The sequence below is a fragment of the Anopheles funestus genome, chromosome 3RL (assembly GCF_943734845.2).
Source record: "Anopheles funestus chromosome 3RL, idAnoFuneDA-416_04, whole genome shotgun sequence".
Taxonomy (NCBI): domain Eukaryota; kingdom Metazoa; phylum Arthropoda; class Insecta; order Diptera; family Culicidae; genus Anopheles; species Anopheles funestus.
This window is the reverse complement of record NC_064599.1, coordinates 29,529,869-29,598,869: the sequence shown is the minus strand read 5'-3', so window position 1 is coordinate 29,598,869 and position 69,001 is coordinate 29,529,869. Positions and strand designations below refer to the sequence as shown.

The 69,001-nt window shown below is 42.7% G+C and overlaps 10 protein-coding genes across 14 annotated transcripts; 5 read left to right on the top strand and 5 right to left on the bottom strand.

Annotated features, from left to right (window-relative positions):
• Positions 1-324: 324 nt before the first annotated feature.
• On the bottom strand, positions 325-5,112 carry LOC125766935 (odorant receptor 4-like). Its single transcript, XM_049433032.1, is given in 7 exon segments — positions 325-1,996; positions 2,262-2,417; positions 2,518-2,631; positions 3,292-3,380; positions 3,382-3,622; positions 3,993-4,271; positions 4,322-5,112. Coding segments are annotated over 7 exon segments (1,296 nt in total). The 5' UTR covers positions 4,679-5,112; the 3' UTR covers positions 325-1,936.
• Positions 5,113-10,090: 4,978 nt separating this feature from the next.
• On the top strand, positions 10,091-13,543 carry LOC125769067 (protein PTHB1). The gene is made up of 6 exons (XM_049437492.1): positions 10,091-10,686; positions 10,746-11,219; positions 11,283-11,416; positions 11,491-12,626; positions 12,701-12,876; positions 12,939-13,543. Exons 1-6 carry the CDS (start codon positions 10,349-10,351, stop codon positions 13,492-13,494), a joined length of 2,814 nt encoding a protein of 937 aa, XP_049293449.1. The 5' UTR covers positions 10,091-10,348; the 3' UTR covers positions 13,495-13,543.
• Positions 13,544-15,493: 1,950 nt separating this feature from the next.
• Positions 15,494-38,922, bottom strand: LOC125769066 (helicase domino). 3 transcript variants are annotated; one of them, XM_049437491.1, is made up of 17 exons: positions 38,711-38,922; positions 37,589-37,698; positions 37,247-37,504; positions 36,555-37,180; positions 36,213-36,384; positions 35,906-36,119; positions 33,211-34,529; positions 32,173-33,113; positions 31,711-31,897; positions 31,077-31,213; positions 30,808-30,994; positions 29,204-30,709; positions 27,807-28,706; positions 27,015-27,239; positions 20,444-20,479; positions 16,937-20,173; positions 15,494-16,394 (listed from the first exon to the last, which is right to left on the bottom strand). In XM_049437491.1, exons 2-17 carry the CDS (start codon positions 37,685-37,687, stop codon positions 15,591-15,593), a joined length of 10,848 nt encoding a protein of 3,615 aa, XP_049293448.1. In that variant the 5' UTR covers positions 37,688-37,698; positions 38,711-38,922; the 3' UTR covers positions 15,494-15,590. The 3 variants fall into 3 exon arrangements, with proteins under 3 accessions (XP_049293448.1, XP_049293446.1, XP_049293447.1); XM_049437489.1 differs by having other exon boundaries at positions 36,555-37,504; XM_049437490.1 differs by having other exon boundaries at positions 35,906-36,116; positions 36,555-37,504.
• Positions 38,923-39,045: 123 nt separating this feature from the next.
• Positions 39,046-40,687, top strand: LOC125769074 (DNA repair protein RAD51 homolog 4). Its single transcript, XM_049437504.1, has one exon. The coding sequence runs from the start codon at positions 39,657-39,659 to the stop codon at positions 40,644-40,646; it is 990 nt and encodes a 329-aa protein (XP_049293461.1). The 5' UTR covers positions 39,046-39,656; the 3' UTR covers positions 40,647-40,687.
• On the bottom strand, positions 40,659-41,734 carry LOC125769080 (uncharacterized). Its single transcript, XM_049437513.1, has 2 exons — positions 41,374-41,734; positions 40,659-41,304 (listed from the first exon to the last, which is right to left on the bottom strand). The coding sequence occupies exons 1-2, from the start codon at positions 41,511-41,513 to the stop codon at positions 40,833-40,835; spliced, it is 612 nt and encodes a 203-aa protein (XP_049293470.1). The 5' UTR covers positions 41,514-41,734; the 3' UTR covers positions 40,659-40,832.
• A 112-nt stretch (positions 41,735-41,846) lies between these two features.
• On the top strand, positions 41,847-43,263 carry LOC125769075 (deoxyribonuclease TATDN1). The gene is made up of 4 exons (XM_049437505.1): positions 41,847-42,066; positions 42,131-42,310; positions 42,415-43,012; positions 43,081-43,263. Exons 1-4 carry the CDS (start codon positions 42,018-42,020, stop codon positions 43,193-43,195), a joined length of 942 nt encoding a protein of 313 aa, XP_049293462.1. The 5' UTR covers positions 41,847-42,017; the 3' UTR covers positions 43,196-43,263.
• On the bottom strand, positions 43,053-44,179 carry LOC125769081 (protein SGT1 homolog). The gene is made up of 2 exons (XM_049437514.1): positions 43,640-44,179; positions 43,053-43,538 (listed from the first exon to the last, which is right to left on the bottom strand). Exons 1-2 carry the CDS (start codon positions 44,000-44,002, stop codon positions 43,350-43,352), a joined length of 552 nt encoding a protein of 183 aa, XP_049293471.1. The 5' UTR covers positions 44,003-44,179; the 3' UTR covers positions 43,053-43,349.
• A 185-nt stretch (positions 44,180-44,364) lies between these two features.
• Positions 44,365-45,652, bottom strand: LOC125769076 (deubiquitinase OTUD6B). The gene has a single exon (XM_049437506.1). It carries the CDS (start codon positions 45,316-45,318, stop codon positions 44,422-44,424), a length of 897 nt encoding a protein of 298 aa, XP_049293463.1. The 5' UTR covers positions 45,319-45,652; the 3' UTR covers positions 44,365-44,421.
• Positions 45,653-45,896: 244 nt separating this feature from the next.
• Positions 45,897-51,167, top strand: LOC125769078 (ras-related protein RabJ). Of its 3 annotated transcripts, none has more exons than XM_049437509.1 (5): positions 45,897-46,409; positions 49,197-49,324; positions 49,405-49,692; positions 49,770-49,893; positions 49,970-51,167. In XM_049437509.1, exons 1-5 carry the CDS (start codon positions 46,274-46,276, stop codon positions 50,113-50,115), a joined length of 822 nt encoding a protein of 273 aa, XP_049293466.1. In that variant the 5' UTR covers positions 45,897-46,273; the 3' UTR covers positions 50,116-51,167. The 3 variants fall into 3 exon arrangements, with proteins under 3 accessions (XP_049293466.1, XP_049293467.1, XP_049293468.1); XM_049437510.1 differs by having other exon boundaries at positions 46,277-46,891; XM_049437511.1 differs by lacking the exon at positions 45,897-46,409 and adding an exon at positions 49,084-49,111.
• Positions 51,168-51,536: 369 nt separating this feature from the next.
• LOC125766932 (TBC1 domain family member 31) lies at positions 51,537-60,147 on the top strand. The gene is made up of 9 exons (XM_049433028.1): positions 51,537-51,845; positions 51,905-52,024; positions 52,090-52,262; positions 52,306-53,483; positions 53,652-54,891; positions 56,990-57,192; positions 57,453-57,662; positions 57,852-58,028; positions 58,104-60,147. Exons 1-9 carry the CDS (start codon positions 51,772-51,774, stop codon positions 58,203-58,205), a joined length of 3,477 nt encoding a protein of 1,158 aa, XP_049288985.1. The 5' UTR covers positions 51,537-51,771; the 3' UTR covers positions 58,206-60,147.
• Positions 60,148-69,001: the final 8,854 nt, after the last annotated feature.

The following is a 69,001-nucleotide window of genomic DNA, read 5'->3' as shown; positions in this document are numbered from 1 at the left end:
ATTTTCTTTTACTCTTGCACACTTTCATTCTTTCAAATTATTTCAATTTTTTTTTATTCTTTTCTTTTCTTCTCTTTTTATTTTTTATTTCTTTTATTTATATTTTAAGTTTTTTATTCATATAGGTATGGTTTATTCTTTCATTTAATACAGACCGCTGTGTTCTTATTGTTAATGTATAAAATATAGAAAAATCTTAAAAGCAATCATCAACGAGGTCTTGTTTGAAGATAGATTTATTTATTTAAAAATGTTTGAAAGTATTCATGGAGTAAAAAAGAAAGAAACAAATGTAACTAAATTTATTTTTCCTTGTTCTTTTTTTATTTTGTTACATGATTACGGCTTTTGCCGTATTGTCAGCCACAGAGGGCTGAAGTATATACAATTTTCGCAAGGCATTTCCTCCTTGTAATTTGCCTTATCCCGGGCATACTCGGTTGTGATTCTGGGGTTTGTGGCTATTGCTGTTTTTATTGCTAGTGTTGTTGTGGATGGTCCGAAGTCCTGTTGCTTTGTGGACTTCATTGTGCTATTGTTGTATATTTGTGGAGAGTGGTTGACGTTGGAGCTACTATTGTTGGTGGTGTTGGTGAAAAGATGGTGTTGGAGTGCACCAATAGCGATCTTGTCACTCTTTGTTTGGGACCTGCACGGGACTGTAACAGAACAATCTTTTTTCTTCTTCTATATGACAGTTATTTTTTGCTTTTTGTAATTCCCGACAAAATATGTTCATACTTCCTTCTTTCCTATTTCCTATCGAGAAGCAAACTCGATGATAAAAATGCCCGATTGCATAAGATTGCACCGAGGGCAGCAAATACCAACAAACAACCATTACATCCTCATCGAAGGAATGTGCATTCGTCTGAGGGGGGATGTAAAATGTTATCAATATAAGAAAAAAAAACCCCTCGTCCGATGGGGAGCACTCGGAGGAGCTGTTTGTGTATTTTTCCACCCAGGCATCTAGACGTTACGTAGGTCGGTCGTTCAAGACTGTACCTGTAACGCTTATCAAGAGATGTTTGCCCGGCATTTTTTTTTCTGCTATGCGAGCCACACACGCGAAACAGGACGAAACATGCACGAAAATTAGGTCATTCGAATCGCTGCAATTCTTAGACGGTCGTTGATATTTATGGCGCTTTTTGTGGACTTTTGGGACTTGGTTTGAAATAAATTTCCACCAAACAAACAATCATCTGACGCTTCTAGTTCCATACACCTGCTAAGCCTAAACCGCCATCCGTATCGTAACGAAGGTTGGAATCTCTGTGACGTGTTACCGATCACGGCCGATGTCCGATGTGTCCGATTAGATAGCGCACCCGACGACTCGTGACTCCAACGATGGGCTAGTGACGAAAGCAAAACACTCTTTGACTGGCCGCGTGCAGCAGCAGCAGCAGCAGTGCAGGTGGGCCAGATACAATGATAAGCGAATAGTTTTCCCGTTGGTCTTCCAGCGTTTGTTTTTGTTGTGTTGCTCAAAAGGCCCTACCTGATATCGGCCCTATCGTGAGCCATTTTTGTCGCGATACGATAGGAGTTGGTTTGTTTTATTTTTTTATATATTGCATAGCTTCAACAGCTGATAGAAACCACTTTGCTTCGGGTGAAGAAGAAGGGGACGGGTATATAAAAAATAACAAAAAAAAGGGAAAAAGGGGGAGTACAAAGGGCCCCCGGGTTTTCGCAATCTTGCGTACTTGTGTGTGAGTCAAAGGTTTGTTTTTCTTTCGAAGGGATGATTAAACTTGTCGGTACCAGTTCCTTTTTGGTGCAGTCGATGACTTTTGCTTTGCGTTGATTGGAATTTGTTGATAATAGTTGTGCAATATAACGACGTTAATTTCCGATTCCGTTTGTTTTTTTTCTTGTTGCTATTTATTTTGAGTCGCTTTCGAGGGATAGCACACCGCTGGATACACTATTGGTCTCCATAGACCGTTTTCAGCAGAGTAAAGTAGGACCAGGAAGCCTGCAAAATCTACATAAAATATGCTATTCAATTATTAACACAATGGCCTTGTTCTATCGACTCGAAAGTAGTGATGGAAAATTGTACTTTCTTTTAGTTCTTTTATGCTCATTTTACGTTCATTTTGTTTCGATTTTAAATTTTTTCGGATGATTTCCTCAAGTAATACAACGAATTCAATTACGAGTGTTTGTGTACTCAAACCACCGGAAGGAGCGAAACAAACTTATCCGGTTTCTCAAGAAATGCCCATCACTATGTCCAGAGTACTCACCTTACTGAAAGTCCTCATTTGAATGGGCCAGATTTTCCAAGCAGTTAAAAGGACGGGCCGTTGACTGCGGTGTATAATCTGTAGTAAGGTTCGCTGCATTTCCTTTGACTCCTCGTACCACTGACAACCGTACGCTGCATTTATCAATGCTCCACTCTATGCAATTTTAAAGTGAAATAAATTTAGAAAAAAAAAATAAAAAAAGAAATATTATAAGAAAACTATTACAAAATTAAAGGACGTTTAATAACCTTACCGATTCCACAATATCCTCACCGTACGCACACAACATGAGTAGTTCAATCAGAAAACACAGCATAAATAGTACGAACTTTACCAGCATATATCCACTTACGGTCTGTAAAAAGAAAGGTGTTCAATGAAAAAGCAAACATATCACACGTAATAAAACAAATGACTGACTGACTAATCTTTTTTCCCCCACGACCCCATGTTGAAATTGCTTCGTACAAAATACGTCACTAGACTGTGATCGCAATCAGACCGCCGCCATTGCATCATCGCGTATCCCAAAAAGCACGTGCTGATCAACATCCGGTACGCGGCAACATAACGCCAGCATGCATACGCACGTCCCCTTAGTATCGCCGTGCCTTTTCCCTGTCACCCATGCGATGCCCCATGCGGCATTGGTGCTAAATAATTTCTGATAAGATAAGAGTTGAGCTAACGTCGCGCGCCTCCTCGCGTAATGTTTTGCTTGAGATATTGCACGTGCTATGATTAGATCGATGTGTATCTTAACTACCATTCTTTCCCTACTCTTCCCCTTTCTTGGAAGGTAAATTTTTGGCCGCGGTCTAGACACTCGGTACCGAGAAACTGGTACAATCCTGTATATTCACGTACGATCATACGGCGTCCAGCGTATGTGGACGTGTATTACAGTGGATAACGATAAACCAAACAGTGTTGAAGCAGAACCATGCGAAAGGGGTTAAATCAGTCGTTCATTTTTCGGGTGTTTTAAGACAATTAATAAAGACACAAAAATAAATCACAGACTCACCGTAATCATAAACATTTGGATGCAGATAATGATGGAACTGCCGAAAAAGTTAACAAACAGCGTAATACCGAACACGTTCTGCATGGATGTGCTATACCTGCGAATGAATTATTAACGTAAGTATTTTAGTTTTTTTTCTCTTCAAATTACCTTTCCAATACCCAATCAAATCCTGATGATGAACCACCGCATCCTGGAGGTGTGTCATGCTGCTAGAATCTTCGTCCTTTTTCTGCTGTTTTTGTTCATCAAAAAGAGCGAGATTCTGTCCCAGAATCCGAAAGTGCATACACAAATGAGCGGCCAATATGCAGAATAAACAATCGAATGCCTAGCAAATCGTGTGCAAGGTTAATAAAACAAAAGGTTTTTTTTTATATTAAAAATACTATTACTCTTCTTATAACTATCGCCGTACTTGTTCAAAAGTGATCTTCAACACTAGAACTACTCAACGAGTCATTTTAACTAAAACGCATAAACGCATCAAACGCATCTAATGTAGTTGATGGATAATTTTTACAAATCTTTTCTATTGTACGATCCAAAAGAAACGATAAAATATAGCTCAACTCATCGAAATTGTTTAAAAATTAATCATGAAGAAAAAAACGCTTAAAACGCTTGGTAGTTCTAGTGTTGCATACTTTCAGGCGTTACGTACTTAATGAATAAGTAATTTCTACTTGTACTAAACATACCATGTGAATAATAATTCCAGTAAATCCAATCACCACGTACAGTGGATAGACGAACCAGAAGTATTTGGCACCGGCGAACACATCGAATGGCCACCAGATGTTGAAGGACAGTTGACGGTTCCAGATGGCGGTGTGATAATGATGGTAGATCATTTCCGCTATCGGTAACATGGTAAATGATATTCCCATCACCACATTTACCAGTGCCGTGACGGAAGTAATCCTGATCGCTGGTCTCATGGTATCTTCGCACACTTTCCAATGTGTGTCATCTACGATCTGGGGATAAAATTTTGAGAAAGTCTCCTTGTATAAACACTAGTATTAACACGTACCACTTGCTTCCATCTTGTGCGAAACAATCCCACCAGCTCGGCAATTGTGTTGCGTCGTACGGCCAGAATAATCATCTTAAGCACACCGATCATACAGTACCCGACGCACGGCACTTGAAATGTCACCTCGAGAAAGTTGACGTCGCGTTCGAACATCTGGAGCAAATAAATCAGCTCACCGATCGTCGTATAGGATAGCAAAAGAAACGATCCAATAAACCCAATGTTTCTCCAAACCGCACCCAACAAACCGTCCGGATAAGGTTCCTCACAGGGTGGAATTCCCATCATCAGCAACATAATGTTGATGTTTTCTATCGTTTCTTCAAAGGTTAGATGTGCACGATACATTTTTATTTATCACACTCAAAAAATGATCCTTCTTTGGTAGACGAATGTAACGAAATGATATGTTTGAAGCTCTACACGTGCAGAATGATATTGATTGATTCGTTTTGTATGGGGCGTAGTCCGTCATTTTCTTCTTTAATTACAACTTTCATCGCTTTGCATAATTGATTTCCCTTGTTTATTAATAGTTTTTTTTTGCGCAGAAAGCGCAGATTGTCCTCATGTTACAGAACTACATAATTAATTGGCCGAATAGCGGTCAGTCTGATTGTTCCATTTTGTGAAATACACTCGTTCATGAAACAACTTTTAATTTGAACGTTCTTATATTTATCGACCAATAGGCTTAAAGGCAAAGATACAAACTCAATAAGTGAAAAAATTGATACAACTATTCTATTCTATTGAACTGTCTTTTTGAATTTAAATCGTTTCAAATTCAACAAATTCGCATTAAAATATATCAATTTATAAATTTTGCTAAATTTTTCCTTAGAAAATTTTCAAATTTTTAGATTTTTAAATTTTTTTTTATTTATTTATTTTTGTTTCATTTAAAGCATTATTTGAGTGAAAAGAAACGTATTTCAATTAATTCGCATAAAAATAAATCAATTTATAAAATTTTGCTTAATTTCCCAAAACAAAGCTAAGGGTATGGCCTTTGAAAATTTTCAAATTTTTAGATTTTTTTATTTTTTTATTCTTTGTTTTATCACTTTTTTATTGTGAAAAGAAACTTATTTCAACAAATTCACATTAGAATAAATCAATTTATAAAATTTTGCAAAATTACTCAAAAAAAGCTAAGGCTTAGGATATAGGATATAAAGGCTAAGGAGATGGGCAAATTTATAGAATATTTTTAATTTTTGTTGTGTTTTTTATTCTTTTTTTCATTTAAAGCCTTATTGGAGTGAAAAAAAAACTTATTTCAACAAATTCACATTAAAATACATTAATTTATAAATTTTGCTAAATTTCCCCAAAAAAAACTAAGGCTATTGCCTTAGGAGATTGGCTCTAAAAATTATACGTGTAACATGCCAAAAAAAGGAAACGCGGTCGCCTTCGAGGATAGCACCAGATCCGCAAAAGGGAGGAAGATCGGGTGTTTTGTGTTGTCCACAAACTATCACTGTTCTTTATTCTGTTACAGTCCCGTTCCGATCAACGCACGACTAGATCGCCATTGGCTCACTGCTCCAGCCGCGCAGACCTGATCATCGAGCGACCAGAGCGCAGTTGCGAGCATACCACCACCAAACCAGGCAATAGTACCGTCATGGACATTACATCCCAATAAACCATAGAACTGCATAACCCAAGCACACAACGAAATAGGACACTAACACTCTACACTCAATAATAATACCACTACCAACTACAACCACCTCAAAAGACATCTACAACCGAGTATCAGGAACTATGAACTAGAAACAGAAGAAAAACTTGGAAGAACATCAACATTCGTGTCGTGTTCATAACTTCATCAAACGTTATACACCTTAAAAAATCAATATTCTTTTTTGTACGTGCATTTCTTTCGTGCTCATATCGTTAATGCAACTAACCATTAAAGCCAATAAAGCAACAAACAAAAATACGATGAGCAAACCGTAATCAATACTAATCAAACCATTTTAATAGGTAACAAACCATGCATTCTGATATCAGAAAAAAAACAATAATTGAAACTAATATGATAACCTCTGCTTATAGTTGTAGACCTTAAAAATATTGCCTCTTGTTTGTTCTATGCTTAAATTAAACCTGATATTGTCTCCAGTTTGTTGTATGCTTTAGTTGAACGGCAGTCTTAGCTGATGCCAGGTTATCGAACGACACGGAAACCAAACCGAAACTGTGGTTAACCTAAGGGCAAGGTGATTTTCAATAGCTTCAGGATATCTTGGAGCTTTAAGGTAACCCATAAAAAATAGTAACCTAAACCTAACCTAAAATAAACTAAACCGGCAAAGGTTCTGTAGAAGGGCAGTTCATTACAATAACACCGGATAACCTATCCAATCACCCAGAATTTGAAATGTCCATCAATTGAACATCCTGGTAACTCTATTGCGACCATTCTGAGATACACAAGGTTTTCCTGCCTTGACAAGTAGCTCACTGAAACCATTTCATGCGTGACAGAGGAACCTTATCATATGCATCGAACGAAAGTGTCCTTAAAGAGGATGTCGTGCATTTCTCTCATCACAGCACATAACATCAGGATTACTCGAAGCACATTTCAATTGGACATTATTATACAAATTTTTGGCAAGTAAAGCATCATGCAAGTGCAAATCGATTATTGGAATTGTGACATGTTTTGTGGTGTCTGGAGCGTATTCTGCGATGAAACTCCTTTTTCAGTTCTTTTTTAATTAGTTTATTTATTATATTATTAATAAAATAAGACTTTATTATTAAGTCTTAGACTACGCCTGGTGAAGGATAACGTTTTAGCAACGAACACCACTCCTCGCGATAATGGCACTCAACTTCGAAGGAACAAAACTATTCAGGACAAACTTCAAATTGAAGATCTACAGACATTTGTTTACACAACGCCACAAATTAGTTTCGTTTAATTACCTTCATTTTTTTTACATTCCTATTCAAAATCATTCCAGCATTGTAATGTGTGCGTTACTCTCGAATGAAATAAAATGTCTTCCATCTGCATAACTCCACTGCATGCCAGTCCAAAAGCATCAGCCTTAATTTATCGCATAATGCAACCGAACTGAAAGCAATGCCACACAATAGTTACGATGCACTTGTTTGACACGCTGTAATGTAATGCATTTTTTCCCCCTTTGGATGGTATGTAACATCGCATCCACAAAGCGGACGCTACTCCGAACGAACCATCGAGCAAACATTAGAAGCGCACACCCGTCGTCGTCGTGCACATTAATCATAACAGTTGGTTGCAGTTTTCGAATTTTTCGCGTGGGCTAACACACGTACATACTACTCTAGGCATCCACCTTGTACCATGTTGATATTGTGAATGTTGCGTTCCAAATGCAGAAGAACCGAATCCACCGGTTAGACTCCGGTGCTCTCGGAGCGAAGACCACCACCAAGTGCCGCAGTAGTTACAATCGGAATATGGGATTTATTTAATTTTTTTTTTTTGGTATATATGTTCTACCACTTCACATGTTTGATCCACGGGTCGTGCACTAAATGCACGTGTTCGTTCTATCAGTTGAGTTTGATTATTTATGGGAATAATTACAGGCACCCGCTCGGGTACCCGATCCGCTTTTTGGTTCCCTTTTCTTTCTCACCCCCTAATTCGTTGCCATCCTTTAGACACGTTCCATCATGGGATCGGACCGTAAGTACACCGAAATAGCACATCGGATCGGAGTAATCGTAATATCGGGACAAAACAACAGGTAATGGGAACTCTGTGTATGTGGCACATGAATGCACTAAATCACCATTACATAGTTCCTGTCCCGGGGAGGCGGAGGGGGCAGGGGGGGGGGGGGGTGGTTGGTTAGGAGAGGGTGTGATTTGATCCACAGAAAGAAAAAAAAACCACGGGAAAATAATAAATAAAAACAGTCACGGAAAAAACAAAATTTACCGTCACACATGACGTAGTTTTTCACTGTAGCCTATAATAGTGTATAACATTTTTCCCATTTTTCCCAACAAACCAAATATTCATCGCTCGTATGAACGTCGTATGCGATCGTTCCCCAAACCCTCTCGTACTGCCGCTTCCTCGATCATAGTGCGTGATTTGTGAATCGCAAGTGTGTCACGAACCGCATAAATCATCACCAAGGAGAAGCAACCAAGATCCGGTTACGGACGATCTTCAACCGACAACGGGGGAATTAATTTTTCATTCCCCCAAATACTAATGGCAAAAATGCTTCTTTTTACAAAACAAAAAAACCGTTTCCAATTTTTTTGTCACTAAAGATTTTTTTTTTTTTTTCAAAAGTCAGGACGAAGCGAACAAAAAAATGACTACCATATTCACACTCAAGTCAGCTGGTGGTAATAAAATTTATCCAATCTATTCGATAAAACCATCCAAAGTTGGCATTGGCCACCCTATTAGCACACCGACGCCCGTCATCAAAATCATCCGGGATGTGGTAGATTTATTGCGCTGAAGCATTTATTGGAATTCAATTTCCTTCTCCTAACCTTGCAAGATTATCCTGTTTTATATGTATATTTTTTGTTTGTTTTTTTTTTGCATCATGCTCCACCAAAAACCCACAACTCGCTATACGTGCTAAAACTATTTCTGTTCCCGCGTTGCTACTCCACCTGTGTCATGTTTATTGGCTCACGGATAGCGAAATTGATACAGTCCGTTATCGGTGCTCTGACGCATTCGATGTGCATTTAAATATAGCAACACGCTATCAACCATTCCCTTCCATTTGTTCGTGGTAAACCGCGCGGCACAGTAATACCGCGGCATATTAATATTTACGCATGCACCTTCACGGATGAGATAAAAATCGAACGTCTTTCCTTCTTCTGGTGGGCAAAAAGCGAGCGCGCGCGCGACCCGTAGGATTTATGATGGTAATTATATGATTCTTCTATCTTCTCTAAGCTCGTTGTTTTCCTTATGCTGCTAGGGTAGCAAATATTAGGAAGGAACATGGTTTGCGCAGAAGAAGAGTTCTAGTACCGGATTAGGTTTGACCAGTGCGTTGGTGCTTTCGATTGTTGATGGCTTTTTTTAAATTCATTTCGCCGTTTATAGCTTACTCAATTACATTCACCGAAAATCTGACCCTTTCCAATCCTCTAGCTGAAAACAAACTGAAAAGCTGAAGTTTTATATTTCTTTATTAAATTAATTTTTGGTACTTTGGTACATTTTAGACACATTTTTTTTTATTTATCCGCATTGTACTTTTTGGATTTTTCCGGTTTTGAAGATCATGACATTAGCAGCAACTGTACATGAGTTTTGTATTTTTTTGTTACAAATGGTTTGATTTTGCTTTTCTTTTTTTTCCTACTTAAATTTTGGCCTTAGGAGATTGGCAAATTAATATTTTTTTTTTATTTTTTTATTATTTTTATTCTTTTTTTTATTTAAAGCTTTATTTGAGTGAAAAGAAACTTAATTCAACAAATTCGCATTAAAATAAATCAATTTATAAATTTTTGCTAAATTTCCCAGAAAAAAAGCTAAAGCTATAGCTTTAGGTAATTTTCAAATTTTTAGATTTTTTATTTTTTTTATTATTTGTTATTATTATTTTATTTATTTTTATTATTACATTATTTTACTTTTCTTTTTTCCTACTTAAATTTTGCATCAAAACATCAAATTATTAGCCAATTTTAATTTTTTTTCGCATAGCTTTTACATTTTCCTATTTTTTTAGAAATAAAAAGTAATGAGGTTGAATTCTCTAAGCCATATTTTAAGAAAACTCTAAATTAATATTTGCCTGTTAACAATATTGACAATGTTTAGTTTATTTAGCTTGAAACATTTCAAGCTGAACATTTTCAAAAAGGACTTCACGCCCGCTCACCATGGCAACGAAGCGAACAAAACACTTGCGTCCCTGAAAACAACACAACGACGGCTACACCTTGCGATTGCAACTGGTAGAGGGACACAAATAGTCCTTTTCTGTGCTAAATCGGTGTCCCATCATGTCGCTGTTTACCGTACGCAATTGGTGGAAAACGCAGTGTCCTACAATCGAACCAGCGTACGATTCCTTTTCCTTGCACTGTGCCCGGCTGTGCATAGAGGAGGGTGAGAAGGACAGCATCGTGGTGGGATCCCATTCCGGTCAGCTCTGTATCTACCGTCCGTCCGGTGGGGCCACCAATCTGCCCGATCTCGATGCGGAGGACACCGAAGGACAGGCGAAAACAACTTCCACCCCGAATGATCCGTTTGAGAATGTGTTTCAACATGCGGACGTTATCCTGGAGGTGCAGCTAGCATTTCCAGTGCTGGCCATTTGCAGTGGGAAGTTTACCACGTAGGTATTGTGTTTTGTGGCATGTGACGGATTAAATCGATGTCTCCACCGTTTTGCAGGACGAATAAAACCGATCCCCGTTTGCAGCTGGCCGTACTGCATCCGACAAAACTTTCCATCTATCAGATCGTAACGATAGACGGACTGGCGGATCATGGCGATCATACGCTGCTCGTAACGCTCTGCGACCATCCGCTGTCGAAACCAGCCTTCTCCCTGTGCCATGGCCCGTTCGGTGGTGTGAAAGGGCGAGACTTTCTTTGCGTACAACATTTGGACGGTTCGCTACGGTTCTTCGAGCAGGATGGTATCAGTTATGAGCGTACGCTGGCCACCGATCGGCACATACCATCGCCGATGCATTATTTGCAACGCGTCGATTGTTTCGTAACGGTTGCACCGAGCTGGGTGTTGGAGTGTTACCGGTATCAGGACATTGCCGAAGCGCTCGAATCATTGCGCCGTCACGATCCAATCTGGTCGCTGTGCGTTGGCGAGTATGCGCTCGATCTGCAGGTGCATCAAATCTCCAAGTGCGTGCAGCGTTGTGTCGTAGCTAAGAAACGGCTTTGAACTAATTTTCTACTATTTTTTAGCACCGAATCCGTCGTTGTGATATTGGGTGAGAACAATTTACTGTGCGTGTCGGACACCGGTAAGGTTCGCTTTGTCAAAAAGCTCGACTACTCCCCGATCTGTTTCCACACCTTCGTCACCGGTTGGTACTGGGGTAGGTATGGACGATTTATTTGCCATTAGACTAATAGATTAATCGTTACTTTTCGATATGGAACTAATTGCCAGAACCTGGTGCTCGATTGATGCTGGCCGTTGTCTCCGAAAGTGGTTCCTTACTGCTGTACGAAAGTGATCAAATCATCTGGTCTGCTCAGCTGGGTGACATACCGGTGGCTATCAGTCGCGCAAACGTGACTGGACTCCCAGGCGCTCTGGTTACGCTCGGCCCCACCGGATTGCTTACGATCGGGTATCTCGGTTCCGAACCGCAACTGTTTCGCGTACCAGCTCTGAATCTAGCACCATTTGAAATTGCTCGCTGCCAGAAGGAGTTGCTAGAGCTGGAGCGAGAAATACGTGCCGGGGTGGATCCGAGTGATGCGAGCATTGCAAACGCAGCTGCCGAAAGGGACGTTAAGTTGGGCGTTGCCATCGGTGAGGAAACGGTCCCCTGTACTCATCCGACAAACATTCCCCCCGGGATGGTCATTGAAATGTGCCAACTGAGTGTAACGGTAAAGGTGGAACCGAAACTTGAGGTACTGCAGCTTACGATCAACACTGATCAGGCGATTGGATGCTCTAAGGATGCGTTTCTTTTCCGAGATGTGGTAGCACACAGTACGGAACAATATGACGTGTGGATATATCCGGTCGAGCAAACGCTACCAGCAACACGCACGGTAACCGTGTACTGTTCCTACACCAACAAGCAAGGCATTACGAGGGTGCTCCAGAAGGAAGTTTCGCTCCCATTGAAGCTATGCCTCAAGCCATGTACACCTTCAAAGGAAGCCCAATACAAACTGACCCTCTCGGTTGTTACTACGGCACAGAACATTTTCGGTAACGGATTGGGACAATTATTTCCCGAGTTTGCCTCTGACGGTAACAGTGCCACTAGTGCACTTGGACTGCAACCTATTGGAGGTGGTGATGGACGTAGAGTCACGATAGTAGCGGCCAAAAACACCAATCGTTTTCGTATACAGTCCGATGAGCTTGGTATTATTCCGCTGGTATTAGAATGTCTCATCGGACGTCTACAAGGTGGGCGAGAAATTGGAACTCCATCTGATGGGGAAGGAATCGCCCGGAAAGACTTGGCCAAAGTAACTATCAACGGAGTTCCCTCGATAAGTGGACTATTGAGATCGTTACAGACTCATTGTGAATTAAGAAAAGCTGTTAAACAACTAGAGGTGAATATGCAAACTATTACGCTTAAACTTACAGTGAAACAGTTATTTTGTTTTCTTCCCTTCCAATATTCCAGGAGGACCTTGAGATCACCACTGGACAGATGCGTCTGTTCGAACGGCGATTCGTCGTCAAGCTGCAGGAACGCTCCTTGCGTGCCCTCGACGGTATATTAATGCTGCTCAAACGAAACCACAGCTCGGTGGCAAAGGTTTGTCTCCAACTGAAAACCCTACGCCAAAAGATGAAGCTGTAAGTAGTAGTACGGCTATTTGTTGGGAACTAGTTCACCATTCGTTTCACATCTCTTCTAGCGCTCAGATTGATTTAGCCGCCATTTTGCATTTGTTTCACCTCTACTACACTCATGCGGCTAATGCACCTTCGGGCACGAAATACCTCGAACATCTTACCGGACTTCTAAGCCACTCCGTCATCGACAGTACTGAGCAGAGCTACGAGGAAATGCTACTTCCCGTGGTACGCTTTTTGGAACAGTCAGGGCCACTAAAAAATTCTACCGAACAGCCGGACACTTTCGATGAAGCATTCTTTTACACCGCCAAACAGCAGGAACGTGGCGATGTGGACGTTTCCATCCACAGTGAACTGTTGCAGAAGCAGCTTCAGCGTCTCCTTGGACGTGTTAATGATCGTTTCGGTACCACGGGCAAAGCGGCCGGAAGTGGCAGCGGTCGGAATAGTGTCGATTTCGAGGATCAACCACTGCCGGAAGCGCATAACGAAGAGGCAGAAGAGGAGGATGACGATAACCGGACTGAGGATCGTTCGGGTTCCGAGTTCGCGAACCTCAGCTCCACCGCTAGTGAGTGGGTTAACTACGAAAAAATGTCTGATTTACCATTGTAAGGTTAAGTATTTTCTTTGCCGGAAGATGGATATATGTACCGTAAGTTGTCTTTTTTTCTAGTTTTGTATTTATTTTCACTCCACTCTTCCTCCCAGCTCCCATTCCCTTTCATCTCACCACCCTAACCACGACGATACTGCGCTTAGTTCGTTATACTAAAGATTATTCACTCTTTTCCCCGATACACACTTGCTCGCATGTGTGTCAAGCCGAGCAATGATTTTTTTTTGCGTTCCGTTTTTTCCCGATTTATTTGCTATTAATACTTTACGACAGATTACACCTATTTATGAACATATCCCTTGTTGTGTTTTTTTTCCTCATGCAAGTACCTAGCGATTAGAGTTTTCTGTCGTACCTATGGCGATAAATAAAGAGCAGCTTTACTAAACGACGCATCCCCTATACACATATTGTTTAATGTACATTTTAAAACTCAAACCGATACTACATAGCAAATCTATTACAACGCCAGATGGAACAACCAACCAAACGAGATAAGTTTTACAAATGAACACGAATCGATCATCCTTTGCAGCATATTCTATTACGCTCGTGTAAGTGTAGCATTGTAACGTTTGTAAGAAGAGCATTAAAAACATGCCTTTATTTCGTTGTAGCTTTATAGAAGCTTCTAATTCCTATCTGCAACACCAACTGCTGGTAAATGGGGGTTTGTGCCTATGCTGTGTTATTTATTTTTTTTTTTTAATTATCCCTATTTGCTTTCGGAGGAGAAATGTTTCCTAATTCGTACGACAAGATTCATATTAATGTTTGCCTGTTTCCTTTCAAACGGTATCTATTTACACCTCTTATCTAAATGGTAATTACAAAATTGTCTTAAATAAAGCTCCAACTGGCTCTTGCGTTGAAGAACACAAGTGATCGTACAATTTGTTAAACCGAAAATGAACAAGTCATATTTTCGCGTGGTGTACTGACAAATTTTACTTTCGTTCGAATCCTAATTTGGACCTTCCCCCCATTAACGCTGGAGATTGTCTATAGAAATGTCCTTTTCGATTGCAATTGTATAGCCCCATCTAACGATTCTTCTGTACATTCTAAGTTTCGTCACGATATCAAAGTACATAGACAGCAGTTGGAGATGAGTTTAAAGAAAAATCGCCAATTATCTATTCGCTCTCTAGCTATGTTCAAAAGCTTTTTAAGAGCTATTTACTTTTTTTTTCAATTTCAACACTAAAAAACAGATGTTTAAAAGCGATTGTACAATAGATCCAAGAAAAAGCGACGTGATGCATATTCTTTTCATCAAATTTGAGAAATAATGTAAAAATACAGAGGTAAGAAAAAACGTTTCATCTTTCAAAGTAATCAAAAATTCACAATTTAATTTATGTTGAGCAAGAAAATTTCCCAGGAAAGAAAAAAAACCGCGGGACCACAATCAATTAATTAACGTTTCAAATGGGCGAACGAATAACTACATGGGAATGATTTATGATAGTAATAAAATGCAACTAGAACAAGAAGAATCCATCACACGGGATACTTAACACTTTGACAGCCGCACACTACGCATTGTTTACTTCGCTGGTCGCCGGCACCGTTTGCGCCGTTCAATGCACGTCTCGCCGGCTTGGTTTGTTATGATCAGTATCTTCTTCGTATATCCGTAAATAATTAACGATTTAAAGCATATTACCAGTCCGAGTTACTTGAATAAAAATATGTTTTTTCATTGCATGGAGCCCAAGGTTTGACCCATTTAAAAAAAACACAAAAATCCATACTCGCGTCATTACACCACTGTGGTGTGATCGGCTTTCAACCGATGTGTTTACCATCACACCACAGTGGTGTGATCGGCCGTCAAAGTGTTAATAATGGATCAACTTTCGGTTCAAATTTTTTATATCTGTTCTCCGTTGTTTGCATTTTTTCTCTTTCGATTAAAATCAAAATTATTCCTCTTTTGCTTTTAAATACGCCCGATTCATTTTCTACTCATCTTACAAACTAAATTACCAATAATCTCACAAACTTTTTATTTTCTCCTAACCATACCTACCATAACATTAATTATGTAGCAATTTAGCTTTTCTTTACGCCTTTCCTACACGTTTGCTTACTTCGCAACATTCGGTGATTGCTTCTTTTTTATCATACTCACTTGTGGCGATTGTTGTCCGGACTGTGTAGCGTTTGTGGCAACACCGCTACTATTCGGACCACTAGCAGTAGCGGTCGAACTTGCCACTACTACAGCGGACGACACCTGTGTGGTGCCGGTGGAAGATGCAGAACCAGACCCTGGTGTAGACGCACCGACGGTGGTAGACACGGTAGTAGTACCACCATCGACAGAAGCCGCTACTGCCTGCACAATTCCTGTGCTGGTCGTGGTTATGTGTTGCTGCGAAGTATTTTGCTGTTGCAGTGTCAGTACCTGCTGTGCGGCGGCACTAACCTGTGCGGAACTTTGCGCGCCTGTGCCAGGCTGGGATTGAACTGGACCGTTGCCGGTTCCGGCAGCGTTGCTACTAACACTGACAACACCACTTCCTGCAGCAGTTACGGTAGATTGGTTAGGATCGGTACCAGTACCTACCACCGTTTGGGCTACGTTCGTGGATGATGTTACGGCCGTGGCAACCACTTGTTGCTGCTGTTGTTGTTGTTGCTGCTGCAACTGTTGCGGCTGCTGAACCGTAACGGCCACTAGCGATCCACCGGGAGTCGTCTGCAGGCGCACGGGACTAGCATTGGAACGGGCCGATTGTTGGCTTTGTATCGCATTGAGAATTACTTGCTGCTGCTGAGCGGATGTGGTAGCTCCCGCCATTTTAATTGTGCCGATATTCTGACCCGGTACATGCATCCTTATATTGCCGGCAGCGATTGCTTGCGCGGCGGAGGTTGCTGATACCACCTGAAACATAAAGTTGTATGTTATTTTTTTATTGTAGGAATAATTAACAGGAATAATCTGGTCTAGAAGGAATTTAAGGAGGATATAGTTAAGGAGCGGAGGTTTTCAAGAGAATGTGAGGCAATACAGAATTGAAACTTCCAAGATGCCTAAAGGGTAGCCAACCTTGGGAAAGACCTCCAAAGACCTGGTCCAATGTGATCTCTTGTCGTGGGAGTTGAAATTACTGAGTAATACAGCAGATATCTGACCAATGAACAAAACACCTCAGATATAACGAAGGTCAGAGAATGCACGAATAATTTGATTTTATTAGATCATGGCCATTCTGATCACATATTCAATGTGGTGAATGAATGTGAGACCAATATCGGACCATACACTCAAGTCCTTAATAAGCGAATTGGGGAATAGTGAGCAGCGAAAGTTGCAAGAGATAAAGACACAGACAACAATAATAGAGGAAATAGGATATCTTTAGCATATCGTAGCAAGCAATCAGGAAAGGATGTTACACATAATTCACTCAATGAAGCACTTACCTGTATCGCCTGCCGATTGGGCTGCTGTGACACGGAAACTGGAATCATGCGGCTAACACCAGTCTTACCGAGCACTATCTGTCCACCGGTTTGATGCGCGTGGTGTATGACATGCTGCACCTTCTGCATCGTCATCGTCGTGCCGGATGCGATATTTTTCGAACCCTGCAGAAACAGCTGCGTCGGCTGTACCGCTTTGCCGGCGACGTGCGTTATTTGTGCCATCTTGCCCGCACCACCTTTACGCTGCTGGGCCAAAAACTGCTGCTGTATGTGCAGCTGCCGAACCTGGCTCTGGTTGCCGATCGTTTTGAGCTGGCCCGGTTTGACGTGGGACAGTGTCATGCCGGTTGCGGCCACGGTACCGCCGGACGTTTTCACCAGTGTCGCTATCTGTTGCCCACCGGATGTTCCAGCCTGCTGTACCTGCAGGTTTGCCTGTGCGAAGATTTGCGCCTGCGGAATAATCTGTTTGTTGTGCTGCTGTTGCTGTTGTTGTTGCTGTTGCTGCTGTTGTTGCTGCTGCTGCTGGCTAATGATTTGACGCTTCACCATTAGTTGCATCTCGTTCTCCGTTACGGGACGTGTGATCATATGTTTCGTGCCACCGAGTTGCTTGATGTACTGCATCCGCGGTGGCTGTCCCGGAACGACCTGCACAGTTGCAATCGTGCTGCCGGTACCGGTTGCCACGGCTGTCGGTGTCTGTGACACAATCGTACCACCGGCAGCCGATACAACCTGCGTCACGGCACTGCCACCCGTTACGGTGGTTACGCCGGATACCTTCTGAACCACGGCGGTACCACTGGCGGCCGAACCAGCGGCAGCAGTTGCCTGCTGTACCTGTACCGTCTGCCCAACGGTACCGGTCTGGATGATGTTGCCCTGAATGATGGCCGGGCTTACGATCGTCGGTTGACCGGCAGCAGTTTGCAGTACGGTTGCCGTTGCACCACCGGCCGTTGCAACCTGTGTTGCCGTGCCCGGATGTAATACCTTAAGCTGCTGTCGCATCGGTTGCGGCCGATAGAATTGAAACTGTGACGTGTTTACCGGCTTACCCGCACTCGTTACCGTACCGACCGAGATGGATTTGGCGACCACGCCGGACACCTGCTGTGCTCCCGCCATAGACAAACGCAGCTGGGCGGTTTGTAGCTGTGCCGGCGTTAATCCACCACCGAGACTGCTCACACTGACCACGGTTGGGCTCTGCGAACCGGAGCGCTGGTGCAGTACCACCTCCTGCACCGTCCCCGTTGGCGTCACAATGCGCTGAGCGCGCAAGGCGGAAGTTGTTAGGGTGGTTACTTGCGTTGGCTGTATAGTGGCACTGCTGGCCGCACCCGTCGTCATCACGCTACCGAGCTGTGCCACCGACACGACCTGCGGTATCGATTGGCCAGCTATCTGGCTCACGATGGAGGATTGTGAGGCTTGCGTAATGGTTGCGCTGCCAGCCTGCAGCAGCTGCTGTGACGATTGCGACGGCTGATGGATCGATACGATCTGTGGCTGAGAGGGCAGCTGGACCGTACTCACACCGGACATGGTAGTGACGGGTGTGGTTAACACGACCGACATTTGCTGCGGTTGTCCCGGCTGGCCGGACTGCTGTGCGTTGCTGCTCTGCTGTGCGGCCACCTGCGCCAGCTGTTGCGACAGTAAGTTCTGGCTTGCCGGGCTGGCAACGATTGCTTTAACGATCTGTTGCGTTTGCTGTTGCTGCTGCTGGCCCGGACTGGCACAGATGTTAACGACTGGCTGGGCAGCACGGCCCGCCTGCACGATGGTAGCCACGGTCGGGGTAGCATTCGTTGTTACGCCGCACACAACGATTGTGGCTTGCTGTAGCCCTTGCCCTGTCGCGCTAGTTGTTATTTGCTGACCTTGCACGGTCGCTTGCTGTTGGGAAATGGCGTGCGCTTGAATTTGTAGCTGCTGCTGAAGTAGATGCTGGGCGGGTGTTGCGACTGCTACGGCCTGTACCGTTGCTGCAGACGGTTGCTGAGCGGGTTGTTGCTGTGCCTGTACAACGGTTTGTACGTGCGACACAGCCTGGTGCTGACTCGTTGCGATCGGTTGCACACCTACGATGGTAGTTGTTACAACTTGCTGCTGTTGCTGACCGGACGCTGCTACGACTGTGGTCTGCGAGACTGCATTACCGGCAGCAGCCTGTTGCTGTGCATTCTGTTGCTGCTGTTGGGCCTGTGCTTGCTGTTGCTGTGTTTGCTGCTGCTCCTGAACGACGGTCAATTTGTGTTTTTCCTTCAGGAATCGCTCAGCACGTCGCGTAGCTATTTCGACCGGTGTCAGTGGTGTATCGTACGCGCTAATGCCATGTTTAACAAGCACCAGCGCATGTTTCGGATTCTTCATTGCCACCGGCAGTGCGTTGGAAAGTGATGATTTACCCAGCGCCGGTTTTTTACCAAACGCCGTCCGTATGTTATCGAACTTCTGGCGCATCAGCTTGATGAAGGAACCGTTCGCATCGTTCGTGTACAGCTGCCCGGTACGCATGGACCGTATCTGTTTCGGTGGCGAAGAGCCAGCGGTTAATGGTGGCGAAGAGGACGACGTCGTGGGCGACTGTTTCTGTGGATTTTTGTTCTTTTTCTGCTTTTTCGGACTCTCGAGCAGTTTGCCCTCCTCGCGCGGCATTATGACCGATTCGTACCGATAGCGGCACTGCTTCGGCAACCGATAGGTGCGCGAAGTTTGATTCACAATGTCCGCCACCAGATCCCAGTTCGGCACGTGACCGGGTGAGATGAGCATCAGATTCAGCGGCAAACCCTGCAGGTTCTGTATCACGTTCAGGATTGCCATATCTTCGTACACCGTCCATTCCGGTATTCCACCTTCCGGTTCGACTGGTGGTTTCATCGGAATCGTGGTCGGTTTGATGGCCAGCATCGGTGGGAACGGTTTGATGATGCCCTTGTACCTTTGCAGCTTGTACTCCTTGCGCAGCTTTGCTATCTGTGGCGTCGGTCGATCGAACAGCGAGCGCGGTGCGTAGTACGTATCCTCGCGCCGTATCTTCGGCGGTCGACGTCCATCCGGATAGAACCCGGCCTCCGAACGGCTACGTTTGTAGTCTTTCTTAACGTACACGGGCGGAAGATCACCTTCCGGTATGATGTCCGCTGTATCGTACAAAAACGTCAACGAATGATCCACGTACAGATCGTTATCATCTTGCGGCGGCGTTGGTGGACACCACATCTGTTTGTTTTTGATAGTGTAGAAATATTACATTAGCAAAGGAACAAAGTCACCCTTCTGTTCTACTATTCCGTACCAGCTTTAATGAAACAGAACTCATCTTTTAAGAGAAACAATAACAGGAACAATGAAGTGTATCATTGCTCGATTAAAAACCATTACTTTGCTAACTATATGAAGATACGCAAAGATAAATTAAAACCAACCAACTAAAGCTAGTACTATTGGAATACGTAAAACAAAATGGATAAGACATTCTCTGGTACTCACCGGCATCTTCTCCATCGTGCTATCCGATATCCATATCTAGAGCATTTCCGTGGCATACACACACACACATATTGGAAGAGTGCGCAATAGTGAGAACAAAACGAGATGCAGAGAAATAGAGAGAGAGAGATAGAGAGAGGGAGAGAGGGAGGAGAAAAGAGAGATATTACAAATCCATACAATTATTTTGTTAATTTTGGATTGCCAGCACAGCGCACGTTACGGAAGCGACAATGGTGTGGATCATATGATATGCGCACAATCATACACAATTGTCTGTCGTTCGGTAATGCGTGCAGTGCCGCTATTTAGCTGCTGACTAGAGCAAATCTTGTCTTCTTAATAAGTTTCTGATGCTTTCGAAATTTGCTAACATTCCGTCTTCGTATGATAGATTAAGTTTACGATTCTTTGCTATTGTTCCGAAATCCAGTTCGCACACAATTACTTTATACAAATGGAATTATTCGTTTTATGTTTGTTTACAGTTTTTTGGAACATTTTAGACTGCTTTTTTGGCTTTCTTTTTACTCGATACCCGTGTGGACTGGCGTTAATTTTTCGGTTGCCCTATAATTAATTTGCTTTCGCAAATGTCACCACAAATTACATTTTAAATTTGAATTCAAGACTTAGTCCGGACGAACTGACGGCAAAGCTTCCAGCTTCCACTGTTATACCTCTTATCGATTTTTGCGATTTGCGATCTTTCGGTTTTCGCTTATGCTTTATGTATACATCATTCGAAAGCATCAGAAATTACAAGAAAAAATTAACAAAATAAATCATCCCCTTGCTGTTTGTTGAGTTGTCTGAATAATATGTGTTGCTTATATGTACGTTCGTAGGCAAATTGCTATATAGAACACATTTTTGCTTTGTTTTACACTTCTTCATGCCATTCCCAAGTGACCCAAGTCTGTTCCAGAAAATTAAACTTCGTATAACGTGCAATAACATATTAAGGCTCTTGTTTTTTGTTTCGTTTGTTCCTTATTTTTGGTGCCATCAAGAAAAGAAAATTCCAGAATCCACTGTACACAGGCACAGCGGTGGTTCTGTGTGTTCATATGTTCATTTTTTTTTTCTTTATAAAGCGCGATTGGAATAATAATTTTGTTTGGGTCATTTTCATATACGGTATCAGTAGGAAACAATTATCAAGAACGTACAATAAACAGCAAGTTATGGTTTTGGATTTTTATCTCGTCCTTACATTACTATTCTTAATCATCTCTCTCTATGTATTTCTCTCTCTCTTTTTCTCTCCATTTAATTGTTTCATGTTTTTTGCTTCAATTCGTTTTATACTTTTGCGTTCTCGTCGTATTTGCTGCTCTAGATACAAGTATATTGATACCACCACCAACCAACGAGTTCTCGCATTCACACGGTAATGTTTACGTGTGCGTATGTTTTTTTTTTCTTTCTAGGATACTCTGCCGTACCATGGTATCATCTGTTTTGAAATTTGGAGCACCGTTTACACTTCTAACCGACGAAGCGCCGAACGATCTCTTCCTTTGTGACACCAAAAATTGATCACATTCATGTTAAAAGAAAACTTTCACATCGTACATCGAGGAGCCGTTCTGTTAAAGTATGTTTTAGTTACTTTTGTTTTTTTTTCAATCGCACTCTTCTTACATCACATTGGAATGAATTTATCAACTCAGCATTTACTCAGCAAGGACAATTGTTTATTCTATTAATTTTTTCTCGCAAACTTTCCCTTCACATTTGCGTATGCTTTTGTTTTACTCTTCCACATATTGCAATATTGTTTTCATCGAGCATATTTTCCCTGGGATATTGTTATTTTCGTTATAGTGTTACTGCCTGTTTGTTCATCTTTTTTTGTTTGTAGCCTAAGTTTATACACAAGGATCATTTGTGTGTGTATGTGATTTTAGTTCGTTTCTAACACATTCTCACTATTGCTCACTGATTGGTTGTATTTTGTTGATTCTTATGAAGTTGAATGGTATAATGCAAAATATTCTTCTCGTCAGTAGTCAATCTTTCCGCCAGCGATTCTTTTATGTTACAGTCTGATTTGTTCTGGGCATTTTTTGCTGTTTGTGTTTTGTTCATTTAGGCAGCAAAGAATAATGATGTACATTTTTATCATTTTACCATTTGTACAAGGTTTTGAACAACGAAACAAATTGTGTGTCTCAAAATATTGTCTGATGCAAATTGTTATGATTTGTAATTAATTTGTATTAATTGATAAATTTTGTTACGATCCAAAAAAAGACAATGTGGGCGCGGATTACTTATTGTACGTCAATATGCATCTTTGAAATAGAATCTTCCTCTAAATGAATCGCTCTGCTCGTCTAGTCGGGTACAGTCAAAATTTTAAGTTTTAACCGAAACGTGAACTCTTTGAATAAGTGAATTCAAACAACAATAAACAAATAGAATTACTTTAAAAAAAAATCCCCAGCTTTCGTACTGAAAATTATGAATCTATAGCACGGATAGAATTTCGCAACAGCTCGAATTAGTTCATTTGCTTTTATACGGTATATAGTTATCCATGTCTTCATTCGGCAATCGACAAACAAGTTCAGATAATTCGCGTGTATGAAAAGATAAAATGTTCATAGAGGTATTGATCTGTACCTTGCGTTAGACAGGTAATTATTATGTTTCTAGACTGTACACTTTAGAAATAATCTCGTGATTGTTTCTTATTCTACATATATTTACATTATGAAGTATGCGCTATCAATACCTGCTACAACATATTCGGACGAAGATTTGCAATCTTCCAAACACAAGCTGTACACGTTATTGTTGGGTAATTTAAATCCTTTCTTCCGAACGCAATCAAAATCGAAATGTAGCATTTCTTCTAAACCACAATTACCCCAACATATTAGTGGCGTATCTATGTAAAAAAACGAGCTGCGTACAAAAAACGCATACACAAGCGATATGTTTGATCGACGTTCTTGACGTGATCAGGAACGTACGAGGATCAAAACTCATATTAAAGACTATTTCTGCATGTGATAGCATAGTGTAACCAAACGGATGAAAAGGATAATTATGATGATAGAAATAAATAGTGTCGACCGCTCAATGTACATTAATAAATGCTATCACAATTAAACGATACACAGCGTTCACATTACTGTTGCATCATTTTTTTAATAATGAGACAGAGGGTGCAGACAGAGCGAGAGAGCGCATGTTACGGTACGGAAGGGTGAAAAATTGTACTTATTGATTAGACGGAGCATTATTTCAACAGATCAGGACAGAATTTTCCGACACAATATTGAATGAATTACGGGGCTGACCTCTTATAACACGAACACTTAATCGTTGACCATGTTAAAAGTATTAACTGACAGCACAGAAGGGTATCCAAAGAATGTTGTAAAGTCGCTTATTAACAACTTTGCTTTAAAAAATACCATATCCATGTCCCTATATTTGACGTTCTTGGCATTTCTACTACAACTGATGGTCAATATTGGCGTGAAAAGGTGATTTCAGAACAAAACTTTAATAAGACGAAACCTTCCACAATTCTGAACATTTATAGTTACGTCTTAAGAGATATAATTGCCCTAAGAACAATGTTTCGAAACAATTCATAATAAGTTAGGGTAAGCATCATTACATCTTGCTGCGGAACTGAATGTCCAGGTGGGGCGTGGGAGTTGTGTTTGTAAATGGTGAATGAAACATAAAAAATATACCTAAATAATAACACATTTTCTATCGTGATCGTCGTCTTTGTATAACAATGTCTACAAATGCTTTCCACTTACAAAATAGTTACTTTTTCCCCCATTTTCTTTGCCAACCAGTGTTAAACAGTGGTAGTAGAGCGCAAGCAATCGTCAAAGTTTGAAACTGCCCTTATCAATGTAATAAAATTGTGATGTTTTTCGTTTGTTTTGCATGGAAAATATTAAACAAAAAATATACCACCACTACCATGCACTTTCCATGGGATAAGGGAAACATTTTTTGAACATTAGTGCGTTCAAAAAGGCGTGATTTGTGGCACGGTGAAAAAGCCGAATGAGGTTGTTCGTGTTATCCTTTGTACACGATGTTCAACAAACCGTTCGTGCCATTTTGTGAGCGCTTAGAACTAATTGTTGGTAACGTTCGTGTCTTTTGACGGTCCGATGGATCAATGGCAACCCTTTAGGGACGCATTTATCAGTGTCTAACATTGGTAGTAGAACGCATCATCAAAGCTTGAAAATGCCCATAATAATGCACTAAAATTGAAATGTTCTTTTTTTCTGCATAAAAAAAATTAAACAAAAAATATACCACCATAGGCAAAATGTGCACTCCCACAAAACAAGGCCATTGTAAAGTTCCACCATCAAACCTCACCATTACCCAGTGGGTCGTTTTCTTCATGAGGCTCGCAAAGAATAAGCTCATCCTCCGAATCGAGTGACTTACTGGCCATGGAAGCTGGTTGCACTTTTTCCGATTTAGACTTAGTATGCTCTTCACTATCGGTAACATTCATCTGTGAATCACAGCTGGAATGATTGTGCACGGGAGAAGAAGATTCGTGCAGCTCATTTACTTCCCCCCTACGGCTGGTTCCTTTCGTTAGCCACCCATCTAGCGTCCGGTTAGGAGACGCCGCCGCATTGGGAGACGTTACCTTTCCACCCACTTTCGACAAACGCTTCAATTTCCGAAGCTTGGGATTTGTAGGCGTTGGCGTACGAAAACCATCGTTCACTTCTGGTACTTTCTTCGCCGGGTTGGCGCTTCTTAACAGATCGTTTACAACAACCTTCAAATTTCTCACCACATTATCATTCACTCCTGTCGAGTTGACCACTTTCCCCGACGGACGTTCATCACGAATCGGCAACTCAGAGCTATGATTCGAATCATGATTGCTATTCAGTGCCGCTTTGCTATCCTCTGACAGTTTTGAACTATCGGACATTGGAGGTGAATCTTTTTTGTTGCTGTTTGAACTTTCGCTTTCATCAGGCAACGATTTACTGCCACTGTCAGTGGTATGATTGGACTGTTGTGAAAGTTGTGGCGTTTTCGATCTACTGCTACGCCTGTAAACCGGCAGCATGGGACTGTCATCTAAAGTCCACAGATTAATCTTGACTGTACCACGCGAACGCGTTCGTGGCGTGGTTTTAGTCGCACTCGACTCATCCACATCGTCGGACGTTTCGTCGACCGTAAGATCACCGCTTGAAGACACCATGGATGAAGTTGGCGTAGCATTCGGTGTTTTGCTTCTGCCATCAAAAGATCGAGCACCACGTGAAGTAGGCCTCGACTGTTCCTTCACATTACTGCCTCCAACAGTCGCCAAAGCATCTTCGTCGTGAGGCATTCCCGTACCAGCGGAATTAATGTAGTAATTGTTCATCTGATTCGAATCTGAATCGGGCGCATCGTTCGAATCTACCATCACATCCAAACTGCACTCGCTATCAAACTCATCAAGCGATTTCAATAATGTCGCCGTTGTCACCACATCATTACTAACACGATCGCGTTGCTGCTGTTCGGTAGATGAACGAACATCACCGCTGCTAGCTGACGAACTAGCAGCAGTAGACGCCGCAGTTATGTTCGATGAATCTGCAGCACTATTATTCTTTGCCGCAGAACCAGAGCCTTGAGCTTGGCGTGGGAGCTTTACACGCGAATTGCTACTATTGGTAACGTTCGCTTTCGGCGGCTGTTTAAGATTAATGCTACCCTTCTGTATTGCCGATCCTAACACAGTTCTAGGCGCTACGGAGGACCGTCTTGACATTCGTCTGACAGCCACGATGGCAACCTCTTTTCCAGAATCAACCCAATTTCCTGCTTTGGCAGCTGTGTTCGGTTTTTTGGATTTCTCCCTTTTTGAAACGGTATCCTCCAACGGATCCACCTCTTCATCCTCTGTACCGTCTTCCGGAGTTTCTATCGCTCCCGAATCGGAACCATTTTCCTCGAGCAGAGATTCTTCCTCACCTTCCTGCATCGTTGCATCAGAGCTATCTTCATCAGCCTGTGCTAAAGATGCTCTTGCATGACCCCGTCTGGCTTGTTTTGTGTTCGGGGAATTGTCAACGTTTCTTGCACCACCTTTCACTTGACGCAAATTTGCTGCTCTGCCTGTCTGCTGACGGCCTGTATCGGCAGATTTGGAAACTGTTACATGATACTTTCGTTTGCCCAGTACAGTGGCGCCGGATTTGTTATTAGCTACACCTTGCCTTATCGTTACCCCACCCGATTGATGCTTCTGTTGCAATTTTTGCCTTACGGACGGCACCACCCTTCTGCTGTTGAATGTCGAATTCTGTCCAGGTCCATGAAGCCCGCCTTCGCTTCTACTACCAGCAATGTTCGCTTCATCGCACTGGGATATCGATGACACTTTATGGCTTCTGCTGTTAGTTCTTGTCTTTAGCGTCCTTCCGTCATTGTTAGTCAATGTTGTCAGTGTCGCAACCTTCGACGGTCGGTCATTGGGGCGCATCTTGCGCAAACGCTTCCTACTACTACCACCACTAAGAGCTCTATTACTAAGATGAGTTTTATTAACCTGATTTTTGGCATCCTCCCGGGAGAAGGTCAGCAGGTCGGCATGTTCCTCGGCTTCGCGCTTCCGTGCCGCTTCCTCGTTGCGCCGCTGCTCCGCCAAACGGTTCGCCTCCCAGTCGCGTTTCTGCTGTTCAATCTCCTGCTCTACCGCTTTCAACTGTACCGCAGTCCAGGTACCTTCGGTGTCCTCTACAAAACGCATAGCGTAGCGCTCGACAGGACTCAACTTCAAACGAAAAGAGGAAGCGAAAATTAACTCCAAATACACATTTTTACATGCGAATTGTTGTGATCTACTAGTGTCAAACGGCAAGGATGTATTTTTTGGTACCAATATGCATAGGATGTATGAATCTTTGATGGCACTCGACTACGGAGCCATGCACCGTCTGAGACGTCATTGGGATATTCTATACCAACCAGCAACAATGAAATGAGCCATGCTTCTTCAAAGTATTAACCCAAATCTTCAATCCATAAGGACTGTGTTACTTTGCTAACGTTGGAAAATCATACAACGGTATATGAGTTATAACAGTTTAAAGTTACACAAGCGAACTCTATAGATTTCATCTTATTGATACCAAAGTGAATAAAATGTATGAATCTTTGATGGCACTCGACTACGGAGCCATGCACCGTCTGAGACGTCATTGGGATATTCTATACCAACCAGCAACAATGAAATGAGCCACGCTTCTTCAAAGTATTAACCCAAATCTTCAATCCATAAGGACTGTGTTACTTTGCTAACGTTGGAAAAGCTGCGCGAAGTTGTTATACATAAACGTACCTGTTTAATTAGATTCTGAACTTCCTTTTCCGCTTTGCTCAACTCCGGCTCCTTGCCATCAGCATCAACCACCGCCAGTTTGTCTTCATCGATCGGAATGTTCTCATCGAACTCGTCCAAATCGGCCGACGCTTCGGCTTTGGCAAATTTAGCCGCCTGCACGTCCTGGTCATCCTCTGCCGCAGCCAGCGCCGATTCAAACACATTTATCGCCGATTTGTTGCTATCAACTTCGCCCGCCGATGGTAACGGTACGGCAGGCGCCGCAAGGTTCGCATTTAAACGATCCTTCCGTTCACGGTCACGATCCAACACCTCGGCCAGACGTGCCGAGGCATCCTGCTCCGCATTATCGACCGTGAACAAATCCTGAATGGTGGTCGAACTCTTGAAGTAAGCTGTCGTAAAATTGCCGCCCTCGATCGCTAAATCGCCGAGAATGCGTTTCTGGTTTGCTTTCTTCAAAATGTTTTCCTCGATCGTTTTTTCGCTCACCAGCCGGTAGATGTGCACGTCGCGCGTCTGACCAATCCGATGGCAACGATCCTGTGCCTGTGCGTCCATCGTAGGATTCCAGTCAGAGTCGTAAAATATCACAGTATCGGCGCCGGTCAAATTAATGCCAACGCCTCCGGACCGGGTGGACAAGATGAAAGCGAACATGCGCCTATCGTTGTTGAAGCGCTCCATCAGTACCTGCCGCTGTTCCACCTTTGTCGTACCATCCAGCCGCAAATATATGTGTCCGTGGTAGTTTAAAAACGCTTCCAGCACGTCGAGCATACGAGTCATCTGCGTAAAGATTAGCACACGATGTCCTTCCGATTTCAGCTTCTTCAGCAATCGATCCAATGTTTGCAGCTTTCCACAATCGTACTGTATTAAACGGGGATCCGGGAACTGTGAATGAAAAAGTACAGCGTGTAAGACGTAACTTCCAGCATCTGGCAACTCTAACACATGTGATTTCACGAGACAAAACAAATGTTGCATCACAACAAAAGCTGCACAGGATAGGTTCCGTGTAAAACCACATAAATGATGCTCGTAACTGTATGTCAGTTCCGTCGATTTCCTGCCATATGGTTAGGAAAATGACGATTATACGTCAACAGGAAAATGTCAAACATGTTCTAGCTCCGTTGCAAAAACCGTTTCGAAGATAAACTCAAAACGATTGATTAAAAGAGCAAACCTAACCCAATCACATCGGCAACAACATCTGTTTCATAAATAAATATTCCGCTTTAAGGGGAGATGAACGCTCAGAAGTTAGAAAAAATTGTCTTTTATACGATTTCGATACGAAGACATGTTTATATATGTCTTTTTTTAGAACAACCTAACTGCATTATCTCCCCTTAATAAAAGATTTAATAGATCGCGTAAATGCTTACCTGTGTACTCATGGCAGATATAATCGGATGCAACAGTTGGATGGCTGGCTGGATTTGTTCTGCCATTGTTGCCTCCCAATGTTGTTCGGCATTTAGCTTAGAAGGATGCGGATGAGACACTTGCAGGTATGGCGTTGGGGCACACACAGCAGGTACAAAGAGGACAAAATTTGAGATCATCGCACGCAGTTCATCCGCCCGATCGTCAATCGTTTTGATCGCTTCGGAGAGACTCCAGCTCGCGACTAGTGCCGCACTATTGCTAACGCCTCCTCCATGCACCATCGTTGCCCGCCGTGTATAATACATACCGGCAACGCCGAACGGAATGAGCTCATTAGATCGCTGTAAAAACTCTTCCTCGATCAAAGCGCATAACGTTTCACGCAGATCTTTACCGTAGATTGGTGCGGCATCGCAACGCTTCGCATTGATGCGACCTAGCAGCTCTAACACTTCTTTGCGGCGCTCTTTGCGCGATTCTTCGATGCATGCCAAGTAGAACTCGGTCCGTTGCCGTTCATCCATCTCTGCTGCCTCGGACGTTCTGCCCGTATCGTTTTCATTGATTTTTGAGGAAAAAGAATGTTGTTTTAATTCCTTCATAATCGTTGCGGCTAGCGTGGATGAGATTTGCGTTTTTTGACCAACATTTTGCACCATTCGACTTCCGACGCTCGCTGTCGTGGGGGGTGGTGTGGTTGTGTTTAACTGTACCCCCTTGGATTGCAACGTTGCTATTCGTTGGGCCGGAATCATACTGATGCCACCCGCCGAAACCGATGAAGCGGGCCGGTGAAATATCGTCTGATTATTGCCACTTACTGCTGGTTGCAGCCGTCCGGTAATGATGTAAGATTGGGACGTGTTCGTACCTAATCCGCCGGATGCTACCTGAGGAATGATCTGCACAACTTGACCCGCGTTCAAACGGTTCTGTTGTTGCTGTGCGCCGCCCATCGACATGAGACTGGCGCTACCACCACCAATATCACTACGTTTGCGCAAAATTAAACCGGGCGACATACTTCTGCTGGTGCTTATTCCACCTACAACACTGTTGCCATCTAGTGCTGCTGATGACGTCCCACCTACCATCATTACCACCGTCGATGACGCTCGCTTCCGTACGTCCATTATGCGCGTGTTGATTCCCGAACCAATGAGTGATGATTTTTTATCTAAGGATGCTTCATGATTTACAAGCGGAACGAATTTCGTTCCTTCAGTCTTCATTGCTGGACTGGTACCTACGCGCACTCCCGTACGGACACTGATGCCGGCACGATTACCACTGCCGACAGATTCTTGCACGCGTACGTCCGGTATGCGGACGTGCAATCGTAGCTTCCCGGTGGGACAGCGTGGCGGTGGCAGGGGCGTTGAATCGATTTCTTCGATCAATCGTTTCGGCATGCAAAGGTGCTGCGTCCGGTGGGCTACATACGCGGGCAGCAGTAATTCCAGTTGTATTAAAACTAAATTTAAGGAAGACAGATCAATTTGCTACAACACAAGAGGAGAGGGAAATAGAGAAAAAAAACATTAAATTCACTGGAATGGTATGAGCTGACAAAGCAGCTAATCGATCGCTGTGAACTTACAGTGAACGGATCGTAGTTGAACATGTTGTAAACGAGTGAGGCCGTCTTTATGCTTATACCCTCCATGCGAAACGGTGATATCGTCGGTCGTTCCTCGAACATGTTCGGATGGTTACACACTTTCCTTAGCTGCATCAGAACGTTGATCACACTCAGCAGATTGCCGGAAGCTAACGTTTCTCTCGTCCTGCAAAGTAAGTTCAACACAGAACTCTCCATTAGCAATTTGAGGGGGGAAATTTACTATTCACTCCTCACAATACACTCACTTTGCTCGACTCATAAAGTCATCGTAGAGAAAACGCTGCCGCTTGGATAATCTACACATTACTACGTGTTCGTACTTTTTCGGCATTTGCTTTTCCACTTCCGACTTTAACCTCCGCAACAGAAACGGTCGTAGAACCTAGACAGCAAACGAGGAAAAAATATCCAATATTCATTAATATGTGACCGGGCCCAAAGCAATAGTATAAGTAGTATTAATTTAAATTATTATTAATTCATGTAACATTATGATTATTCACCACCGTAACCTCCAGAAACAAAACGGACGAACAGAACAGAAAACACCACAACACGCAAACACAAAAAAATAAAATTAAATGAATTTTATCACCCTGACACGAAACTTTCATCAGAAATTTGTTGAAGAGTTATTTTCTTAAACTTAAATTCTAAAAACCAAAAAAAAAAACAAAACAACTTCCCGTCAACATCGATATGTAAATGTGTATTAACAGAACACACTCCACCAAAAAAACCGAAACAAAAAAAAAAACACACACATGATGATGGAACCGTAAAAACGCTAACAACCGCTTGAACACCGACGGTAGAAGCATCCATTTTAGATATGATGCGTAAATAATCATAATATTACATTACGTACAGGGTACAGACCTTGTGAAGGCGCTTGATAATCGTCTCATTGTACTCGGAGTTGCCTTCAATCATGCCAGTCATCGGGTTCGAGAACCATTCCTTGAATTCGCGGTGCGATTGAAATACGTGCGGCATCAGAAAGTGCATCAGCGACCACAGTTCCATCAAATTGTTCTGCAGCGGTGTACCGGTGAGTAATAATCGTCTGAAAGTGAGGGAAAATATAAAATCAGCAATGTAGAACCCGCGAAATACGAAATGAGAGCAATCTCACTACTCGGTACTGAATTGTATCAGACAAATGCCTCGTATAAAGTCATCTTGATAATGGAAAAGTTTCTCTAGAACAGAGTAACAGCTCCAATCAGATTGTTAAACGTAAATTTGTTATCATCATGTGGAAAAAGAAGAAGTTCGATTTGGAGATTGCTGCTCTTAAATAACAATTTAAAAAAAACCTTCAAAACCCCGCATACTCACTGTTCAGTTTGAAAGTTAAGAAGCAGTTGCCAGCGTTGAGATTTGAAGTTTTTGATGTTCTGCGCCTCATCCAATATTAGATACTTCCACTTTTTTCGCCGAAAGCTTTGATGATCCTGTATGACCAGCTTGTACGACGTGATGCATACGTGGAACGCGTTCACCTTTGTCCATCCGGTTCGCTTCAGCTTCCGCTCCTTTGGCGTACCGTAATACGTTAGTATCTTAAAACCCGGGCACCACTTTTTGAACTCCATCTCCCAGTTCAGCATCACCGAGGACGGTACGATGATCAGATGTGGACCCCAGTTGCCCTTCACGCATGCCAGATGCGCTAGCAGCGATATCGTTTGAATCGTTTTGCCCAAACCCATCTCGTCTGCCAGAATACCGTTCAGCTTGCGATCGTGCATCGTTACGAGCCAATCCAACCCAATGTGCTGGTACTCACGAAGCGAATGTTTCAACAGGGTGGGAATCGGCGTCACAACGCTGGTCGAGGAAAGTGTATTGCCCTTGGGTTGAATACTTTCCGCGATGGCTGCCGCATCGTTCAACATATCGTCTTTATCGCTTTGACTTTTGCCGGATGCGCCCGAGCCCGACGCCGTCACTGCCGCCGAACCAGACTCATCGTCTAGCAGATTCTTCAAGCCGAATGTTTCCTCTTCCGCTTCCATCGCTCCTTCACTATCGTCCGAATCTTCCTCACTGATATCGTCCTCGTCGTCATCAGACCCGGTCAGCCCTTCGCTATTATCATCATCCTCCGATGGTGACGAGTCGGACATTGGCTGGCTTCGGGTTCTTCGCCGTTTCCGATTCCTGGTCGACTCCTCTTCCATCGTATCGTCGTCTGAATCGACATCCATCTGTTCGCCCGCGGGAGGAAGATGTTTGTACTTTGCCATTAGTTCCTCGATACTCATCTCATTATCAGCCTGTTGTCGAAAGTTGATAAAACATAAATAATATGTAATTAGTATTATTTACTCCACGCGCAACTACACCCGCATTCGCAACACACTCATTACTTACATTCAATTCATCAATTTCCTTCTTATGATCTTGATTCCGTTCCGCCTTTTCCTGCTCCTTGATCGTATCTTCGTAGTCCGTGCTATCTTCATCGGCACTAAAGTCTTTGTCAGCTTCCTCATCTTCTTTCCCAGCACTTTCATCGTCACCGTCGTCATCGTCCGGCTCGGATAACACAATTTTATCACGATTTTCTAAATAATCTTTCGGTAGGTTCTTCAGAAAATCGTCCAAATCCATTTCGGACTCTTTCTGCAGGGCGGCCACCTCATCTTTCGTACCGTCCTCCGCCTCTGCCGCCTCAGCTTTCGCGATCGTTTCCTCGTCGTCGTCCGAACTTTCCGCCTCCGGTCGAAACTCATCGTCCGAACCGGTAAGCCCGCTGCGCAGCGGCGATGAAATGCGGGACGAATTTAAACTTTCCGCTTTACTACCGGCGGTTAGCGTGCCCATCGGTGTCTTGTTCATGCCCTCGACCAGCTGCTGCGAGTATTTTTCCGTCTGATCGACAATGAAGCTGAGTTGCTGGTCGAGAGCTTTCTTCCGCTTCTCGTCCAGCTTTGTCTGCTGCTTGTACTCGACCAACTTTTCCGCATTGGACCAGAACGTTTTGATTTCCTTCGCCACGAACGCTGCTATTCGCTTCAGTTGCAGTTCCTGTGCTTTTTCCGCCCGCTGTGCTGCTAGCGCCTTGTCCTGGAAGTGTTTCTGTACCATTCGGGCACACTTGCGCGCACATGCTTTCTTCCATTTCCGTTCCTGGGCAAAATCGGCCGCAAGCCAAATCATTTCCTCTAGCAGATAGTCCCAGTGTGCTTTCGGTCGTCCCGGTTCTTGCACCTTCGGTAAGCGTTTTTCCGTCCATAGTCCTTCCTTTTGCAGTTCCTGTACACGCTGCATAACAAACACCTCCTGGCGGGCTTTGTTGGTGTATTGGTCGGCTCCGTTGCTATTTCCGCTCGAGTTGGCAGCCGCAAGTTGTTGACCGGCCAATGTTCCAGACGTTGCATTGTTGCTGCTTCCGTTACCAAGCCCAGGTCCGTTCTGCTGGATGGTATTAAGGCTCCTCGATGACGATCCTCCAATACCGGCGGTGCTGCTAGTCCGATTGCTGGAAACGGTAACACCTCCACGAATGCTTGACAAGTTCGGCCCATTCGTTCCACATGCAAGGGCCGGTGACGTGTTTCCGCCTTCAAGCAATTCGCTCTTTACAATATGCGCACCAACGGATGTGGAAATTTGTTTTTTTCTATCACTGGTTGAAGTTGCTGATGTAAGACCAATACCAATTCGGTCGGGAATAATCGGCGTACCACCTTGAACAGAAAAATAAAGAAACAATCATATTTTTAAGCCGAGATATACACGTTTGAATATGTAGTAAAGTAAAAGCAAAATGTAAACCAAACAAGCAACTAAAACAATTCGCCACCATTGAGTGTGAAACACATTCCGAATGAGAATTATTTTACGATTATTCATTACAAACGACAGCCATTCTTATTTTGCGTCTTATACTAAATAGATGTTCGGCGAAGCTTCAAGATACACACATCGACGAATCTAATAGAAAGCTAACAATAATTATTTTTGTGTTCAAAAGTTAACAAACTTAATCGTTCTTTAAAATTGCTTGAAGTAGAACAATGCATGCGTTCAGAACATAAAAATAATATACTACGGAACATTCCATATTCCCCGCAAAAGCGTAAATAAAAAAAAACACATACATTTTTTTTAAATATAAAAAATAAACATACATTTTGCAACGAAATTGTGATAAAGCAAAAAAAATGAAGATTTTTCTTTTACTTATATTTAAAAGACCTTATGTGAAATTAACATGCCAGCAGCGAACATCTCTTGCCAAGATGCAAAAATTTAGCAAGAATTACACATCGATAACATATGCTTTACCAGCATCCGCTGTACACAAAAAGGTCAAACTCATAACAGATACAAATGTAAGCACTAGAAACGATGTAACAATTTTAGGAAAGAACACATCAACAAAACAGCTATCGTAACAATCGGTAAAGAAAAAGAAAAATAGTTAAACAAAGGTGCGCTCTACCTGGCACCAGAAGTTGCGAGGAGTTTCCAAGTGCAGATGGAACACTAATTTGCCCAAATACCATCCCATGGCGACCACCCTGCGGTCTACCGGGCACATGTCCTACAATCCCTCGAGGGTTTTTGGGAGAAAACAACGGCCGGGCGGTAAGGATATAAGGTTCAAGTTGAAACGGGTGAGAATAGACACGAAAGGAGAACGAGAAACAAAACAAAATGAATCTTATTTGTTTTACAGTACAAACGTTTGAGCTCAAACACAATTAATGTTGTTTTTTTTAATGGAAAAGTTTTGATGCTGGATTGATTATACAATTAAATGAAAACTTAATTGCACACAACCAAATTTAGTATGATCAATGGTTAAACAAGTAATAAAACATTAATTAAATCCATTGTCAAGCTTCACAAACCGAAATGATTCCGGGTGACAACATGGTTACATTGAAGATATGCTCATGTGCTATAAAAATTAATCGAATCTCCTCCACACATCGCTAACTCCTATACGAACGATCTTAATTTTTAAATCAACAAATGAGTTTGAATACGATCAATTTTTTTCACAGCATCCAACACCCAAAAACCAGATGGACCCAATATGCATACTGAACATTACCTTGCTGACTAAGTTGCGCGACGGCGGCAGGCAGGGTGGTCGAAACGGCAACCGGTGTTGCGCCCACACCGGGTATTTTGATTTCCGCTCCCTGTGGTAAACCAGTCACAGTATCATCGCCACTACCATTACCACCTGCCGGTGTTACACTACCGACGATGTTGCAGCTGCTACCGGGCGTAGTAGAAATGCCGCTGAGCGAACGGGTTGACTGCTGAAGAGAAGCATTTGATTTTTTTTATCAGTGCATGTTGAATTCTGTACGCTTGGTAGAAATTTAGTAGAAAAGCAGCTTCTTGATGCTTACCTGCTTCAGTGCTTCTCCGGCCTCTTCCAGATTGCTAGACAATGGTTCCAGCTTGTACGAGCGTATGAAATTTGTAAATGCGGGCGTTGGTGGCTTCTTTCTCCATACAGGATATTCCATCATATTGCCGCCGGTTTGAAGAAAAAACAGTTCGGCTACATGTTCATTGTATCTGTAATGTACGATAAACACATTAATATTTTGCACAATGAAAATTTTTTTTGTAGTTACATCTGTTTGAATGTGGAATAGTGAATATCACTGTTTGTAACATCACACGAAATATCTCTGATGCCATTGATGCCCCCCCGAAACAAAACGTTTGAATAAAGATACACTTACCTCTCTTTGATGCTGCGTAATCGCATGTACTTGTGTTCCAGAATTAGTTTCTTTAGAACGCTGATGTCATGCTCTGGATCCGACTCAAGCTTGATGCGCTTTTTCGATACGACCGTGGCAGAACCACCGGCAGCTGCTGCAGATGCAACGCCACCAACGGCCAATACCGCTGGGCCTCCAGCAGCAGCCGACGCAAAGGATGATGCAGTGTTTGTTTTAGTGTACAGTTTCCCCACCCCACTCGTTCCACCAGTTCCCTCACTAGCCCTACCGCCCACCTCTGTTACACTACCCGTACTCTCGATTCTGCGCTTCTCCGCCACAACAAACGTACTTTCGTCGCCAGGAACTTCACTTCCACCAACACTTGCACTTTCGTGTTGTGTACTTTGTAACACCACTACACCACCACCACTGTCACCACTGGCGAGGGTTCCTCCTCCTCGTCCTCTTCCTCCGCCCTCACTTTCAGACAAACCACTTCCTGTTCGTTCACCACCCGGCGTACTGGTAATGTTAGCATTATTAGCCTCAACACTGCCACTGGCACTACTGTTAGCTGCCGTGCCGCTAGCACTAATGACGTTTTTATGTTGCTGTTGTTGCTGCTGCTGCTGCTGCTGATGCTGGAGGGTATGAGAAGGAGCCGATGACAATTGATGTACGCTAGATGAATCTGTTGCGATATTTACGTTGCTGCTAGGAGACGGCTGGTATGTCGGCGACGATTGCTGCGGTAAACCTTTGCGAGGTGACGACAATGACGATGACGTCGATGTTCCGGCAGGCTGCATTTGCTGACCCTGCTGCTGTTGCTCCCGCTGCTGGTGGTGGTGCGGCTGTTGTTGTTGCTGCTGATGCTGTTGTTGAGACTGTTCCAGTTGCTGCTGTTGGTCTTCATTTAACGAGCGAGACATTGGTATAGTGGAATCGTGCGTGCCAGTAGTTAGCTGCAAATAGAAAGAGAAAGTGTGCGAGAACGGGCGTAACATTAGCATTTGAAATATCGATGTATGGAAAATTCCATTCCTTACCTGGACAGTATTACTATTAGTTGATGTTTTTCGATGAATCCCAGCAGGAAGGGCCAGGTTTCGACCACGTTGCCCTCCCGCCGTATCGCCCTCATTCATTTTTTATACATCTGTAAGGGGAAGTGAAGCAAACGGAACAACGTGTTAGAATCACCGCGTACAGAAAGAAGCATAAAGAAATAGCTTCCAGTAAGATATCAGACAAATGCCTCGATTGTAATCTTATTGGCATATCCGTCTTTCCAGAATGGTATTACGGATCGCTCATTACAAAAATAAGTAGAATGTTTCATCATGTAAAATTTCCCTATGATTTGGCTTCCGCATCATATATTATTTTTAAATAGCTAAATTTAATAAACATATCTTATTAATTACATCGATAACAAACACGGAAGGATTGATAGTTTCCATCCACTTACACCGTTTACCATGAATTAATTTTTCTTATACCTTTGTAAACAAATCATAAGGCAAACCACACTCTCGGACACCATTCAAATGCAAGCCGAAAAGCCGCTCGGCGAGGCAGCTGTCAAACATTTATACGCGCCACATTTCCTCTCTTGCTCATTCTCAAGCCAAGCTAGCGCGATGGTCCCATTCCGGTGAGGCAGTTGGAGTGGGAAGAGCGCAGACAGGCAGAATGAAAGAAGTCAAAATCATTCCACACTTGCGTTTTTTTCTGGTACTGTAATCTACCTCCCAGAATGGCGGATGCGACACGATGCCGAGATTTTTTTTCATGTAGCACTATCGAAGCACCCTTTGCTTAGCACACGTTCACCATCACGCACGAAAACGAGAACAGATGCTATATTCACCGGTGTCCCGACCGCATCAGCAGTGCATGGATTTCAACTACAAAACCGTTACAGAAAATGTATGCAAAAATTCGATTTAATTCCCCTCTCCACCAGCGAATAAGTTATTCCATATTTTTTACTTTATCTTCTACCCCATCGCGCAATCGTATTCCCATCGCTGGGAGCGTAAGTGCTGGACCCGTGTAAAATAAAACCCCAGCGGCAGCCATCTTGCTTTTTCGAAGCGAATCTCTTTTCGGGCGAGTCCGCCCGGGCTCTTGGGTGCAGTAGGAAAAACGCGTTGCTTCATGCGTACCTCAACTGGAAGGCAATTTCGATCCCAAGCGGAAGATTAATGCACTCATTCTATGTTCGCACCAGCACACAACGCACTACTACGTTACGCCGCATTCGGAAAAGATAAATTTCGCACTTTTCTTTGTTCCTGGTGAGGCAGATTCTAATTTTCTTCTCACACTCTCCGTATGTGCGAAACTAACGCGACGGCAGAAAATGAATGCTTCTTTCTTTTCTCTTGCTTGTGCTGCCGGAAACGGTAGTGATGGACATGCTTCGCATCGGTACGATAGTTCCTGTCATAGTGCTGTTATAGATGTGGGTTCAATACTCCACCCAGTTCGTTGTCACAGCCAAAATGGTGGATATTTTGTAAATTTGATGTAGTATTCAATTAAATTAGAATATCAGCTTTATATTCGTTACAGAAATTGTTATAAAACGTAACGTAATGTAGTTTCAAGTACAGCAAGATTTGGATGCATTCCTATCCGGGAGTACAATGTGTCCTTTCCATATCCATTATTCAAAAGTTATCGTTTTTTGGTTGAACAATAGCCCCGGCTACATACGACGTTTCCATTTATATTTCGGCGGGGTTTGCATGAAATTTAAAAGAAAAACTTGATGAATATTACTGTTGAAATGGAATGAAATGAGTAGATTTCTTTGAGGGCACTTATCCCGCCTGCAGTTTGAAACATGCTGATTATATTCTTGTAAAGTGTGTTGACTGCATTCAAATACGATCATGCTTCTCATTCAAATGTAAGTCTTGATTCAATTTATTTACTGAATGCTTAAACTTTAACGTTAATCTCCTGCTGCTATTTATTTTTCTTTAATCCCGATTAGGTCGCACAGGCACCTTTATTTTTACGCTTTGTTTTGATTCCTTGACGCCTGATACAATCAGCGAGCGATCAGCAAAACATAACATCTATTGCATTCCAATTTGTACCCTGATGGCGGCCACACAATTAACCGCCGATTTGCATCCTCTGCTGACTGAGTACGTGATTAAAAAGTTGCAAAAGAATCGTCTCACCACGGTGTACAGTTTTGTGAAGGTCGAGGTAGAACAACTGATAAAGATCACCAATCTTCCCGCCGAAAGTATCGTTTTGGTGAAAAATCAACTAATCGATCGTTTCGGCGGCCACTGTCGGAATGCACAGGCGCACGCAGCTCAACCTACCGTCCGGTTGGGCACGGGAATAAGCGCAATAGACGCGTTAATACAGGGAGGACTAATACCTGGCCACATTTACGAGTTCTGCGGAGAATCTGGTAGTGGCAAAACATTGCTCTGTATGACGATCGCTGCCAGTGTGGCGCTGGAACGCTATTCAGTGTATTACATCGACACAAAGTGTGACTTTTCCGGTCGTAAGATGCAACAGATACTGGACCGGAATGGGCAGCGTAAGCTTTCCGAGCAGGAACTGGGTCATACTATGGCACGGATTAAAGTGGAACGTATATTCTCGCCGGAACTGTTGGTACAGGTAGTGGAAGAGTTAGCCACTGGAAAACATCTGGAGGAAGGGACAAATCTCAAGCTACTCATAATCGATTCGTTGCCATCGCTGTGGTACCTGTATCAAGATTCCACCAGCTCCGCTGAGCCTTTAGGGCTGCTGACAAAGTTAATTTGCTCACTGCGCAAGCTGGCCGCGCAGCACGCCGTTGCAATAGGGTTGGTTAATCTGGCCGTCCGAGTGGTTGAAGAAATGGCAGGTAACACAGCGGAGGTGAAACGAAAGCTCTGCCCCAATGGAAGCTACCCAGCACTGGGACGCTACTGGGAAAGTGCCCCCGGTACAAGACTGTTGCTGGAGCGGTACGAAAATCAACCCGAATCGATTGTCCGCGCAGTACAAGTGTGGAAAAGCAATTATCTACGGTCGGGAGACAGAACGTTCGTTCGGATGACGGGTTCAGGCGTTCGATGAAGAAGAGCACAGTTTGGCGAAAGAAAATAAAAATGTCTATTTCTAATCGGAGCGTTCCGATAGGACTGTAAATAAAATCGCACCTCTAGCTAATATCTTACACAAGCCGCTAAACATAAAACAATACACGACCATTGATTTGTAATGTGTGTGCTCTACAATGACTCCGGCCTGTTTGGTCCGGTACTATTTAAGCATCCCGTATTTTTCCTTGTGATACATTTTGAGTACCTTCCTTGGCGGTACCAAGTCTCGGCTTAAACCGGGACGTTTCTTCCTGTCCGGTGGAAACGGTTTCTTCACCATTATCGTCGCAGATTCGGTGTCCGCGTTGTTCGTCGCCGCATCCTGTTCATCGTTTTCACTGCCACCCTCCGTAGGTAACTCTTTGCGCAGTATCAAATCGGAATCGTGCGCAAAGTTGCATTTGCTGCCAAATCGGCAGCGACCCTTCTTATAGCTCCAGCACACTTTACGCTTCTGTTCTGCTGCATTCGCTTCCGGATCGACCATCTTTACGTGCTTTTCCAGACTGGCCAGCTTGGCTTCTTCTGCCTCACGGAACGGATTGCTAAAAACGCTTCCCGGAATAATGCGACTCGAACCGGACTGGAGCATAGAGCGGGCGCTGGGTAGTGGTGCCGATTGGTCAACCGTTCTAAAATAATGTACATTCGAAATTGTACGTTCAAGCTGTGAAAGCGAAACGTTGGTTTTTGGTGCTTACAAATGACTGGTTTGCTGTTTGAAGGTGGATTCATTCGGTGGATGATTTTGTTGTGATCGCTGTCCCCCCGTACTATCATCCGATGTATCGGACGAGGACGACTCTTCACTATCGCCATAATCTGCTACCAGTGAAAACATTGCGCAAAAATTATCATTTGCGGCAAATGTTTCCAAAATTCCGCGGGTGCCCGTCCCCGGCAGGAGTACGCGCGTAGCGTTTATCGGTTTACTTTACGTAAGCAGAGCGTCCCGTGTTGGTGTTCTTTTTATTGCGATTTTTATGTTTTATTTCGCTTTAATTACAAACAAACGCGAATTGTTGATGTTTTCCTCGCTTTTGACAGCTGAGCGTTACGCACGACGGATGGGAAAACTTATCGTTTTTCTTTGCTAACGCATGCGGTTGATCGATTTAGCAGGCGTTATTTTTTCATATTTATCATCGCAATTTCGCGAATTTTTATTTAAAGAAAAACAAAATAAATCCTTCATATTTTGCAAAATAATTGAAGAAAATATAAAACGAAAATTTGTTGGGAATAAAGGTGCACAATTCTTTATTATTAGCAACCTTTCCCACTATGCCCGACTTGACAAATCGCACAGCATGAATACAAACAGGAAAAACACAAAACTTTATGTATGAAGCGATTGATAGTGCGGAATATTTGCAGCATGATGAAGTTTATCGGTAAGCATAATCGGTGGGCAAAATAATTTCTTGTTTGAGCTTCATTTGCTAACCATTGTTTTAGATATTGGAGCAAACCTGACCGATCCTATGTACCAAGGGATCTACAACGGATCGGCAAAACATGAACCCGATCTGTGCCATGTGTTGCAGCGTAGCTGGACCGGTGGATTGGAAAAAATAATCGTGACGGTAGGAACACTTTCCGACTGCGAGCCAACGTTTGAGATCGTCCAGAATGATGGTGAGGAAGCTTAAAATCCTTTCGACGTGCGTAACTCGATCGTAATTAAAACATCGGTTTCTTTACTTCCCATGACTCTCCTTCTCTCTATCGGCTAAATCAAGAAAGGCTCTTTGCTACCGTAGGCTGCCATCCGACACGTTGTGGTGAATTCGTTTCAGATCCTGAAGCGTATTTTAAATCGCTTTGCCATCAGATAGAGGAACACCGTGATAAGGTTGTTGCGATCGGAGAATGTGGTCTCGATTACGATCGTTTGCATTTCTGTGAGAAAGATGCCCAGCTGCAGTACTTCGAGAAGCAGCTAGAGTTGGCCGCAAAGTACGATTTGCCACTGTTTCTGCATTGCCGTAATGCGCACGACGATTTCATCGACATCTTGCAGCGTAATTTGGACCAACTGCCTAGGCGTGGCGTGGTGCACACGTTCGATGGTACACTGGAGGCTGCGAAAACATTGATAGCGCATGGGTTTGCCATCGGCATAAACGGTTGTTCGTTGAAGACGGAAGAAAACCTTAAAGTCGCAGCGCAAATCCCAGACGAGTGGATCATGGTGGAAACGGATAGTCCCTGGTGCGAGATACGGCCATCCCATGCCGGATCGAAGCATGTGAAAAGCAAATATCCTACCGTGAAAAAGAAGGAAAAGTGGGAACCATGCTCGCTTATTGCCGGTCGATGTGAACCGGTAATGATAAGGTAACTGTTGCTTTCTTTCACGTTTCACCAGAAACACATGTTTTTAATTTTGTAATTTCTATTTCTAGCCAAGTACTGGAAGTGCTTGCAGGTATCAAAGGAAAGCCAGCGGTCGAGCTTGCCGATCAGTACTACAAAAACACACTTAAAATGTTCTTTCCAAAGCGGGCAGCGTACAGTTAGGGCAATAATTTTGGATTGCACTCGTGGCCACATCAGAGATTAAATTAATATGAGCATACACACTTCAATTCGGGTGAGGAAACAATCGAAAAAAAGTGCTTATCGTTTACGAAGCGATGAAAGAAAAACGGTTTCGGTTGCCAATCGGTATTGCCTATTCCCACTTTTTAAATTCACACCCATCCGGTGGTCTAACTTGTACCGGTTTGGCACCAACTTCCGCCCAGTTGGTACTGAGCACGGTGCCGCCCGATTCGTAGTAAGACTTCATCATCGCCTTCCGCGTGTCCTCGCTGGCATCGGCAAAAATCTTTTTGAACAGTGCGCTGACGTCGTCCTTCGTCTAAAATTAGTATGACAAACGTGAGAGAGAGAGAGGTTAAAAACAATGCGGAACAAAATACACGGAACGGGTGTAAACATTGCGTATGAAACCACACTTGCCTCATCATCATTTTCGATTTCCTTCGATATCTTATCCCAATCGTGCAATTTCTTTGTGGCTGCAGCGGTCGATGTAGATTGTGGCTCTTCGGTTGATACCTTCCGTTCTAGTGCTTCCCAACGCTGGGCGATAAGTTTGGCGAGCTTTATTTCCACCTTGCTTGGGGTTGCTTTGTGTACACTCTGCTCAACGTTGATCGGATTCCAAAGATTTAGCGCAATCGGTTCAATACCGTCGGCCTGCAGGGTGAGCGTGTTTTGCTCCAACTGGACGGAGTAGTTCTTTTCGGAAGCATTTTTTAACAAAACCGTCACCGTGACGGCAGTATCTGTTTGATACCAGTCGTATTTTACCTTTGCCATTTGGTTCGTATATGTTTGTTTCGCACGCACTTACTAGACGAACGGATAGAACTGGCCTAATTAGTCACTGTTGTTTCCCGTGCGTATTTTGATCGAACAGCTGCTGCTACTGAACAGGGAAACGTTTTGTATTTTCTAGAACCTGTTTTTTTGGTGCACTTGGTGCGACATGACAGCGACTATTTGTGTTTTTTTCAATTGACAGTTTAAACGATAAGTTTTTTTACATGGACAAGAAAACAAACATTCGAGAATGTTTTGAATTTTCTTAACAAGAAAATACCCCCAAATAAGACCTATTCAGTTCAAAGCGGACAATTTGTGGTTGTGCGATCGAATAAGGAAAAGAACTCAACAGTAAATTTGACCGGTTGATTGACACCATTACTATATATTTAGTTATGTTACTGTTTAACATTTCAATCGTCTTCTTCACGCACTGCCGGTGGCATTGGTTTGGTAGAATTATAATGCTCTCCCAGACGATACATGTGCCGATGGTACGTTAGTACCAGCTTCCGATTAGTGCTCTCTTCCTCTCCGTGTACGGTCGCCGGACCGGTAGCCTGTATGACTTCGATCGGACACTTCAAGCTGGTAGATAGGGCCTTAATTTCAATCTCTCCACCCCATGCCTTTGTAGCCCGAACTTGATGGCAGTATTTATCAAATTCTTCCGCACTCAGCATATCTCCTGTGTCTGGATGGCTCATGTAACATATCATGACGTCCCGGTTAGCTTCTATGTAGTCCGCAGCCATACTGCGCAGCTCCGGAACACTGTACGAACCGATTCCCAGCTCGGTAAGCTGATGGTTGATCGCATTGTACAGACAATCGCCATCGGCCGGAACGGCATGGGCTAGCATGCCACGTTTGATAAGAATTTCGTTGATACGATTGTTTTCCAAGATTCGTGGTGAGCTTTTCTGCAACAGTGCTTGCTCCTCCTTGATCTGAGCATCGCGCTCTCGATTGTCCTGTGCTTTTTTGTCTCTTCGGCGTTGCGCTTTCGAGAGCCGAGGTTCCTCCTTTTCTGTACCGGCATTAGATTCTTCCTTTGGTTCACCATTACCTTCCGGCTGGTTCGATGAGGGCTCGGGTGCGTCCGAAAGGTTTAAGCGATTCAGTTCTTCCGCATGCCGTTGCTCTATTTCCTGCTCCAGATTCGCGATCTCGTCCTGAATTTCTTTCTTTTTCTTTTTGTCCACCTTCATCTTCTTCATCGATTGTATTTTGCACTGCAGTTCCTTCTTTTCCTTACGGTGGCGGGCCATCACCTCCTCCCGGTCTGTTTCTGGCAGTGGGTCGCTCATGTTGGGGCAGTTACACACAGATCGGATCGGAAGTGGCTTGACCGTTTCCTGTCGCAATGCTACTCGATGTAGCTACTATTTCTTCGTTCTTGCAGCCGGTAACCACGGTCTAGTGATGAATGCGTTCCACAGCGCTATAGTACACCCGAGTTAACATGATCAACTAATTCTATTTCTGCCCATCATCTTTATTAAACCTATGAAAGAGGAAGTTATTTTACTGACTTTATAAAGTGTTTTTCAACAATAATACTATCGGAAAAGGAAATGTTTGGTACACAGCTGGGAGAGAAAATCTACACAACATGACAACAAACGCATTGTGTTGGAGGTTTGACACAAAAACGATCAAAAGACACAACTAGGTCCAATGGAAATGATTTGATCGCACAATTTGCTGATAATTTGAAAGAAATTAGAGAGGAAAAATTCTTCTATTATTTTTTCGTGATTTTTATAGTTTCCTGATGTTATTGTTAGTAAACTGCTGTGAAAATTACAAGCTATAAATCTAAACAACCACTTCTGTCGTGAAAATGATCGTTTATCTGTCAATCGCCTTTCATCCTTTGTTTACAAAAGTGCACGGAAGGCGAACACTCTGGCCAGAAACGGTTGTCAATAGAGCAGGAGTTTTCCAACACTGACCCACAAGAAGGAAAAGCGGAACGTGTCCCCCCACGAAAACGGTGTTACGGGCGAAGAAAACAGCCTAACACTCCGTGAGAAATTGAGCGAGAAATTACAATTTTCAAATTTACAGTACCATCACCCGTGTGTAGTGGCTAGTGCAGAACGATCGGGTCATAGTTTGAATATCGTCGTAGTTAATGCGCTGTGGTCCGTCCCTGGTGCGCCGTGCATTTCTAGCTCTCGAAGTTTTGTTGTTTTTCTCGGGTGGAGAAAAAAAAAACCAAGTGCAAATTTTCCGTACGAATGCCGTGCCGCGTACGCTATGAGTGAAAGGTGCCGTCAGCTGGCAAGCAGTAAACGACCCGCAGCAAACGTTACACCGTACGCAAAGGATCGAACGAACGGAGGTTGCATCAGGCGGAAACGGTTAAAAAACGCACCTTGTAAAAGCAAGTGGGGTTCGTGTTGGCATGGTTGTATCGCGAAACTCTCTGTGTACCGTCACCGTGACGTTGCATAGCCTGTGTGTGCTTCGATGTAACTAACGGATGCTGAGAAGAAAGCCTCGGAAGCATCCACCCGCCACACACACACAAACGATCAGTATCCCTTTTCAGCTCTACCTCCCAGCAAGAGGGAGCTCCCAAAGGGAGAGCAAAAAAAAACAACGAAAAAGCGTGCGTTAGTTCCTTGGTTCCTTCTTCCGTTCGATCCCGGTGCACGTCGGGGCAAGAAGAAAACGTAATTCAATTAACCTGCCCGTAACTGTAACTGCATCGTGCCGTTTTTGGGGTGTTTTGTATGTACGCTCGTCTACGGTGAACATTTTAGGGTTGTTGCAGAAAGAAAACACAGAAACACACGGCAGGTGTGGACACCTCCCATCCGTTCGCCAGCATGAAAGGGATCGAAGCGAAAATTGTCGTACTCGGGTCGCAAGGTGAGAGGATACATTGATTTTCCCAACTGAACTGATGTGCAGACGATTTTTCCACTGGAGAGGGGCTGAGTGGAGGCAACACTCTGTGGAACACAGGCCCCCCACACACACACACACCGAAAGGCGGGGGAAGGTTGACCTTCACCTTGAGCGTGCCTTCTTCGGTTCGGAATGAGGCTGAAGCTTTCATTTGACGATCGCCCAAAGCTAACGGTTGGCTGTAGTGTTGCGCTTAATGAATCTTCTGAATAGAGTCATTCATATGAATCTTCAGTGAAGAATCATTCAATTCATGAGTCGACTCCCAACAGATTCATGAATCTTCGAAGATTCATGAATCTTCGAAGATTCATGAATCCTCAAAGATTCATGAATCCTCAAAGATTCGTGAATCCTCAAAGATTCATGAATCCTCAAAGATTCATGAATCTCCGAAGATTCATGAATCCTTGAAGGTCCATGGGTCCTCGATGATTTATGAATCCTTAAAGATTCACGATTTTGCGTATTCTTTGCGCATATTGACTTCTTCTTCTTCTTGTTCGGTTAGAACGGCCTGGCCGTATCAAGACTTATTTTACCACGTAGCAGGATAGTCAGTCTACGGGGAGACGGTCCGGATGGGATTTGATACCCAGTCATGCAGTGTGTACCGGCGCCGTTTATCACATACACCATCGGGCCGCCCCAAGGCGCAGCAAGGCGCAGCTACACTACCGCATTAAATAATTTGCTCTAAACTTTCCCACCTGCTAACAACCTGGGAAAAATAATCATAAAAAATGCAAACCGACTTTCATTCACAAAATGGTTACAATTGAAGTCAAGATGCGTAAAGAATACGCAAAATCATGAATCTTTGAGGATTCATAAATCGTCGAAGACTCATGAATCTTCGAGGATTCATGAATCTTTGAGGATTCATGAATCTTTGAGGATTCATGAATCTTTGAGGATTCATGAATCTTTGAGGATTCATGAATTTTTGAGGATTCATGAATCTTTGAGGATTCATGAATCTTTGAGGATTCATGAATCGTTGAGGATTCATGAATCTTCGAAGATTCATGAATCTTCGAAAATTCATGAATCTTTGACATTCAGATTCAGAATCATTCATTCAGTTCAAAGATTCATTCAGATTCATGAATTTGAATCAGATTTACCCAACACTAGTTGGCTGTGGGTTTTTTTTTGTTGAAACTACGGAATCCACGCAAAAAGTCGCATTTCGAGACGACAGACGAGAATCATCAATTTCAATTGTACCAAACTTTCGCTTTCCTGAAGAGGGAATTCCAAAAAGGGTGCTACGCCTTCTTCTAAAGCCACACCAAGAAGAAGAAAAAAAGATAAGCTACTAGCCATCGAATAAGAATTAGCATTTTCCTTGCCGCAATGTTCCGTATCGTTAGCAACACGCTCCCTTGCTCTTTCTTTTGATTTTCCCTTCCCAGACTCCCACACCGTGTCTGTTTTTTTTTTCTCCACCAGTTCTCCACCATTCGCCGCTCCATAAGACACCTTTTTTCAACTGCACCTGTATCTGTGGTGCTGCAAAATAATTTCGTTCAGCATGGGATTAGGTTTCGGATTTTTGTTATTCATCAAACGGCCGAACCTATAGCCGTGACCGTGCTTATCAGTGCAGAAAGTGCTGGATGTGCTGCAGGCCGGCTGTTCCGTGTATGCCGTTTTCGCTGCAAAACATTTTTCGCTTGATTTTGTTTCTTCTTCTTCTTCTTCTTCTTTGGTCCGGTATCGGATATCGGCTATCCATTCCCCCTGCTTGTGCTTCCTTAGGGAATTCTTCCCTTTTAGTAGTAATTTGATTCCTTATCTTAATGCTGTTGAGGTTAGTGTATTTGAGCTTTTTTTTTTAATTGAAGGGAATTAACACTTTCACAACATGGTAATTATTATTACGGCATGATAATCATCTCACAAAATGAGCCATGAGGTTCGCCCGCTCATAAAGGTCCATCCTTTCTGGTTATGCACGTTCACCATCATGGAACCGAAAATCTAATCTTAACACGATCATAAAGCTGGATGCTCTATTGGAAGACAAATAATGTACCATCCGCCTTATCAACCTTATCAAACCGGGCACCGGGAACCGGTAAAGATTGCATTCTGCGGTGTAACGAAAATAACGGTGGAGAAGCAGGGAGGGAAACGAGATGCTTGAATGTGCATACTGTGCCATGTGTTGTGCATGTGTGTTTTGTAATGCAAAAAAAATAGGAATCTAATGTTAAAAACTAAACGTTTATTAATATCCCTTTTCTTTTCAATATTGCAGGTGTTGGCAAAACGAGCCTGGTTGTGCGATATGTCTCGAACGTGTACACGAAGGAAGTATCGCCCACGATCGGGGCATCATTTTTTACCTGCAAGGTTAATTTGGAAGACAACAAAGTAAAGATGCAGGTAAGGCAACACAAACGATATCAATAATTTTAACCGATTGACTTCTTCACTCTAATGCTTGCTTATCTTCATCGAAACAGGTTTGGGATACAGCGGGACAGGAACGTTTTAAAGCCATGGCACCGCTGTACTATCGCAATGCAAATGCCGCCCTGCTGGTGTTCGATCTGACGCAGTACAATTCCTTCAACGAAATCAAAGGCTGGGTACAGGAGCTGCAGCGCAATGTGCAGGAACCGATGGTACTGTCGCTCGTAGGCAACAAGCTCGACCTGGAAGCGAAACGTGCCGTCTCCCGGGAAGAAGCGATGCTGTACGCGAACTCGATCGGAGGCAACTATTTCGAAACATCCGCCTTACACGATCAGGTAGATGATGCTAAGGAAGTACTAAGTACGTCTTGATCTTAATCGCGTCGCGTTTTTCTTTACCCTTTTTTGACCAGGGTATCGAGCAAGTGTTCATATCGATAGCGGTAGGATTAATTAAACTCTCCGGCAAAGACGTATGCTCATCTCTCAAGCGATACGAATCGAACGATTCCCTCGTGCTGTCCGGCTATTCGACGCGTAAGTCGCACGGGTCACATTAATACGTTTGATACGTTTGTTTTAATTTTGTGTTTCTTCTTATAATTATCCCCAGGCGTAAATGGTGTCGTACAGATGGGCATTCCGGTGGAAAATGACAGTATATTAAGTGACGGTATGGGTAGACTGGAGACACCTTCCTGGAGCCGGGACCATATAGCGCACGGTGACGAGCAGCGTGTTGGTTGGTGCTGCTATTAGTACACGGAGGAATGTCTCGCGAGAAAAAGGTTTCCGACAAAAGTATTTCGGTTCGGTTTTGCATCGGCCTTCCCTTTTCTCCCGTTTACAAACAATACCGGAAACGAAACACAAATGACGCGCGCCCACGGATCCTAGGATGGGTCGATTTCGAGAGATTTGTGATAGCTTTTTATATTTATATATATACATACATATATACAACACACCACCCCCCACACATTAAACACACAATGCATGTATATGCCCACACCCCCCTCCAAAAAACTCTGGGGTTTGCGCTGATGATGATTAAGATGATTGGGTGATTCGGATGATTCGACGCTTTGTAAACTGTTTTGCGAAGAAATCGGGGAACTCTTTCCATATTCGCCAACACGTGATTCGTGATAAGAAAATTGCTTTTGCTAAAACAAACGATACGGTGACACGCGTTAGCGTTGGAATGGGAGAAGTTCCGCTTATCGAGAAGACTTTGTCACAGTTTTGTTTTTTTTTTTTTGGGCGATGATGGCAGGGGATTTTTGTTTTTCTATACAGAAAGACATTCCCCGGCACGAACACTAGACAGAACTCGAAGCGTATGGATTGGTTGGTAGGGCTTCTGAAGGGCAATAGTAATGACGCAGAGGGCAGAGGAGTTATAGGAAGCATAAGGTATGTTGTTTGCTGCAAGCTTAGCGACCACCGTGACACACACACACACACACAGATATGTGAATAAGATGATCTCTTCCAGCAGCGTTAACAGTGCGATAGATGTGATCGATCATCTGTTTACCGGACGAAAACGCAATTCGAGTCAGATTGGAAGTCAGAAAAATGTATACATATAGGGGTAGAGAAAAAACAACTCATGAACGGATGCAAGCACGTGCGTTCGTATCTATTTATTTAGGCGAAAAGTCAATTACTTTCGATCATCATCTTCTCCCACATATTGTTGACCATGTATATCATGCTTTCGCATTATCCAGTTTTGTGGCTCGTTGAGAGATTTACCTTCTTTTTTTTAAATAAACTATTTACGAAGAGCTGTACATTAAGGTGAATGTTCTGGAATTACATTTCTGTGCGTTAACGAAAGAAATTTGTGAACTTATATAAGCAATATTTGTGCTCTCAGTGATAAATCCAGTATTAACCCATTCATCATGTCCGTTGCGAGTTTAAACACATCTCAAGTGTGGATTTGTTTCAATGTTTATCGAAATGATGCAGTTTGTTTGCAAAGCTGCAGTACTGAAACAAAGTGCTTAGTTTATTCATAGCTTCATAAGATAAACAGCTTCTAACAACGCGTCCGCGTGCGTTCCACCGTCGCCAGCGTGTGTACAATATGCGCTGTCAGCTGTTTCGCTTGCGATGGCAATGTGTTAGTGCGATCACTATACCGTTCGTTTACCACCTGTTGCTATGACGACCGCGTTGATGGTGTTCGGGAACGTCAACGCGTAGGAAGAAATGGCGGCACACGTACGTGCGGGCTTTTTGTAAACAAACGCACAGTACGCTGTGCGCGTTCATATTTTGTGTAGCGAAGAAATTGTGCTTTTTTAGTGCTACGGCGGTGGTTTCATTGCTAATAAAACCCGGTATTCATCTGCACTTTGTGTCGGTGCGTTAAGTGCCCCCATTTGCCTAGGACTAGACGTGATGGAAGTTAATGCGGGCACTTTCAGCAAGCGAAACGGTAAAGCGAGCTTTAAATTCAATTCCACAAACGATGGGTAAGTTTATGGCGGTGAAATCTGTATAACGCATTTGTTTAATCGTTTGGGTTTTTTAGGGTGCTGTTGCATTTGCACCATACCGTAAGGAATCAATCCGATGGGACGGTGCTACGAGTACGGTTTACTGCTGCAGGATTTAGTCGGAACAATGAACGATTGATCGCGGCAGATCATAGGTACCTAGCTGTCATCGAGTGGATAAATATTTGCAAAACAAACTCTCTAATGTGTCCTTCCGCAGGGATAATGTTTTTGTGTTCGATTTAGTTAGTCAGCGCTTTTGGACGCTTCCGGAACGGTTCACAAGGATAACAGTTATCGAAGGACTTTCGGGCAGTAATCTTGTTGCCCTTGGAAACAAGGAAGGAATGGTGTTTATCGTCGATTTGGGTACAGTGACACAAGCGTTAGAAGCGATGATTCATTTGCTTTAAAATTTCCCCACTTTCTATTTCAGATGCAAACAACTGTGTTCGAAAGCATAATGCCCACCCGGGAAGGATTGTACATCTGGCATGTACACCTACCTTGCGCGTTGGGACACTAAAGTCCCAATCGAAACCATCCAGTGCTTCCTCGACGGAAGCATTCGAACGATACGATCGTCGGTATCTGCTAGCGGCATCGCAGGACAGTGCGAAACTCTATTCGCTCGATGATTTCTCCGAACTGTCACGCATTAGTTACGGTTTGGCATCGAATAATTCATACCGCCCGAACGCGTGGCACTGGTTTGCCGGAACTAATGGTACATCACTGATTAGCCACAGCACTTGCGGGATTATTAGAGCCTACCGGATCAGCTTCAAGCTTGCCAAAGAGTTAAACGTCATCCGGCTTATCGAGCTTTATCTTAAGAACACACCACCACAAACGATCACATTTGACCGCCGACCGGTAGGCCGGGGGGGTGCTGCACTAGGGGCGAATAGTGTCGAGCTTACCGTAAAACGGCTCATTGAAGTATCACCCGACGTAGCCGGAAGGTGCATAACAACCGCACAACCAACCACGGACGGTCAATATTACGCGATACTGTACGGGCAAAGTGCCGTAACCTTTCTGGCGCTCGACTCGTGGCTCGTCTGTCGAGTGGTTTCATTTCCCAATTTGTTTATCACACACTTCGCATTCGTACCGGTGGAAAATGGTGGTGAAAGCGGTGGCGCAACCGGGTGCGGCCGTGTACGGTGGCCTACGGTCGCGTGTGCACTTACCATCCGTACCGCTGACAATGATTTAATGCTGCTAAAATTCGGCAGCACCGGTACCAGTAATCCGCCCGTTCTACGACCACTAACGAATCGGGCCGAACATAATTGCTATAAATTTAGGGTCGCTCCCAACGGACGGATGCTGGCCAACGTTCTTAGCAGTGGTGAGGTGTTGCTACACAACCTGGAATCGTATCAGGTGGGGCATGGACCCGATACGGCCCCAAATGGGCAGGGTAAAAGATCGCGTACAATGTACGTTGGTAAAACCGGACGACCGGATAGTGCGTCGTCCCGTAGCAGTAGCAGCAGCAGCAGGAGCAACGGTGCAGTGATGATGCATTCCGGTACAGGGAATGTCGGTTTGCGGGCACCACGTAAGCAGAAACTTGCACAACAAATAAATGCCCTCCACGTGCAGGTGAGTTTGTTTGTGTAAAGCACTTTCAATTCCCGCGAATGCTTCTAAATGGAATTTAGTTTGCATCTAATTACGTGACCATTTGTGTGCAAATCCTACCCCGTTCGCTTGTATTTCATTCGGATTTTGTAATCGATTTTTTTTTGTTTGTTTTAATTTCCCCCACAGCTATCAAAAACACTTCCGAAGGACCGATTGTTACCGATACTGAAGGAGTATGGTGAATATCCGACAAAGTATCGTACCACGATTTGGCGCACGCTACAGGAACTACCCGGTGATGGGGAAAGCTTCGGCAGGCTGCTACAACGCGGACCCCACCCGTGTGTCGCCAGCTACGAGCAGCGTTTTGCCGGGTACGATCAGCGTACCGTGCGCAACCTAAAGAAAACCGTTTCCTGTCTCGCACACTGGTGTGCCGTGTTTGGGCTTATCGATTACATGCCCAGCTTTGTGCTACCGTTCGCCCGGCAGCAACCGAACGATGCGCACGGGCTGTTCGAAACCGTCGCTACCGTGCTGGTGAATCAGTGTCAGCATTGGTTCGAATTTGCCCCGCTGGAACCGTTCAACTACCTGGCGATGGTTGAGAACGTACTGGCCGAGTGTGAACCACGGTTGATGGCATTCTATCGCAGGCACAATGTTGCGTCTCGCACGTACGCAACACCACTGATGGAGACGGCCTTTGCAAGATGCTGTAGTGACGATGCCCAATGGCTCGCCCTGTGGGACCACGTGCTGTCGAATGAGTCGTACTTTCTGGTGTTTCTCATTGCCGCCTACAGCAGCATCAATCGGGGCCCACTAATGGCAGCGAACGGTGCGGAAGTAGAACGATTTTTCTTCCATCCATCGGCCACACTCGATGTGCGGCGATTGGTGCACCGTGCACACGATCTAGCGGAACGTTGTTCCGATGCCACCCATCCAAGGAATTACTTTAAATCCTTCGTACCGTTAAGCACAACCGGCCGGATGGATACGCTGCGCGAGAAAACTTATCGTCAAGTGGAGAAGAACCATGTCCAAACAGTACGCAATCGGTGCGGCCCTCCTCGGACGGCAACCGGGAAGCAGGGAGTTTTTTACAATGCAACTAATAATGCTATTGATTTCGCGTCACTCGCCAGTAATTCATCGGGCCGGTCACTACTACCGTCGCCAACATCATCGACCGGTGGCGAGTTGCCCGATCCATCGGACAAAGGATCCACCCGGACGTACGTGAGCTTTGGTAACTTTCCGAAAAAGCTAACCGAACTCCGGTGCACGGAAACGACTGCCCTGCAGACAGAACAGCGACGGTTGGAAGCAAAAATTATCGAACTGGAAAAGCTTGAACACAGCCTGCAGGACCGTATGGTGAACAATTTGATACGCCAGGAACATGCACAGCGTGTAAAGGGTAAGTAAATTTGGATCCCAACCCGGGTATGTGTGTTCTCTGTGTCCACCCCCCGGGGGGTGGATGGCACACAGGTGGATTGTCGAACCGAACCATTACGAAAGGCGCGGTAATGCCGGCAGCAATCCTTTTATGGCATAACACAGAGCGGTGCCAATTTCAGCTCGGCCGCAATCAAGCTTAGCTGGACAGAAAGGAATGGACAACCGTTCGTCTAGTACGGGGATGATAGTAGTGTGGGAAGAGGAATTTGTTTTTAATCGTATTAAAGTCAACCGAAAACGAAGCCGTTACCCTGTTTCCCATTGTCCCGTCGCCAATGGATGCACTCGGTAGAAATAAGCGGCTTAACGTGATGTTTGCTTTCATATGCTTTTTTAAAAGCATGAAGCGAGTTTTTTTTGTGTTGTTTGTTGATTCTTCTTACGGGTATTATAGGGAGGAATCTATCGTCGTCGGAAATCGTTAGTGATGAATAATAGAGAGTGGTTTTTTTTTTATTATACGCATCAGGTTGTCAACTTGTTTCGGGTTATGTTTCTCGAGCGGGTGGCAATAGTTGAACTCTGTTTTAAACTGCTTATTTATTTTACTGCACTTTTTTTTGTTAGGAACTGCAGTAAATTATTCACTTGTTTCGATTTAACAGATGCTAATTATGGTACTAGAGAGATCCTTTACAAAACGATCATGATCGCTAAAACCAATTATTGAGCGATGATCCTTCGATAAAAAAAAAAACCTGAAAGTCCGATAAAACTACTGGAACAATTGTTTAAAAATGGTGCTGAAATATGTTTGGATTTCAAACTGGAAAATTTGAACAAAAACTTATACTTTCTAGTATAATGGAAAATTTCAATGAAAAGTTCTGGAAAAACGCAATGAAAAGCATTAGAAACCGGTGAAAAAAACTCGTTAAAAGTAATTAAAAATACATTTCCTTGAAACTATACATTAGGTTTTCGGAAATTCCGTGAAACATTGCTTATAAAACTAAGGCAAGTTATTGGAAAGCTGGAACAAAATCTGTGGGATGTTACAGGAAGCGTACATGAAACATTGCGGAAAAACTTTTGAGGAAAAAAATTGCGAGAAAACTTGTGAAGTCACTGGAAAACGCAAGGAAAACTCGCCGACGGTAAATCATAAGGAAAAGCCGCAAAACTCGAGTTATAGAATTGCGGAAATCTCAACGCAAAGTACTAAAAAAATTGTTTTTTAATGAAGCTGTGGAAAACTCCTGGAATCAGCACAACTCTCAATAACAACAAATCGATATGGCAAACGAATGATCGTCTGGATAAAGATCAGAACGTAATTCGTAGAAGTCTGAGGCAGCTCGGGTAATTTGGAACCGTCTGTTATGCTTGGAGCAGTTTAGAAATGGTTCGACATCTACGGAAGTACCGGGGTGCTTTCTGGAATTGCCTTGTTTTAAGTAACTTACGTTTGCATTTGATGTCGTTGCTTCAAGCAATATCGTTGCTACATGAACTTGCTACACAACGCATACTAATATTTACCCAGGCCAGTCAAATTTAGATTTCCATGCTTCGGTAACATGAACCGGATATGTGTCGTTGATAGAACAAACAGTATAGTTCAGTAATAGGACCACTCCTACCCTGCGCGATTTGAGTATAAGCCAGTGAGTGTAGCATGTTCAACAAACTCACCGAGTGTTCCAGATTTTCCACAGTGATGCTCCTTTTTTTCCTGGAACGCATAGCGTCTGTTTGTCTTGGGAATACATTCCCTAAATCATCATCAAATATGTATTTTGCTTCTTACGAACTCTCCAGCACAATATGTCGAAAGTATGACAAGATTCTTGCATTTCACTGAATTAATAATAGTAACACCCATCCATCCAAGCGGACACACGACACGGGGTGTGTCTTTTTTCTTTCTTCTAATGGTTTTTTTTTTGGTGGTGGTGATTACTGATTGCCCCGGAATGGTCGCTTATTTGATCGTCTCCCATCGCTCAATATTGTGGCAATCTGTTTCGGTGATGATGATACTTCCGTCCGAAGAAATTGGCTCCCGTTCGTTAACGCTTTCTTTTTTCCTTCTTCTGATCGTTTTATTGCAGAAGTGGAACGCAATGTCGAGGAAGCAATCGCGCGCGAAGAGCAGCGGGTAGAAATGCAGCGGAAATTATTGCTGCTGCACCGGAAGCAGCTGCGCGAGCGAGAAAACGAACTTTCGCTCGACGTGCACAATGCCAAGCTCATCAGCGATGCCACCGTACGGGAACGGGAGCTCGATGCGCTGTTGAAAAAGTTTGAGCGCGAGGTATGTACGTCCATCGGATGCAGCCGCCCAAAAACATACGCTTGTGAATTTGCTTTAAAATTGAATTTTCATTCATTTCCTTACGGTTTCTATTTCCCTTCGTGCTATCCATCCATCGATTCAACGTCCGGGGTTGGGTTGGATTGTGCTTGATGCGCTGTGTGCCACCCGGTTGTGCGTATACGCTCGCCTTCGTGGGACAAACTTTTCGATGCGCGGTGCTTCGTTAATGTACACACACCCATTTCACAATTCCCTAGCGCCAGCGGGAAGAAACCGATCTACTGTTTGCCGAAGAAGACATCAAACTGAAAGAGCTGGAACTGTTGGCACGGTACACCGGTGGTCCGGTTAAGGCTGCCGTAGCCAAGGAAATGACTTCCGATGAACGTCCGCTCGATCAACGGTACCAGGTGGCGCTGGAACAGTTGGCAGTACAGAAGCTAAAACTTTACGACGAAATTGATCGGGTAAGTGTGTGCAATGGGTATGTGCGTTTGTTACAAATGTGTACCGTAAGTGGTTTGACCCGTTAGAGATTATGCTACCGATCGTGTACTGTTGAAGATGACGAACTCCGGTTAGTGGGAAAGTTTCCGTTTTCCACACTTTTCGGGCAAGAGGCGAAAGTTTTAATTGGTCGCACACTTTCCCCACAGACGTACTGTTCGCTGGGAATGCCTTCGGGAGTCAATGAGTATACGTACCGAACCGTATCGGAGTTGCGCAAGGTAGCGTCCGTTGCTAGCAGTGAGCGCTATCCGTTGGCGAAGGAACCCGCCCAACCACCGAGAAACCGTCAGCCGGTACTGTTGGATGGTAATTCCACGAGCCAGGTAATAAGGGCACAATCTATTGGGACTTTAAAATTGTCCACTTTCTAATGCTGCTTTGTGGTTGTACTTGCACAGGAGTATGTCGATACGATACGGCGGATGGAGGAGCAGGTGAAGATTTTACAGCGGTTGAAAAACGACACGAAACGGCAAACGAATGACAATCAGATCGATTAATTTTATTGTACTGTGTATTTATGTTTATTGTGTGGTTTTTTGCTTTGCAGTGTGTATTTGCGGATTATAAACAAATTTATACTACATTTATTGGTATAAGTATAACATCCTTCTCGTATGATGACTTTGTATTTTTTTTTAATGTTTGTTGGGTTTACTTTTACAATATTTTCTCTTTGGGAAAGGAGTTCTTGATAAATGAATGCAGATTCTTTAACCAGAGAAGAGTATCGTTAAATCTGGGGAAACTATTACGGACAGATGAATCGTTATTAGTATTGGGAGGATCTTTGAGGATTTGAGCGTCTTTTGACAATTGGCTTTTGGATGGATATTTAGGATATTTACGATATTTCGAATGGACTATTTGATCAGACAAAAAACAAGGGTACATTACTAAAAAGATTAAGTTTAATATTTGAGCAACAACTTGTGATAGTTATCAAGATGCATCTTCAGGAATTGGTCGCTGTTAAAAGGGGGAATCGGAAAGAATATCTTATGAATGTCTTGAGTCTTGAGAAGACTGCGAGAAACTGAGCTGGAATGATGGCATTTATGCGATCGTCAAAAACCCTGGGATAATGGATTGGAAGACTACGGTGCCCGATCATGAGCAGATTGGAGGACTTCTTCCCTAAGGACCTACTTATAAGGAGAGACCTTATAAGTAAGTAAGTAAGATGTAAGATTGCATAGAGGTACACTAGCTGAAGATAAAGCTTGTCATCCTACGGAATCATCAATTTTAATTTGGCATGATCGTGTTTTTTTTGCCAGAGTTAAATCAACCTTTAAGATGTTGTGAGATGCGAGAAAAGAACTATTTTTTTGGGAGGTGATACTGAAGAAATACAAGGCCCACTCTACACGAGCTGCGACAGCCAACTCGTACCGAGCCAAAGTTCTGTTTTGACAATGAAAGTTACACGCGTTTTCCGCGGTGGCCGCGGCCCATGTGGAGTGGGCCTAAGATGTAAAGAGATCTTGCCTGATGGATTCTGCACGTATGATCAAAATGCCACGGAAGTTTGCCAAATCCGAAAGATCACCTTTTTTATGAAGAGGCGATTACTAACACGAAATCTAAGAGGTTGTAATTAACAAAATGCAAGGCAATTACTTAAACATTTATAAAACAAAAGGGGAAAATTATCTATAAACATAGTTGATGCGAAGGAGAAGGCGAGGGCAGGATCTGCGCGAGGAGATAACATAAGGTGTTAAAGGTTTTGTTAACAATGACGAGATGTCTAAACCTTTCAAGAATGATAATATTTCCTTGAGTATAGAAGAAGCCCACGTGTTAACCGTGATGTACAAATAGTCGTAACACCAGAGAGTACCGTTGGACAGCTCGTAAAGAATGCATCGCGATGTGATCATTTGCTGAAGCGTGTAAGAAATTATGTGCCCACAAAACAAAAAAAAAAAACAATGCAATGTTCCTCGTTGCTGCCAACCTCGAACGCCGGGTTTTCGTGTGGAAAAGAATTGTGTTGCACATATTTTATCCCATTTGCTAGTATGGTCGTGATATCCACGCTCCGGGGTACGCCGATCTTGGACCGTTCGGCAAAATCCGGACAAAGAAAGAGTCAAAGCGCAAAGAGATTCGGTACGAAGTAGATACAGAACGTGGAGATCATCCCACAATAGAGATTTATTGCTGCCCGTGTACGGAATTGGCACCGGGAAGTGTGCAAAAGCGTGCAATCGGCATCGGTAGTTCTTGGTGTTTGGCTGCATATTCTATCGTTTTGCCACGCATAACGATCGGGTATGACCTTTTTTTTGCTTTACGGTTAAAGAAGCTTTTGGTTTTATGTTTTGCTGTTATCTCTTTCACTTCCTATGTGTTTTTTATTTTTCTGTGTGCTTTTTTAAACTTATCCTAAAAATTCAGTAGATGAAGAGGAACAGCGGAGGTGGGTTCTTCTATAAGGATAGATGACAGATCCCATTTGCTGTGGAGCGTTACTATTCTTTTTAACTTTTACTTCCAACACCAGCACCAGCTGGAAGTTACTTTTGCATCTTCTGTACGTGTGTGTGTGTAGTTTTAGTCATCTTCTACTTATTTTTTTTTTCACTCCACTCCTTTTCGGTGCTCCAGCATGCAGCTGGAACAGCAAAGGTCGCCCGAGCAATAAATCCGTGCACTCGATCCATTCTCCACGGGGTAGTAAATGGTTTGAAATATTTGCATCACACATTTTGGTTCATGATTTATAATGCAGCTAAAGCTGGAAAGGAGCAGGAAAAACTATCCAACAAACCTGATCCCGAAATGGAAAAAACAAAAAAAAACCTTACATTTCTTTCAACGCCAGATACCTCCATATGGCACTCGGGCTCTGGGGCGAAGAATTACGGTCCGATAACAATTTAACAATGGGCACGTACTTTCAGCTTTGGCAATTGCCTTTTTTTCGGTGTTGTTTGCTAGCTGCAGCTTAGCTTGAGGAGATACTATTTTTTCCAAACTTCTACAATTTTACATCCTACCGAACGAGTTGCCATTTACCGGAAAGCACGTTATCGGTAACCTTTTTTTTAAACCGTGCATCAACGCCCGCGGTGACAGTACAATATTCAAAACGTGTTGCTATGGTGAAAATTATTACCATCAATCTAGCATGCTTGATGACATGCGGATGAGCCTGGAACGGAATGGATCCGGTACACACGGGTACGGAATGGTTTGGTGATGATGTTTTATGCATTCTGGCAATGGCTTCTGTGTGTTGCAGGCAAAACACCCTTTTTCATCAGCCGTGTCCAACGAGCCGTACAGAAGCGAGCGTATTACGGTGATGCTTGTGATTATTTGAACTTCAATCACGTAATTTAATAACGTTACAGTGTACAGTTGAGCCGAACGATGCACCTTTCGGGGCGGATGCAGATGCATTTTAGACGCTTCGTTTCCTTCGTGGAGCCTAGATGTGATTTATGAAGCGATGTGAGCGAGGGATTTTTTTGTTGTTGGCTCACGACGTGCGCTAGAAACAAATAGTGTTAGCTTTAGAGATTGGGTTTGGATGGGAGATAAGCAAATTAGGGTCGTTTGAAATCCTCGGTGTGTGCTTATATGTGCTTTTTATAAAAGAAAAAAGGGTAATATGTCATAGATGGCAATTTGTCATCATTATTGTTCATTAGTCAACTTGCAATTTTATGACTAATTATTTTTTGTAGAACTACACTTTATCTGTTAAACTTAGTACTACACTACCATACCTGTTATACTTCAGAATAAAAAAAAATAATTTATAAAGGATACTTAATTAAATTACATTAACAACACTTAGCAATAAAATATTTTTCCAACCAATATCAACCCAAACAGTATTTAATTGATCCTATAAAAATCGGCTGAGGTAATTGTCCTACATCTGAGTTACGATTTGATAATCGTTGGAAGTTACTGGAAAAAGGTCACATTTCCCATAATGGCGCTTTTTATCTCACGTTTGATATATGGAGTTTTGAAGAGAATAAGTTACAAAATTCCTGCCAAGCATTTCATCATCTTCTGGATTTCTGGTTCCATTTCGTTTGAATTATTCCTTTTTGTTTAAATTCTAAAATTATTGTGATTTAATTAAAATACTGTGCGGTGCTTCACTTTGAAGAAAAAAGTATGAATTGATAAATAAGTTGCTTTTCACTAAAATAATGCTTTACATAAAAAAAGAAAAAAAAATATAAAAAAAATAAAAAAAATCTAAAAATTATTTTTTTTAAAGCTATAGCCCTAGCTTTTTTTAGGGAAATTTAGCAAAATTTATAAACTGATGTATTTTAATGCGGATTTGTTTAAATAAATTTCTTTTCACTCAAATAATGCTTTAAATAAAAAAAATAAACAATAATAAAAAAAAATTCTATAAATTTTAAAAATTTCTAAAGCCTTCGATTTTTTTTGGGAAATTTAGCAAAATTTATAAATTGTTGTAATTTAATGCGAATTTGTTGAAATAAATTTCTTTTCACTCAAATAAGGCCCTAAATTAAAAATAGAATAAAAAATAATAAAAAGATTAAAAAAAATCTATAAATTTGCCAATCTCCTAAGGCTTTAGCCTTAGCTTTTTTTTGAGAAATTTAGCAAAATTTATAAATTGATGTGTTTTAATGCGAATTTGTTGAAATAAAAATAATAAAAAATAAAATAAATTCTATAAATTTGCCAATCTCCTAAGCAGGGGCGGATACCGTTTCATGTCCTTGCCGATCAGACTAGCCCGCTTGTTCGCTTATGCAGGTTGGGATATTTAGGCAAAGCGAGAAGTATATTCATTTGGTTAGTTTGGGTATTGTACACATGTATTCCGTTTCAACACATTTTTGTTTCAACTCACTCGTACATTTCCGTTTCAATTACTCGGTTTTGCTACGCGACTCACCACGGCTACATGCTTGCACTCATGAGTGCGTAAGCGAAAAAAGAGTCGCTAAAACTCCTCGTGGTGAGTGAACGAAGCTCGTTCAATACAATGTTTCAACTCACTATCTCACTCTTATTCACTTTACACATCTCTACATCGAACCTATGCCAAGCTACTCAACTTCATTTTCCTCGTAGTTCGATGCTCAACTATGACACTTCTCATGCATACTACTGTCCCCAATCCCCGAAGATACTCCATACTGCACACGTAATAAAAATTCATTGCCACTCACACTAGCTGATTAATGCAATAAAAGCTATGCATAATGAATGAAGCGCACATCACCTGAAACCAAACCGAACGGCCGTCTTGTTTTCCTTCCAGCACTCGGTCTTTCATCATCATTTGCATTTCTCTTTTTCGGAATGGTGACCATCTTCAGTATCGTTAGGGGAAGGGAGCATAAAGAGAAAAGTGAAAAGCAAACACACGGAAAAAATGATCCTGTCCAACCGATAAGCGGATTGCCAATCGGGGGAAAATACGGAATATAGGTAGGTTTGGACCACTCTGGTGATAAAGCAAATAGGGGATAAGCTTCTTACAGTCACGGTTGTTGGTGGCCCGAAAACAGGGACTGGTTTTGTAGTAAGAAGGAATGGATTGAACTTTCCTGCACTGGCACGGTGAAGCATCCATATCTGCACACAAGCCAGCAGATGCTACCACTCATGGCCGGAAGGAGATTTCATTACACAGGAAAAGGATAAGGGTTTTTTTGTTGTTACGGGACGGATGGGATGCATCGATGTGTTTTAAGCCATTTGCCTTGGGTGAACGATGATTTTTGATGATGATCTTCTTATAGCTAGGATCGGCTAGTGCTTTCCCTCAAAAACATATAATCCGTTTGCCGTATCGTATGATGTACGGAGTCCTAATTATGGATGTTAAAATAGCGGAACGGAACGTAGAATGTTGACAGGTTGGGATGGGACACGATGGTGATTCTTCTCGATCGTTTCAACAACCGAAAGGTGTTAGGAATGGAATGTATAATTAAATGTGTGATGGATTTAATCTAAGCGTTCGTACAAAGTCTAAATGGGACACTTTAAAGAGTTCCAGCACAAGAAATAATACTCATTGAAGTCCCAGTTTGATTGGTAAAGTTTTTTATTGGACATTTATTTAATGCGGCGAAGGTATTGCACTTAGAAATAGGTCAGATTGTTTTGCAATACCTGCAGCACAAACCGTGCAGTTTGTGGTTAATGCGGTTAGTTCCTTCCCCAGTTACATCGTACACTCTGTCCGGCTAATGTCTTCTAATGGTAGCCGTGTGTGTACTCCGGGATCGACACAAAACTACATTAACATTAGCGACAGTGGCAACATGGTAAAGCGGTATGCAAATGTTACAACTTTCTCAAACTGTTACGATACTGAGCTGTACCGAAGGATACTGCTGCTAATCCTCGTTTGGAGTGTGTTTCTTCCATATCTCCCGGCTGTATCGTCAGCCATCATCGAGACGAAAGCGAGCCGATTTTAACCCGTCGTGCAGATCACTGCTGGAGCGCTAATCACTGTCACATTATCGTTAGATTTATGACAACATTCCGTAATGGCAATCGTCAATTTATATGCAAAACATGACCTCCATCGTCCACAGGGTGCACGGATACGAACTCTGGTTGCGGTTCGATGCGAACTGTTCCGCATAGTAAAACCAACCGTACTCGGTCCACACCGGGTTACAAATGCAATATACAAACAAAAAAAAATGTGGAAAAGTGGACACATTTTTATGCAAAAAGAAGAAAAAAAAAAGAAAATGGTATCATTCCATTGTGGTTCGTAATGTTAGCTGATGGGTTCATGTCTGTTGTTGCTTTCGGCACGATTTGTACCTTGTGCGGGAGGAATGCTTTGGGAATGTTATAATGTTACACTTTGCCACAGTTGGATGCTTCAGAAGATGCAGCTTGTCTGTCTGTGTGTGTGTGTGTAGTTTTGTGCCTCTCCCTAGTGGCCATCCACACAGTTAATTGAAAGGCAAAGGAGCAACGAATAGAACGTACCGCGTGAGAATGCTCCTATCAGTTTATGTTGCGTTTTGGGAGTTTACTTTGCCCAAGTTGATTGTACTGCTGTGTGGTTTGGTATTGATATGAAGCAAATGATGTTATTTACAATAAGCTGATTTTTTTTTCTCAGTTGTGTGCTCTCATACTTTCGCGTGGATGCCATGCATTGAAACGTAATGATGAAAAGTGAGCGTAAATTAATGGTATGAAATTGAAGCAAATTGACTTCGGGGGTTTTTTGCTTAGTTCTAGAAGGAATGAAGGTTTGCCAACGATGTCTTTAACATTTAAATAGTCTTTAAATTATTGAGTCTTTAAATTTACGACTTATGACTGTCCGCCAATATGACTCTTACAGATCGCGGGCGATCATGGAGTACGGTAAGGGGACAGACGAACGGAAAGTTTACCGAGTAAAAGAATATATAACTCCTATTCAAACATACAAATGCTCGTTGAATGCTCAAAAAAATATCTCCAAAAAGGGTTTGTAATGTATTCATGTAAAAAAAATAATACATAAATAAATATATAAATAAATTCAGGTCAATACAAAAAGGAGGTCATTGAATAAAATTCTAAAAGCCTTCCTATTGAGTGAGATAACATTTCTTTTAAAATTTCAAAATTAAATACAAATAAAATTATTTATGAGCTTGATATTAAAGAAGTGCTCGATCATGATGATGATGATGATAAAGTGCAGGCCACAAATGATGATGATATTGAAGAAAAGATGAATTACTAACAAAACAAATTGCTCTAACTCTCTAAGCTTTAAGATATGTTTTAATAACAGTTTTAAGTCTTCCATACGTATTTAACATATTTTATAGAATTATATTTTAATTCTAAGTTAATAACATATTTTATTAAAAAAGGCAGTATATGATGATTCTCTTCTGCAGTTTAAAGTGTAACAATAATATCAGTTTTGTGATATGATTTTTTAAGGTGGGTGAGTAGTGAACAACAGTTTGTAGATTTAATTAATTTTCAGATTTTTTAATTCAGATTTAATGAATTTTATAAAAATTCATTTTTCTATTCATTTACCAAAAAACTTATTTCGTAGTTTCGTTAATTCTAGTGAATTGCCCTCTTTGAAAACTTACATAGAAGTAAATAATTTATATAGTAATTGTTTATCAACTTTACACAGAGGTTGAATATTTACCGAACGGTATAACAATTCCAAGTAACTTTTTCTGCATACAAAATGCTGCAGAGTGTGATTACGTTCTGCCTAGCACATTCCCAACTTTGATCACAGTTCTACACTTTTATTTTCATAGAGAAGAAAGAAAGAAATGTATTTAAAAAAGGAAGCAAAAGCTCATTTCCACCACAGAAAGTACTAATTGAGTCTTATGCAAAACTGCATCCCCTACCTGGTAGAATTTTACATTTTTAGTCCGAATTATGTGTGTGTGTGTGTGCTTTTTATGTTTTCGTTCCACTTTTTGCATTATTCATGTTTCTTCACTTATTTGCATTTCTACCCGATCGGATCAATTGACCATTTCGCTTCCGGGTTAGCAAAACCATAAAGTTCGTGAGGTTCCCGCCATGGCACTCGGGCACACGTGCTGGTGGTAGCGTATGGTACCGGCATTTCCTAACTAAAGTTTGCCTAATTATGTGCGATTTGCTCTAAAACTTGTTGGCCAATTAATCAACCCATCGTACCGGGTCGGTACGTGGAAAAGCTTCGAGTACCAACCCGAAGGATGGAAGGATCAACAAATTAAGGTTCAGCTCCAGTACCGATATACCGGACCGGACGGTGAATGGTTTCAATTTTTTTCTCTTCTTTTTGCATTTTGCAACTAGTTGTACGCTTTCCGTCCCATTAGCCTCCATCACGCACGATCCTCGTTGGCTTTGTAAAAGCTTACCAAGAAAGGAAGGCAAGAAATGGTGTGGGACAAGTACCAAAAAAAAAACTGTAAAAGACAAACTTACCATAAATCACAAGTTGACCTACGGTGGCTTGTGGGCAACCGGCTAGTTAGCGAATAGTTCCCCCACGTAACACAACCCCCGTTAAACTTTCCCCTCAAAATAGAAAAAGGAACAAAAAAAAAAGTTCAAAGTTTTTCTATTTTTCGCTCTCCTTTCTTCGTCCCTTTTGTGCTGGGAAAATTCCCCAGCAGCAGTAGGTAGCTGAAAATGTTCGTTAGTATTTTCGGGTGCATTCAGCTAGCATTTAATTATGAGTGATAAAATCCCACCAGTTGTGGGGTTGGTCCTGTACAGGAGTGTGGTTTTTTTTCTTTCTCTCTTTACGCTTCACTGATACACTTTCGCTTGAATCAGACTTCCTCTCGACCATTTGCAGCTGCTCAAGGGATTCACTGCTAGTTAAACTTTCTGTACAAACATTGCATCCGCAAGGAAGCAGTGCATTTTGCAGCAAAAATATATCACAACGACAAGGGGAGAGCGAGAGAGAAAAAAAAATCTCTTTTTTAGTTGCGTAGGAAAAGAAAATGCGCACAGAATACTCATGGGTGAAGACCTACACGGGTAAGTCTTTTTACGTTAGTAGTTGTAGGTTTTTTTTGTCTTATTCGCCGCATCGTGTAAGGTAGCGGAAAATAAAAAGCGCAAACGTGCTTGAATGTTGGCGTTAGGGCAAAATGGTTGATTAGCGTACGGAAGCTGCCAGCTTGATGTGAGCAACCGAATATGGTTCATTTCTATTCATACGCAAACATGAGATGTTAATGTGTGGATTAAACAAATTTAATGAAATACAGAGTGTTTTTTACATTTTAATTTTGTATATTTATTTTGCTACATTTGTATGCACATGTTAACCGATTAATGTTTTTTTCACGTTTAGAGAACTCGTTCTGTGAACGATGGAGGCGCCCGGTGTTTGATAGAATGATATTGTCTCTCACCATTCGGACTAATGTAATATAGTGTGTTTTCTTTTTCTTCTTGGCTTTAACGACCTTACAGGTTAACGCTGGCCATTTCTGGCTTACTAGACTTATTTTTACCACATAGCCGGATAGTCAGTCCTTGCTACCGGGGGACGGTTCGGATGGGATTTGAACGCGATCCGGCCGTGTTGACTGGCGCCGTTTATCACATGCACCACCGGCCCGCCGCCCAAGATAATGTGTTATATACGATAATGTGTTTTTATGAGCATTTGTATGCATACATTAACCGATTAATGTAAACCGATCAGCTGCGGGGCCACGACAGTTGAGACTTTCCCTCAAACTTCCTCAGTCACTCAAATCCCTCAAAAAGCGTCTCAAAACCAGTGTTGCCGTGGCCGTTTGAGGTTTTCCTCAAATTCTGTCACACAAACAATCACTCATGCTGCCTCTCTTTTAGTCAGCGACAACAAACAGTGTTTGACAAATGCTACGCATTTCATGTAATTGTAATCTTTGTTCAAAGGTGTTTTTTGATCAATTCAATGGAAAATATGGTCAATAAAAAGTTGTTTTAAGAAAAAGAAAGTATTTAAACATTTTGTCAATCAAAAGAACGAGATTCAAGGATAGTCTTTCGCATAAAAAGTTTAGTTTTTAAATTAAAACGTATACATAAATTGTGTCACACACTGTGCAACAAATGAACAATTTACCGTCGCAAAAGAACAAAAAATAAATAAACACACAAATACGGTGTTAAATTATAATAAATGCTAATTTTAGTTCTTCACTAGGTATTTGCATTAACAATGGCACAAGAAAAGTGTACTTTCATTGAAAAAAAACCGCAAACAAAAATATGTTTTGTTTACATTCTGAACGGCTGAGGCATCGGAACTGTCAAAACGATTCCTCAAAAAAAGTCTCAAAAAGTTTTTGAGGTTTTTGTTGATCGGCCAGGTTTTCCTCAAAACGCAAATCCCTCAAAATCACTCATGAGTTCCTGAGGTTTTGAGTTCTGAGGGAATCCTCAACTGTCGTGGCCCCGCAGCTATCAAGTTTAAACAATTTTCTGTGAACGATGGAGACGCCCGGTGTTTGGTAGAATGGTGTTGTAGCCTCGCCATTCGGACTATTACACCGAACGGTATATATTTAATTAAACCAGATAATCGTTCCTAAAAGGGGATATTAGATTCTTTAATATAAAATAAATGGAAAATTAACTTTTTTGGCAAACAATTTTTAAGCAGTTCGTTACGTCGAGAAGTATAATGGAGACGCCCAGTCGTCTGTTTCTAAGAGCAGCTTTATGGTTGGGACACTAATTACAATTGACAAGCCTTTTTTATGTGGCACAATAAACCACAATTTATTGTTCGTTTAATGTTTTCGTACTGTTTTTTTTC

Coding starts and splice junctions, on each gene's coding strand:
- LOC125769078 (XM_049437509.1), top strand. CDS start 46,274: ATGAGTGAAAGGTGCCGTCAGCTGGCAAGCAGTAAACGACCCGCAGCA. Junction 46,410..49,196: donor ACCTTGTAAAAGCAAGTGGG/GTTCGTGTTGGC, acceptor TCAATATTGCAG/GTGTTGGCAAAACGAGCCTG. Junction 49,693..49,769: donor CATCCGCCTTACACGATCAG/GTAGATGATGCT, acceptor TTTTTTGACCAG/GGTATCGAGCAAGTGTTCAT.
- LOC125766932 (XM_049433028.1), top strand. CDS start 51,772: ATGGAAGTTAATGCGGGCACTTTCAGCAAGCGAAACGGTAAAGCGAGC. Junction 52,025..52,089: donor TTGATCGCGGCAGATCATAG/GTACCTAGCTGT, acceptor GTCCTTCCGCAG/GGATAATGTTTTTGTGTTCG. Junction 53,484..53,651: donor TAAATGCCCTCCACGTGCAG/GTGAGTTTGTTT, acceptor TTTCCCCCACAG/CTATCAAAAACACTTCCGAA.
- LOC125769075 (XM_049437505.1), top strand. CDS start 42,018: ATGAAGCGATTGATAGTGCGGAATATTTGCAGCATGATGAAGTTTATC. Junction 42,067..42,130: donor CAGCATGATGAAGTTTATCG/GTAAGCATAATC, acceptor CCATTGTTTTAG/ATATTGGAGCAAACCTGACC. Junction 42,311..42,414: donor TGAGATCGTCCAGAATGATG/GTGAGGAAGCTT, acceptor GGCTAAATCAAG/AAAGGCTCTTTGCTACCGTA.
- LOC125769081 (XM_049437514.1), bottom strand. CDS start 44,002: ATGGCAAAGGTAAAATACGACTGGTATCAAACAGATACTGCCGTCACG. Junction 43,539..43,639: donor AAATCGAAAATGATGATGAG/GCAAGTGTGGTT, acceptor TACTAATTTTAG/ACGAAGGACGACGTCAGCGC.
- LOC125769076 (XM_049437506.1), bottom strand. CDS start 45,318: ATGAGCGACCCACTGCCAGAAACAGACCGGGAGGAGGTGATGGCCCGC.
- LOC125769067 (XM_049437492.1), top strand. CDS start 10,349: ATGTCGCTGTTTACCGTACGCAATTGGTGGAAAACGCAGTGTCCTACA. Junction 12,627..12,700: donor AAGCTGTTAAACAACTAGAG/GTGAATATGCAA, acceptor CCAATATTCCAG/GAGGACCTTGAGATCACCAC. Junction 12,877..12,938: donor CTACGCCAAAAGATGAAGCT/GTAAGTAGTAGT, acceptor CATCTCTTCTAG/CGCTCAGATTGATTTAGCCG.
- LOC125769080 (XM_049437513.1), bottom strand. CDS start 41,513: ATGTTTTCACTGGTAGCAGATTATGGCGATAGTGAAGAGTCGTCCTCG. Junction 41,305..41,373: donor AAACAGCAAACCAGTCATTT/GTAAGCACCAAA, acceptor ACATTATTTTAG/AACGGTTGACCAATCGGCAC.
- LOC125769066 (XM_049437489.1), bottom strand. CDS start 37,687: ATGAATGAGGGCGATACGGCGGGAGGGCAACGTGGTCGAAACCTGGCC. Junction 34,530..35,905: donor CGCGCAACTTAGTCAGCAAG/GTAATGTTCAGT, acceptor TTTCTGTTCAAG/GTGGTACGCCGATTATTCCC. Junction 28,707..29,203: donor TATCTGCCATGAGTACACAG/GTAAGCATTTAC, acceptor TTTCATTCACAG/TTCCCGGATCCCCGTTTAAT.
- LOC125769074 (XM_049437504.1), top strand. CDS start 39,657: ATGGCGGCCACACAATTAACCGCCGATTTGCATCCTCTGCTGACTGAG.